A 72,089-nucleotide genomic window follows, 5' to 3' on the forward strand; every position below is an offset into this window, starting at 1 on the left:
TTTTGGATCCAGAAAAAATAGAAACATATATGCTGACATGTGGAAGATGGGAACTGGTACTCGAGTCTTACTTCAATAAATCTTCATGGCATTCAGTGCTAGAAACATACATTTTAAGAGAAAACACTTCTTCTTTCTCATGATTCACAAAAAGATATATAGAAAGAGGGAATGCTGTGTGTGCAGCGAGTGTCGAGCAGAGAACCAGCTGGAGAAGTCATTAATGTTTTAAAAATGTACTCTTTTGTGGTTTTGATGCTCACAACAGAAGCCTCGCCTTCGTACAAATGGTAAATATAATCCTTGCCTATTAGCACTTGCTTGGATGATGCACCCCCCCCCCCCCCCCCCCCCCCCTTACTGACTCAAAGCAGCGGATAATGCAGCCAGCCATTCCTTCATATGGTTTCTCTACTTCTTTAACTGGCTGAGTGCTCAGTGACATCCTTTGTTGATCGCGAGGCAAGCAAACACAGACAAAACTCTTAAGTTCATATTTATACCATTTCTGAGTTCACCTAATTAGAAAAGGAAGCCCTGGAGAGCTACAGCTAAACAGACAGTCTACACACGCACGCACACAATCTTCCCGTTGTTTGTGTTAGCAGCTGTTAATGTTCCTTACACCGACTTCCACCCCGCCTCCTTCCCATTGACCCCGCAGATTGCCCACTTTGTGTGGTTCTGATGGCGTGTCTGCCTGAGTGGCCATGACTGTCCCCGCGTAGACATTTGCGTATGTGTTTGTGTACGTGAGCGTTTACCCCAAAAGAATAAAGTTTACACACCGTGTGCACAACGCTTTGAGAGCTAACGTGGCGTGCCGGGTACATGTCCTCGACAGGAAGCCGCCAATTTTACGACCGCAAAAAAAAAACTCTCTCGCAGCGAGATCGGCGTCCCGCCGCTCCGAGCGTCACCTGTAGTTTCATCTTTCTTTTGAAAAGCTACGAAACGGGGGTCTTGTTTTGCCTGGGTGAACAAAGGGCCTCGTCGGCGATGTTTCCCTAATAAGTCCACACTTTCTCCCTCTCTTTCCCGCCTCTCTCTTCTTCTTTTCTCTTCTCCTCCCACCTCCACCCCTCTGCGGCCACACGTGCGTGACCCTTGTGTCGCCATCTGGTCCACATTGGGGACTGCCTGCCACTGTCATCTGCTGATAATTACTGTCACCTGCACGTTGCGCGGCGCGGTAAACACTTGGCGTTACCAGTGGCGAGCCGCAGCGCCGTGAAGCTTGTTTAGGCCACCTCGGAGCTGGTGGGAGTGAAAGAGAGGCAGCGGGGCTTTATGATGCGCCTTGCACAAATCTCCAACCGTATCTGACCAGATTTGCCATCAAAGCCATTTTTTTATTTTTTTTCTTCTCCCCCCCCCCCCCCTTATGTCGAGGGTTTCGCATGTTTACGCGGCTAAACCACTGACCTTTGCTTGCACAGGAAATCCATCTGTGCTGATATACAGTATCTCAATGATAAATACTTCCCTTCAAATATTTATAATAGGACCAGGAAGCCACGAGTGCATAATAGTTTAAATTAGCATCATCAAATGCGAGAGGCTTGTAAGGCCACGTCCAATTTTTGTATGCTGTGTGGGTTTTTAAAAAAAAAAAAAAAAAAAAAAACCCAAAAAAAACAAAAAACAAGGAGGGAAAAAAGAAAAAAGAAAGGAAGAAAAAAAAAAAAAAAAAAGCTGAGGAGTCAAGGGTTGCAATCATAATGATTTAATGACGGGCTTATCCTCGCTGCAGTACAGTGTAAATCCTCCCAGCCAGAGAATATAGCTTTGTCCCTTTTGGCGTTTTATCCTCCGGTGCTTCACTCACTAAATCTGCTGTTGACACTGACAATTATTTGAACCCTCGCGAGGAAGTTGAACACTCGACTGCTAAAAACACCCAAAGCTCGAGAAGTTTGGAAACAATGCAGTTCTGCGGTGGGAGTTGGGAAAGTCTCCAAAGAGAGCAGATATTCTGGTAAGCTTTGCTAATTGCTCTTATTTCGTCATTTTGCAAAGCAAAATTTGCAAATATGATGTATATATTTCAGGTCGATTTTCAAAAATTTGAACCCTCCTGCTCATTTTGTGTGTGTGTGTGTGTGTGTGTGTGTGTGTACCCCAAACTTCAAACTTTGAGTTTTTTTACAGTGGAGGACGGCACTGGAAATGTCCGTGGTCGGTATTTGAACACAGTCGAAGATCAGAGCCTCAGGCTGCAGGTTTCTCATGGCTGCACTTGATATGTGTTTGAGAGATAAAACCAGAAGATGTATTGTCAATTTCAGCAGGATGCCATGAAGTAATATCATATATAATAAGACAATACAACAAAAAAGCATCTTCGCTGTTTTCATACGACTTCCACTTGTTCAAACGCCATGGATGTGTATTTGTCTGACAGACACCCACTTGACTTCCAGTAATTGTTCATCAACTTCTTTAGAAAATATTCAATTCTTCTACCAAAATATACAAAATTTCTTCAATAAACGTGGAATCAAAATGATTTGTAAACACACTCGTGGAAAGGTTTTAAAGAAAATGTCTGTAGTTTTCTGATTTTTATCAACCAGAATTCGAATTTGTGTTCCTCCATTGTGAAAACAATCAAAACTTGCAGTGGGACGATGCACCAGAGAGCTTCTGGAGGAACACAGCAGCAGGGAAAACCCAGGGGCCATCTCCTGAAGCATTAATAAATGTGTAAACTTGAAATTATTTTAATTTAAAAGGCAAATATTTTGAAGTGAATCGAATGTGTGTGTGTAATGGGGATGAATTAATTTGATGGAATAAAGGAGAAGTGAAATGTTATCATGAAAGATTTAGCCGATCTAAATTGATCACCTGTTTACGCGATAACGTTTCACGTGAAAACAAATGTTTTTTTTCCTTCATTTCAGAAAGGTTTCGCCTTTACACGGCAATGTTTTGAAAATGGTGAAAAAGAGAACGATATGGTATAAACATCAAAAATGGAGAGTGCACAGACATTTGTATGGACATACGATTAAGTTGGTTTGCTATTACGGGTGAATCTCAAAACTACCAAGTCCAGAGAGTATATGGGCTGGTAGGCGGGGCGTTTTCGAAAAGTTCCATCTTGGAGTCATTTTCAAAAGGTTGCGTCATGTAAATGGACAACAAACCGTGTCTCCGAACGGTGCTCAGATTAACTGAAAGCACAACTTTCTGAAAATGCTCAGACTCAGTGTAAACAGGCGAAAGTGCAACTTTTTGAAAATGCTGACACTCGATCTTCTCCTAGGACTTGATAGTTTTATAGTGGAGCGTTACCCATAATAACAATCCAACTTCATCGTCTGCCAATGTTTACTCGTCATTGTTAATGTTTATTGCGTATTGTTCTCTGCGTGCACGTGTGTGGTTTCACACCAAAAACAACCAACAGCACCAACTCCTGGCCTGGAATGGTAACTGCATTGTTATCAGCGTTTCTGCCGTTTTCAATACGTTTCTGAAATGAAAACGCAAAAAAACCCAATGCATTTTCACTTAAAACGTTGTCGCGTTGGTGAAACCATTTGAATAAAGATGAGTAAAAACAAAAATGGACCAGTGAAAAAATGATTCACAAAAACATTCAGTAGAGACCGCGTTGGTAGTTTTACAATGTTTTCATACTTCGGTGAGTAGCCTCCTTTTCTTGGTGTCATTACAGTCACCATGCTGAGTGATCAGTGATCTCACGCACCCTGGGCGGTGTTTGCTTTGCGATATCAAACCAAAGGAGCCGTCAGCCATTAGCTGTCTTTATTTTATGGTTCCAGTTGTGGTAAATGGCAAAAGAAAAGGCAGAACTCTCACCCCAACAGGTAGTCCTGTAAGCTTAAGCTCTTTTGTGTTCAGAAACACAGGATTTCCCATCATACCTGCTGTTTTACACAATGTGCCAGCACGATGTGATGGCGTTATCATATTTCCCTTTGCTCTTGGATGTTGAGCCAGTAAGAGCGCCGGTCATAACTCAACCAGCACTCCGATGCCCCCGTCTTGGAAACTGAGTAGTTGGGAGAAAAAAAGTCCCTGATTGGAGTTCCTAAACTGTCCCCAGTGGCCTGAGAGCAGCTGATAATTGTGAGAGGGATAAATGTGTATATCAAATAGTTTACAAAATGAAGCCAGCTGTGTTTCCCCTGCATACTGTGGCTTCCTGACACGCACCATTAAACCTTATTAGCTACTTCCTTTAACCGAGATCCTCCTCACCCCATCTTCCACCCCTCATATTAACGTTTTTTTTTTTTTTTTTCCCCCCCGTTCCTCCAACTGGAAATTATTTGCTTTATTGTAGAGTGTCAACCTCGCGCTGTAGTTTTCTGACACGGCATAATTGGCACTTTGGAATATAATCACGGACGAGAGCTGTGTTGATTGTGGTCTTTTATGCGCAAATTTCAGCAGATTGTTGATCACTTTGTTCTGCCTTCGCCCCCTCGGTCTCGCCGCGTACACGACTCATCTCTGATCCCCTCTGTCAGTCTGCGTACCTTCTCCCAAAGGTCCCCTCTTCAGCGCCACGCTCACAAGCCATTAGCTTCGAAATGACTCATAAAGAATCAATTGAAAATGATCACAATAGGAAGCGTATATCAGGAGGGGACTCTGAACAGATGTCGGCATACGCGCCGCATGTCAGACACATTATTGCTTTATGCTGACATTACCAGCGCAGCCAAATGGGGGAGATAATTACACAAACGTTTAGATATGACAATAATTTCTCGGGATTCGATGGGGAAGGGAAGAAAAGAAGCCCAGAAAAAGCGGAGCTGAAAGGATCGCGTGGACAGGTCGGTGCTTGACGCAGTCCCCCAGTTGTAAATCAGGACACACAGAAGAGTGAATGACATAACATTTACTGAGGGTTACCATCCAAAACACAATGAAAATGATGCATTATGGAGGACCGAGAGTGTTGATGTAACCCCAAGTAGTTGAGGTCATTAATTTTTCTGTACCTGGGTGGTCCCAGTGAGGGTACACTGCATGATATGTGGATTAGTGGGTGTGGGGCTGGTGTCAAGATTTTTGTAATTGATAGTTTCCTACAATGGACAGATTTAGCAACAGTAGAGAGAAAAAAAAAAAAAAGAAGGTGCAGTTGTTTGATAATATAAAATTAGAGCCGTTAACCCCTGCAGCGCTGGGTGGATTGATGGAAGGCTCTTACAATGGGGCCCTTATGCAGGGCAGGAAGTTATCCTGGTAATTGTGGGAACCTGGGATGAAAAGTGACAGCACACCAAATGATTAGTTATTGGGCTATTAAAGGAGTAATTTTCTCATGAAAACTGGCTATAGCTTGATAAATGCATACCTTATGTGCACTTCAGAACAACAACTACCTCCATGTATTTTCATCCACCGCTTTGTGCAACTATTCATTTTTCTGATCCAACCTGGGATGTTTTCAAGCACACACTTAAAAAAACACTGACGGAGCAGGCTGGAAAGACACCGAAAAAGCAAGTCAAGTCAAGACCTTTATTTGTCACAATTGTAATTATACACGGTATATGAGACGAATTTGTGAATGCATCTCATAAATATTTCTCAGCTAATACGTACTTGTTGTTATCTCACAGATATAAGGCCCCATTTACCCAACAACGTTTTCAAATCAAAATGGAAAACGTTCCTTGCATTTCGAGGTCTGTTTACACAATAAAGGTGCTAAAAAGGGACAGCAACTTTTTGAAAATGTCTCCCAAGGTGCAAGTTTTTGAAAATGTTTTGACTGTGAATGGGGGCAAACGCAAATGTTCTGAAACACTGCTAACGCATGCATCCCACGGCCATAGTAAATACTTATTCTGCTGTAGATGGAAAATAACAACAATGGCAGCTTCCACAGTGTCATGACTCCCAGACCATACCAGTCCTGCCACTTGGTAGTTTTCTAGTTGAGAGTCACCCAGATTAGCGATCCAACGTGTGTGGTTACATTACAAAATCAAACAACAGAGCTAACCCCCTAAGTACATAGTTTTTAGTCTTTCTGTGTAAACGGACATCGTTTCCATGTAAATGTGAATCTTTTCAGATACAAAAACACAAAAATGATGCATTGTCACGAGACACATTGATGTGTAAAACGGGCCTGAGTTTGTAGTTGTGAATTTCCGTCTAACATCATAGTCTACATTTCTTTTGTACAAGTTCGCCACAATGTGCTCTTTGGAAAAAAACAACAACTTGTAATTATGACTTCCTAGATGTATTGGGATGTTTGGAAAATGGCTGTAGGGTCACTTGCAGTAGTTTGTTGTGCACAGTGCATATGACCGACTGACCAAACACTAACATGTTGACATTCAAAAAAGTGTTAAGTAGAAGGCTACGGGTACATTGTGCTGATTTTACAAATGGTAAAAAGTCGACATAGGAAAAACACCCATATTTAAGGCAACTATTGCTTCCTGTATGCTGTGATTGCCAATATCTAAATGGAGGCAGGACTTTTGGAAATGAGCCTGCTTTATTTTTGTCATCATGACAACAATTAGCACAATTGCCTGTAGGTGTGTGTAGAAATGGATGTCAAACCAGCTTTATTGGATTTTATCTCTTATGTGAATGTAATTTACAATCTTGCGTTATATTTCATGTAAGAGGACATGAGTTATGGTTTGGAATGTCAGGATATGTTGCAATGCTGTTGGCAGGGGTTATTTTTTGTGCTTTATACATGGATTTATTGTAATCTCATAGTAAAAAGAAAAAAACACCACATACTGCACATATTTCTATGCTTGATGCAAAATGCGCCCTTTTATACAACATCTAAGAAACATAAGAAATATCTAGCAGGTATTATGAAAAAGAAAACCACTGTTTCCCCTTCCTGGACACTAGGTGGCAGTGCTGTAGCCTATATTCAAGGGTGCATTAAGAAGTCAGTTAGGAAGTTAAGCCAATGTATTCTTATTACACAACATGCTGAAACGTATCGAATGGCTGAAATAACAAGCAATGCACTATGCAGATGAAGTTCCTTTCTCCCTACATTGCTTTGGCCACAACTACCTTGGCCACTTGAGGGCGCCATAACTCATATCTTCTGGCATTGCTCACTCGTTAAACCTTATGAGGTTATTAGTTCCAGTATGCTAATCTGAAATTTCAATTATTATTTTTGTAACCTAATAGTATTTGGCCTAAATACTCCATCATGCAGTTTTCTGCTAAATAAATTGCAGGAAGATTAATGTGACCCTATCTAAGGTTAGAAACAGATATTTCTTCCCTCTTTGTCTTAGAGGAGCCTGACATGTCCTTGAAGCCCGGCGAAGAGTGATTTGTAAATGAGATAGGCGAGTATTACAGACCCTTGGTATTTCTCTCGGTGCCCCGCGATCAATTAAAGCACGACAATAATAAATGTATACATTTAGAGGGATTTCGCCGTGGTGACAAATGATTTTACCCTTGAGCTATTGACATTGTCTGGGAATAAGCCGTCTCTGTCCCTGTTGTGTATTCTATCTGAGGGTCCCTTCCCTGCTTGGGGAGTCTGAGGACATGGCAGACACATATTCATCATTAACATGTGAGCCTGGACGAGTGCGCACGCACACACACACACACACACACACACACACACACACACACACACACACACACACACACACACACACACACACACACACACACACACACACACACACACACACACACACACACACACACTTTTCCCCATGCATGCACAAGCCCCCCCTGCTTAATGAGTGCACAGCATCAGCCTCATCGTACACCTCTTGGCTCGCAGGTCACAAGAAAAAGTTAGATTTAATCATTGTCCCAAGTTATAATGGGGTTGCGAGAGAAATATTTGCGCGGCTCTTCTTCTCACTGATACCATCTTCAGATGGAGGTAATTGGATCCCCTGTCGTAAAAAGAATGATGATTGTGGGCTCTCTTATTAAGTGGGACGAGAAAATTGAAGACCCAATGTGGTTACATGTTCTTTGTTGCGCGGGTGACATTTTCTTTGCTCATTAATTTTACAACTCTCTTCTCAAATGTTTGCTCTGTTTCTATTTTTTTTTATTCATTTTTTTCTCCACTGTGAGCAGATTAGCTCCCGAGCGCTCCCGTCTCGCTCGCGCTCCAGTCTCCACACTTCTTTCGTTTTCGCTCATATAAAAAAAAAAAAAGAAAAAAAAGAATTGGAAAATATATCTTTTAATCCCCCCTCTTTTGATTTTATTCATGGCTTTGATATGTTACCTAGTTCATATGATTGATTGGTTGAAGGGGCTTGATGGAATTGTAGTAATAGAAGTCATTAAGCTGGTGGGGATCTAATATTACCAATCTGCCGGCCCCTGAAAGATCCATCAATAGGTGAGATATTTTCTCTGGGAGAGGGGGGGGGTGACACATTTAACATATTTCAATAACGTAATTTTCATGTGGGGCAGGTCAGGCTGCGAGTACAAAGGGCAATAGTGTTGGAGTGTGCGAGTTGAATCGGGGCGTATGCTAAGCAAATCAATAAAACATTAAAGGCAGCATGCAGAGAGCAGCCCATTTGGTACCTGTCTGCCAAGGGCAATGGTCTAGCCACTCAGAAAAGAGAGAAGGATTGGAGTTGCTGGGCTTGAGGAATGCTCTGGCACTAACATAATTGGAAGGTAGTTGCCTTATGACTGCAAATTGGGGTTTTTTGCGCTTCATCAATAGGCATTTTGACAAGCAGCGTCCATCACCGCGCATCTCACTCTTGCCACGCCGAGCCGAGAACGAAGTATCTCAATAATTACATTAAATCTCTCCCTCTCGCCCACCCCCAGCAGCTCTCCTTATTGTTGAACAAGAAAAGCAATATGGTATAATTAGGTTTGATTGGGATGGTGCTGGTGGAAGAGGGAGGTGGTGGTGGTGGTGGTGGTGTCGGGTTAAATACGTTTCCGGTGAGATTTGCAGATGAATGAAGTTACCATAGCGACGTGCGCCCGTGTCCACTAGTGCGTGAAGCATCAGGCGAGGAGGCGCGTAGGGCAACACACAACATCTGTTAAGTGAGAGCATGCCAGGAGTATTGACACTGACCCGCTGTGACACATGAACTAATGCCGCCTAAATGCAGATGTGCTCCAGCTATAGATACAGGCCTGCTGGAGAGACGCTATACGGTCAATTTTAGACTGCACAGAGGTCTGCAGGTGTCGAGTTTAACCATCTCCGCAACCGATTGATCAGCGGGGCATGCTTTACCGCAACATTACCCGACCAGTGTTTTATTTCTAAATATTCAAAATATATTCTATCAATATTGAGTTTTTCAATATAGAGAAAAGCTAAAAAGAAAAAATACATACTGTTTGTGCATAAATTTAACATTTGAATGCACTTTGTATGCAATTTGTGAGAAATACTCGAATTAGGTCAGTCTCATCAAAAACATGATGGATCAAACATTTTCCAGTGATTGCTGCTTTGGTGCTCTTCTTCCTAAGTTGGACAACAGGAGATTTAAGGTGTAATTATACAATCAAACAGAGAGAAAAGAAGAGTTTTGCCTATTCCTGGAGGTGTTTCAATCATTTTCTGGACCGTCTGATAGACATCCTTGTACATTTATTGTATTTTGCCTGTCACTTTATGCAATTAAGTACGTTTGTCTTATGTGTTTGAACAGTCAATTACAAAAAAAAGAATAGGAACCTGTGTCTCAATGAGAATATTTACTGTATACTTAAATAACACATCTAAAGACTCATACACAATGATAAGCTACAGCGTGATGTGAGCTGATTCACTGAAAATCTCTCAAAAATGTACCGAGCAATCCTGAAAAACTTTAGATTTCATCAAAGATAATGGGTAAGTACATATTCCAGAATGAATCTGAAGATAATTGACTCTTCAAACTACCCATTGTGTATGTGTAGGACACACACAAAGAGCACCGTCAGGAAGATGATATAATAATGAATTAGGTGAAAGATGCGGACGTTTTTTTTGTCATCTACTTATATATTAATTATCACATGGCCATGTTGAATTACTTCGGTCAGAAACAAATGTTTCATTTAAATTCACCTTCGTCTCACATTTTGATCAGATTATATACGTTAGGGATTTATGATTGTCAAGTAGGTCGTGGAAATCTGGGGTCAGTTGTGTTAGTGTGTTTACAAGCCTTGATCATCTGGACATGATGAAGTATTTAGTAAATAATTGACAAACAGCTTGAGCACTACCTAAAAGTAATGACGCTTATAAAACTAATATTATCCATAAACTTCACTCTTGCACTGCCCGCAAACTAAATTCACCATGCAGGTCAAGTCCACCTGTTTTCACATGGTCTGTGCTTTATTAGGAGTTATTAATGAATCCAGTTTTTCAAAAAGAGGCACAGAGTTTTAATATGCAAGAATAATTTCATACCTTCTTTCTTTCAATTATCGTCGAAATATAATATGTAAGCAAATAATGTCCCGCGGCAGTGAAAACACAAAAGAGTCACCGCAAAAAGACAGATAAATATAAATGGGTTTTTTTTGTCTGTGGCTACTGGCTCACTCACTGAGTTACAGCAAAAATCTAATTCCATGAAATATGTCCTCCACCTCCAGCAGACCAGCGTGCGCACTCCGCTCAATCATGAACAAACCAAACCTGTTGCTCCTCTGTCATCATCATTACTGCTTCACGCACCCACATGCGAGACCTCACAGCTGAACCCGACACGTTAACACAGCAGGGTGAGGAAAAGTGGCTTCATCAGAGTAAATTATAACACGTGAACATGAAAGTTAACGGTGCGCAGATCATCGCGGAAAGAGGAGAAAAGATGGACGGCACTTTTCAGCCTGGGATGTGTCGACAACCTTCACGTAAGCACCTGAGAGCTGAGATGTGGATTTCTTTTATTCTGGTTTTTTCCATCTTTACAGGGATAGAAAATTGTACTTTTGATCCATTTTTTTTGTTGCATACTTGTTTTTTGCATTTTTGTTTTTCTTCTCCATTTTGCTGAATTGTGTCGTTCAGTTTTCAGTTTATTATCAAACTTAATCATCGATAACATGGGTAAAGTAAAGGGATTTTCACCAAACCAATGAGGAGCAATTTAAAGTAAAATGAACACAATCAGTGCAATAAACATAGCGCTTGAATTCCTACATTCTTTTCGATAAAGTGATATTATCAAAGTCAAATACTCTTTTTTTTTTTTTTTACCTGATAACTTGACAATGATACGTACAAGTTTCTCGAAATTTGTGGAAGAGTCAGGTTAGCCTAAGGAAACATTTGTGTTTAACCACCTGTAAGCGACAGTCACAAAGCTGGGACCATCAGTCATCAATGGAGCTCAGTCGTCGAAACTAAATATTCAAATACACAGTACGTTGTAATATTAAATGAGGAAAGTTTGTTTCCTGTATCTACATGAATAAGAATACATTCATTCAATAGACTGAACACATTTAAGACTTGTGAACCAGTTTTCAAACGTGAACAACCAAGAGGAGCTTAAACTGAAGACTAGAAGATTCCAGAGGAAATTTTGGGTGCCCGGATTTTTTTTTTTTCCACCGTTTTTTTGGGGGATTTATTTGGAAACGGTTCGCCGAATCATTAACAAAGGTGATAGCAAACATATCCCCGAAACGTTTCACATGTTTTGATGTACTTTTTGTGTCTGTGCTCCCAACGGTGCGGGACTCGTTACACGCCCCCCCCCCCATAAAAAAAAAACTGAGGAAAAAAAAAAATAAGAAAAATAAACCGCCGCCAAAGATAATAATCTTTTCTTTTCTTGCGGCTCGCCTTTTAAAGAGGCAGGCACTAGAATGATGCCGCTGCTTAGCAACGGTGGCTTGCCGGGGTGGCTCCGCCATGTCACAAAGCACTTTGGTAATGGCATCACAAGACCAGTAAAATAATAACACAGAGTGAACAGATAGGGTTTGACTTTGATAGGTGCAGTCTCAAAGGCTTGGGCAGAGGTGGATTCAGCTTCCGAAGAAACGAGCTGAGCAAAGAGCCCTGGCATCGTTCATGGACACCTTACGAAGCCGCCAAAGAGTGCTGCTAAGTGCTGCTGGTGTATTACCACTGATGAAGAAGACACTGTTAAACAGACCTGTGGCCTTTGGATTCACGTTTTCTCCCCGTGTGTGTGGGTTTCCCCCCCCACAGTCCCAACGCTGCCAGCACCTCCAGCAGCCTCGGTCTGCGCGTTCGGCGGCCGCGCAGAAACGCAACGGGAAGTACGCCGTCATGAGGCATTAGGAAACTCAACATGTGATCAAGACGACGGTGTGGCAAATGTGCACTTTCTTGGAGAAGCGCTGCTTTCAAGAGTGAACAAGACACACCGCCCAGGGGCAAAGCAAAAAATAAATAAATTCTGAATCTGGTTCCAGGGCCTTGAACCTGAAGCGCAATTTTGCAGTATCACTCCCAACGAGTTCCATGCGGTCCGATCCTTCTACGCCCCCGGCGTTATGGCGGTGAACTACTTTGCGGCACATACAACGTTGACGCAGAACTTCCAGGGGTGAAAGGACACCATCGACGCTACGCACAGCCCTATTGGTATTGTAGATGCAGTAGTATAGTGGAACCTTAAGGGTACTCCGGCTTACATCCACAATTTACATGTGTGTTTAGGGGGAGCCTTCATCATAGATTAGACATGAACTCTGTAGTACACTTTTCATTCCCGCTGTAAAGTGGAGACCATTAGTGAGCTGCATCAGCAAGTGGTATCGTCGTCCTAACTTTACTGGGTGGAGGTATAAGGTGCAAGACTAGAATGAGGATATATAGTGCCCTGAAAACTCTCGTTAATGGATTTGCCACTGAATGTTACACAATTAAAGGTGGGGGGGGGGGTAAAAAGGAGGGTCTGGTCAACAGACCCTCGGATGTATTCACATATTGTCCTGAGTGCTGGGAAACCTCCTCGTCTTTGTGTCTGCTTCTTGTAAACACGGAGGAGGACAAATAAAACAACAGGAAGTGTGTGACAGAACAACTCTGTTGGCTGTCCAGTTTGATGTGTCATCACAGTCAGTTTATGGATGCCTCTGTTTTTGTTTTGGAGTTGTGTAAACACTTTTAGTGGGAGATGTACACAGATAACTGAATGTTTGGATTGCTGCTTGTTTAGTCATCCCCGGCGTCTGTTATTGCAGTTATAATGACAACCAATAATTGCAGATATCATTTTCACGATGCGGCCGCACACACGACGTTGCCACCGGGTCATGTGGGGCAACAGCATGTACTTTTCTGTCCTCAAAGGCTCAGATCCCAGATTCCAAAAGGCCAATTATTGATAGAAACAACACAGAAACCGCTCAGGTTTCATAAAACCTACCCTGGTTGCCATGTTTGATTTTCCTGCAGAAAAGCCCAGCAAAAAGAAGTAAAAAAAAAAATAAAAAAAACAATTATCCTGCTATTTTGGAGGCATATTTCTTTAAAATTGGACAGTCTGGGGATCTGTAATAAACCTAAGTGCTGGAATGAAGAAAAAGCTCCTTTTAAAGGCGTCCACCTTGGGGAGCGTGCCACTGGAAATCCTTTGGCTCTTTTTAATACATCAAAGCAGCAAATTAATCCTGAATACAACACATGTACAGGCAGGTAAATGAAGACAAAGCCACAGCGGAGCCCGGCTACATGCCTCTTATTACAGACCCCTCTGATAAACTTCACCTCCAGCCTTACAAATGGCTTATTGGGGAAGCGTGGGATAAACTTCTTCTTAATAAGCCTGTCACTTTACAGGGGAGGTGTAAGCAAGAGAAAAATGGAGTTGGGGACACAAAGACAGAGTCGGTACATGCCGGTGGTAGGTTTTTTTTGTTTGTTTGTTCGTTTTTTTTTACTGTAACTTCCTTAATAAAAACCTATACGGGCGAACGGGTAATTTAAAAACTTTCTAATGTATCATTATAGTGCTAAACCACCACCACTACCCTACACTACAAACAGGAGTGGATGAAAGCATATTTGATCACTGAATTCTACCAAACTTTAATTTACACTAACAATAAATTCCAATTGTGCCTTTAACTGTGGCTTTTTCCATTTAAAAAATAAATAAATAAATTCAAATTCAGTCGTGACAATGAGAGGTGTGGAAGATTATAGTTTGAGGCCATGACTCAGGATGACGTGGAGGTTCCAAGACGTCAGAATTTGTCACTGAGCGCCTAATTGCTGTTATTATTCAGTTTTAATTGTTGCACGATGTGGATCGCTGGTTAGTTCTCTAATAAGGGATGAGCAACCCACATTTTAGGCCTCCACCAACAAAGGATTTGGGATTCATCATCTGCGTTGCATATCGGAGATGCAGTCATGAAGTGATTCTCATAGACGAGGAGGATCAGTCCTTCATGAGCAGCTTTTATGCAGCTGTATTATGATTGTTTCTTTTTTTTGTCGCTGGTATATTTTGCGTTACTTTACAATCAATCACTCATTCGTGGTTGAGTGACGGACTGCTTGATCAGAATTACACAATAAATAAGTAGTTTTTCTGGCCCTAATCCGTCCCATTCATATACAATTCAAATTTAAATTAATTTGATTGGATTTCTTTTTTTTTCAGCAGCAGTTTTGAAAATGAAACACCCAAAACAATCTTAAACTGAGTAGAGTTATACTCTGTTAACTTGCTCAGGGGTTTGGGTTTTCATCTACAGTACAAGAAATCACTAGGGAACATTTAAACCATTTATGCCTCATTTTCTTAGAATTATATTGAGGTTTTGTTTATGCTTAACTCCCCACTGACAAACTGTGGCCCTGTTTACTCAACGTTTCAAGTTTTTGCATTTTCGTTTTAGAAAGGTTTTGCGTTTAACCCAGCAATGGTTTGAAAATGACAGTGAAAACTTAGTAGCTTTCATGTTGGACCACTAGTGGGTGCTGTTGGTTGTTTTTGTAATGAAACCAAACACTATTTACTGTAGCTGGCATGTGCACTAGCAGATGTTTCAGAAAATGTGCGTTTTCCCCCATTTTCATAAAAGTCCACCCTGAAGGCAGTTTTGAAAAAGTTGTGTTTTCAGTGGCTCCGAGTACCGGACACCCAAAACTCTACGAAATTTTTCCATTTTCACTTGAAAACGATGCTGTCCAAACGGGGCCTAAATCTGCTTGATAAATTGGTTGCAAATAAACATAATGCAGCTTTTATGACTTTATTTTATCTTTCAATTATTGGTATTAAACTTGTTTGATGAGTATTATGCACCCGGTCAGTAGTTGAGGCAATCATTAGGGAACCACAATTTTCTAGTTCATTTTTGTATATATTTATTTATTTTTTATTTTTTTTTCCTTGGATTATAATAGACTGAAAGGTTAAGGAGTGTAATGTAACTACAGTCATATTTCGCTTCAGTAACTCAATTGTTGACTGATAAGCCCTTTTCTTTTCATCTATGTCTTACGAGATTATTAATATTTCTTCATAGGTTGTTTTATTGAGACCGAAAACCCCTCTGGGCAGCAGTAATAGCGTTTCATACAGTTTTTGTTTTATCTGATCCTATTTTATTCAGGGGTAAACACAGTATGTCATACTTGGGGTTCTTTAATGCAGTATTTTAGAGTTTATGAGCCTCTATTGATACAGCTTTACAACCAAGGTGACATATTTTATTCCCTGGAGGGCTAGAAGACAGTATAATCCCCCTGAGATGACTTCCTCGTGATAGCGCGCTCTGAAAGCTTCCTGTCACTTAGTGCGGTTTGACAGCATCATCGCAGTGACCATTGATCTGTTTGCTTGACTCTGCATTATTAAGATGACAATTGTGAGCGCGAGTGTGCCACTGCGTTTGTGTGTCCCAACTGTAATGCATGTCTCAGATCCATTATAACCCGATTAGACCCCCCCCCCCACCCCCCCTGCCTCTCCTCTCTCCTGGAAGCGCCGCTCTGTGACAGAGAGCATAATCTTTAATGGAATTTGTGTGAAATTAAATTATACGAGCATCGATAAACATAACATAATTCAGAAGAGTAAATGGGTTTAATTTATTGGATGGGCAGGCGTAATGGCACCGGTGTGTATAGAATGGAGATGTCAGGGAGACAGGTTTAAGGCAGTGGCGCAAAAAAAAAAAAAAAGAAAAAAAAGAAAGGAGGTTGACAAATGCATCATCAGATTGTGCGGTTGTACATTCGTGCGCGTGACACTTTAAGTGAGAAAGATAAATGTTCACGACGAGGCGCAGTAGGCACTGTTCTTACTGTTCTCTGTGCATTTCTGAGTGTGTGTGTGTGTGTGTGTGTGTGTGTGTGTGTGTGTGTGTGTGTGTGTGTGTGTGTGTGTGTGTGTGTGTGTGTGTGTGTGTGTGTGTGTGTGTGTGTGTGTGTGTGTGTGTGTGTGTGTGTGTGTGTGTGTGTGAGTGTGAGTGTGTGTGTGTGTGTGTGTGTGTGTGTGTTCAATATTCTCGAGGCAGGAATTTGGAACAGCAGGAAACTGGCAGATTCTTCATCCACATGAGTGGGTAAAGAAAGTTCAACCTTTTATTAGAGAGGACTGTAATTTAATGGGCAGGGTGCACACATGGACTGAGAGAGTCGAGCGAGAGATGAAGACAGAGGGTGGCGAGGAGGGGGAGGTGGAGCGGAGGGTGGGTGGGGGGGAGAGCGAGAGAGAAAGAGAGAGAGAGAGATTGAAAGACATGAAAAGATGGTAGGAAAGCAATGGAGATGGAGAGAGAGTCAAACGGGGAAAAAAAAAGGTGATGGACCTGGTGAAAACACATTAAGGGACGGGGGGAGAGAGAGGGGTACTTGCCATTGTGTGTGTGTGTGTGTGTGTGTGTGTGTGTGTGTGTGTGTGTGTGTGTGTGTGTGTGTGTGTGTGTGTGTGTGTGTGTGTTGTGTGTGTGTGTGGTGTGTGTTTGAGACTTGATAGAGTGGCTCTTGCAGCTGTAACAGTCAAGTGTTTGATTGCCCAGACGGGGATTGTGTGAGGTTGTCATTTTGCGTCTTAACCTTTTTTTTTTCTTTTTTTCTCCCTTCCATTTTTTGGGGAAGGGTGGGGGGGGGTGTGGGAGGTTAATAATCAAAAATGATCTGCTTCACTAGAGCAGATAAATAGTGTCAAACACAGCTGGGACAGAGAGGGGCTGACTGGCCACCACAGGGCTAAATTGATGGTTGTAGCTGCAGAGGAGACGTGGAAAAAGCCCCCTCGCTCCTACTGTATGACATGAATAGAGTTCTAGGTGTCGTCGGGGTTTCTTTTTTTTTTTTTTCCTTCTTTCTCTCTCTTCTTTTTTTTTTTTTTCTTTGCTTCTCTGCTCCGCCGTCTTCGTGATGAGCCAGAAGCTTGTGTAAAGTCCGCGACAGTACATCGGTGCCTATACGTCGGGGGGGGGGGGGGGGGGGCTTTTTCTTTTTGAGGTTGACATTTTTAATTCATTATTCCCCCGTCGCCTCCCTCCCTCTTCCAGTCAGCTTGTATTTAAGAATCCAGGGCCGCGGCGTTGACTCCGAGTGAGGGATTATGTCATAGTCAGACACACACTCACGCGCAATACGGCTCGGAAAGAGGCGCAAGCTGTGGAGGACATGTGTCATTGTCACATTTCTTTTTTTTTCTTCTCCTCCTCCCAGAAGACTGTTTTTGAAAGATATACTGTCCACAAAGGCCTCGTCTTCTTTATCCCATAAATCTGTTAGTGTGCTGGATAAAAGAAGATGGACCGGAGTGTGGAAGAAAAGCAACCCGGTTTACTTCATCATCTTTCACTCTCCCTCCAGCGCCACCTCCTCGCTGGCCCCCGCTGGAGCAGCAGATTTGTGGCCATAATCGAGGATAACTTACAGTATAATCTTGTTTGTTCCTTTCTTAAATGGAGCGATAACATCTCTCCGGATCACGAACGGAGGGAGTTGGGGGTGGGGGGTGGGGGTGGGGTTGGGAAAGGTCTCACAGTGGATGAAGAAGAGGGGCGGAGGAGGGGGGCATCAGGGGAGGTGGGGAAAAAAAAGGGTAGAAAGGCTGTTGCACTTCTTTTCTTTATGTGGAAATCCTATAGCGCTGGCGTTTATGACCAGCTGCCTGACTGCTTCCTCTCCAGAATTTACTACACACACACACACACACACACACACACACACACACACACACACGCACACACACGCACGCACGCGCGCCACACACACACACACACAGCGTTATCGGGAGGAAGGACAGTAATAAATATCAGCAATATAAGAGGTCAGCAAAGGTCGATCAGCGAGGAAGATCTCCTGTCATAATTTGTTTAAGGACCCTCACCCCGGTGCTGTTTGGAGGACTGTCGACGTTGCACCAGAGGGTGGGGTGTGGGAAGGGAGGTGGTGGTGGTGGTGGTGGTGGGGGGGCGCAAGTCGAATGCAAACAGTTCATTATTCAGCGAGGCGAAATGGGCTTTTGTTTAGATCAGTCACAGCCGTAAGAGCTTCCAGTGACACCGCCGTATAAACCGGGTTTAAAAATCCTTCCTGGGAGCACCGTGTTTGTGATGATTGGTGATGTTTATCTTATTAAATGCAACTGACAATCGATAGTGGAGCCCGTAAACTCGGTTTACTTCAACTTTTGACTTGTGCACTTTGGTGGAAAAAGCATTATCGGGTTTCTCAGGTCAGGGTTTATCCCCCGGGATGATTTAGAGTTTTGATTTTTGCCTTTGTTTTGCTTTTTCAGCTCAATGGGAAAAAGCACGTATTGACTGGAAAAGGTGTTAGCAAAGGCTATTTTTGTATTTTTAATTACTTTCTTACAAGACAAAGTTAACAAAACAAGCTGAAGTAATCCAGTACAACAGCCTGACCATGAATTCTACTTTACAGAGTTTGTAACTGTAACACAGCCTGCGTGTGTTTTTGACGGTGGTTGTGGATAACGGTGTTGGGATATAGGCCAGATCATGCCTCGGTCGCTTTATATACCATTTGAAGTACTTTTATTGGCGGTCATTCCACGCTTGCCTTCCCTTTCACAGCAGTTATTTATTGCTTGATTTATGAAATAGCTTTTTCATATTCAGCTACAGCATTGCTTCATTTGTAGATTGATTCTAATCAAAGGTCCTATAAATACTACATGCTCAAGCAAATAGATAGCACCTTTGTTTTGCAAGTGATCAACGAAGTAAAGCGCCATAAGTGACACCATGTGTAAACAGGAGTAATGAAATGATGGTTTTCCATCCAGTGTTGCTCGCATTCATCATGAGAGTGCTGAGCATCATCCATCCATCCGTGGTTAAGCATAAACACAACTTTATACTCTGTCAATAGTATCGTGTATACTACAGTACATCTTAGTATCTTGGCTGAGTGGCAGGAAATATGACACTTTGAAATTCAGTGGTTTTGAAATCGAGGCAATTCTAAAAACTCTCATTAACCGAAAAGTTGAACCGTAAACAGTGAAAACTTTGAATTGAGCCGAACTCAATGTTTTGTTTCGTGGACGTAAACTGTTATTTTCTCCAAAGAAGTACTGTAAAGACCTGACTGGATTCCGCACGCTTATTAAAGCCTGTTGTTTCAGCCCCTTTCCCTGAGAGACGAGGACAGCTCTGCCTGCGGATCCCTCATCAGGAGAGCTATAGAAATGTACTCCTTGTTAATTATTTAAAGGGCCGCGCAGCCTCAGACGCTTCCCCGATAAAGCCCATCGGAGATGAGGGGTTGTTTGCTCACTGTCGGGGGAATGAGACACGATAAAGAAGACCGTCTGCCAGCGCGAGGACCTTCCCAGCCACGAACCGCTCCCATTCTCGTGTTGTGTCTGATGGATGGTCCTGCATTTCCCAGGCTCGAACTCCTCCACCCCCCACCCACCTTCCTAAACACGCACCCATCCCCCAAACCTTACTGCTGCAACACCGCCGCAGCCTGGACAGGTGATACAAGTGTATATTTATTTATTTCCTTTAATACTCTTCTTTATCTTCTTCATTGTTACTCGGCCTGTGAGATTGATCAATATTTAATTTTCTGGGAGAAGGAGTGGGGAGGAATCGGGGCTGCAGTGACACTCAGGAAATCTCCGTCCACATATTGGCTTCGCTCGCTCTCATCCCCTCCCTTTTCTTCATCATGCCCTCAACTCCCATCTAGCCCCGTCCCTCTATCTCGCCGACATCTTCTCATTCAAACTTTCCTCCTGTAACTGTTCAATTTACTCCGCTGATGGAAAAAGAGAGGCAGAGGTTAACCTTTAATGTAATGAATGATCATAAAGGGACTTTCCGTGCTTGAACAGGGCCCTTTGGTGACCTTCGGCCCCTTATGATCATTGCCCAGTGCTTGGATATGCCCTTTAATGACTGAGCAGCCTAATCAATGGATCATTTTTCACTTTGGAGGCTGGGAGGTCTTCCTTTGTGCTCTGACAGGAAGGGAAAAGAGGCAAGAATAGACTAGATTTCTCCCGTTTGTCATTTTTCCATGTGTCCGCCTCTGCAGCAGAGGATGTCTGCACTTTAACGTCAGTGCCGGGTCTTAATGTGGAAATCGCATATGTCAAAATAAAGGATGAGCAGTGACAATGCAAAAAAAAAAAAAAAAAAAAACCTGCATTGCTGTGGTTCCGAAATGAGGAATCGGCAGTCTGGACCTGCCAATAAAGCCTTGAGACAACTGCTTAGTCAGGTTCAACTAATCATGTCTTTTGGTCAATGGATTTGAAACGAGCGAATTGTTGTCAATGACATAAGCCATTATTGTCTTGACCCTAAAGCCCTCTTTAATTAACCCATACATTTGATTTAATACAAACAAACTGACTCCCCCTTTTTTTTTTTTTTTTTTTAAACATACGCAAGTTACACGCTGAAAAGATTAGGAACTCAAATCTATGTTTTAAGTCAAATGTCCTCTCATGTTTTGATACTAATCACAGCTTAAGCTCACTTTAGGCATCAAAGGACCTCGTGTTGTGGAAAAGAAGATTTTTCTTTTTTTTTTCTTTCTCTCTTTCAGATGCCATTTCGCAGAGGAATGTTAAACTCCTCTTTGTCGGTGGACAAATTTGAAGCATCCCTGTTTTCGTCGCATGCATTATCGGTGCCGCTGTAGATGATCATGAAAGGGTACTGATAGTTTTGACTGCAGGCCATATGTCCCCTCCTTCTCCCTCATTGTAGATAGAGGGCACTGGTACTGTGGCACACATTATTATCCCCCCCCCCCCCCTCCCCCCTCACCTCCCCTCCTTTGCCCTGGCTTAGTAATCGCCACCAGAAGGGGGTAAGGAATTTCTCCGCACATGCTGGTGGTTTCTGGCTCGTTGCAACCTCTGCTTCCCATTGAGCGGAGAAGGAATTCAAACTTTTAGAAAAGGAGAGAAGAAATGACTCGATTCCTTCTCAGCGTGCCTCGCCGCCTTCCAAACACCCTCCCTTAAGACTTTTGAGAGCGAGTGATAAAGTGTTATCAGGAGGGAAAAGGAAAGGGGGAGGAAAAAAAAAAAAAAAAAAAAAAAAAATCAAAGTGCCATTCTTTTATAGCTCTCTCCCTCTCTGTGAAGTCGCACCGGCCAGTTTTAGTCCGTCTATCTGTGATCCACATAGCTGACTAATAGCGCCGTGCAGCGCGCCGTGTCCGGAGGGGATTCAGGCCAGGTGTTGGGAGCTCGCGCACCACCTGTCAGGGGCAGCTTCAGCATCCACACCGAGGTTTGATCCGGCTGCCCTGCTTAACCAAGCCGATGCACGATTCCCTCAGAAGGATCAAAACAGAAGCAAAAGCGAGGAAACGTGTATTTAGTAGATTATTTCTTTGTGGTAAGAATGCTTTTTGGCAATGAAGCTTGTTTTTTTGCAAATGCCAAAGAGCTTATCCAGCTGTGATGACTGGAGGATTTTAAGGAAGAAAAATCAATGTTTGCACCGGGGGCTTGAGGTGCGAAACTTCCGTTTCGTTTTGGGGTTTCGTTTACACGGCAACAGTGCCCGGAGCCTCAGAAAACACAGCCTTTTGAAAACGGCTTCCCAAGGTGGAACTTTTTGAAAATGCTCCGAGCAGTGTTGTGTAAACGGAATCCCAAAACGTGAGCAAAGTTTTGCGTTTTCACTTGAAAACGTGTAAACGGAGCGCTTAACACAGCAGCAGTGGGTTTTTTTTAATTAGTTTTTTTTTAATATATACAACCCATATTCTCAGCTCTGCTGCTCATTCAACGTGTATGTTCTTTACAATGTGGCCATCTAAAAAGGAAATAAACAGGGTTTTTTTTGTTGTTTTTAGTTTTTCTTTAACAGAACAAGATCTATTGCCAAGAAGCAATGTTCCCAAAACAAAAAAAATAAAAAAAATAAATAAAAGAAATATCTACCCATGTTACCCAGTTTCTGTGCTATGTTTGGAAATCATTCCACATTAAAACATATTCACACTTGTAACTTTTATTATCCCCCTGCGGGAAAATATGTTTTAGAAGCAACAGAGACTTGTAAGGGTTATGTTGCCTGATGAAATGTTTCCTGCTTGCCGCAGGGTCTTACATTTGCAAGATATTGTTATAGCTTTCCAAGGTGAGTCATATAGACGGTTCATTCACCTCAGAGCAAGTTCTCATTTAGCTTTGCCAAAACTATCCCCATGACAACTGAGCAATCCCCGCTGCTTAGGGGGCTGAGAGACGCAGTGTAAAGATCACACCCGTTCCGAAAAAAATAGTGAACAAAGTCGGGGGAAAAGATGATTGTCACGTTTGAGGAAACCAGCGTTTCCGGCAACCGGAGTCGAGATAAAAAAACAGTATGAAATTTAGACGCTACATACATACGACCCAGACTTCCCAAAAGTGTGTTCAGATGGTGTATGAGAGTAATTTAAGATGTGGCACGCTTATGGACAACTTTCAAGTAGGGATGTCAACGATATCATCACGCCACACGCAAACGATGTCCGATCTGCGTTGCAACGCTGTCCAGCAGCCTCACAGCCTGCATTACGCACAGGGCAGCGTATAGCGTATAGCGTCTATCTGCACGCTGTGGAACAAGCGGGCGAGTGAACAATCGTGTTTAGCATGTAGCATCACTAGTGTACTCTGTGCGGCATTAGACCCGATACCGGTATCGGTGTATCTCTAATATCAAGCCATGAACGTGAGTGATGGGGGATTTGGTTTCGATTCCGCCACAAAATCAGCTGAATATATATATTTTTTTTTAAGTGCTTTGTGCTGATTCCTACTCAAAAAAGAGGTTGAATGTTGCCTCTAGAGGTTTTTAAGTCATCAGGCTGACATGTTGTTGTCATTTCAACAGAGAACAGTGGCGGCGATACAATACTGTTCTCACTAGAAAACAGCAGCACTGGTTAATAATTCATAGCTTCATTATTTGCACAAGCACAGGAGGCAGGTTGTCTAGAAAATGACTTTATGCCATTTTAAATATTTAAATAAGGCAGCACGGATGCAATCTTACCTGAGTCCCCAAACCCCGCTTTGTGACATTAGCAAGCTGTCACTTGTCCGGTTGATAAGTTGCACCACGTCGTCTCGGCTGGCCTCCCCTGGTGTGAAACAGTAGCAAGGCAAATGTTTAGAGGGAGAGGAAATGTAGAGAATGAAAGTGAAAGGTTGGTAGGCATCACAAAAGAAGATTTATGGTTGTTTAGTTTCTATCGGGTTGTGGACAGGTGAGCTACAAGTCCTTCTAAAACTGCTGCGGTTGAGCTCATATAAGCTTTATTGAGGGTTAAAAAAACATGGTATTGGTACTTGTTGCCAACATGATGACCGGGTTTGGGCATTAAATCAATGCAGTAATGTCGTTTACTGTGATATTCAGTGACTCATTTAAATAACATTCAACAACTTTGATATTTAGAGGAGACATTTTCTATCTAAAAACATTTCCAGGGTCTTCTTTGTGTGAACTCTGTGTGCAGCAGGTAAGACAAGGGCATCTAAGGTCCCTTTCACACATTTTCAAATGAAAATGCTGAACTTTTCATTCACAGGACAACGGCACAAAAAAAACTACTTTTTGAAAAAGGCTTCCAAGGTGGACCTTTTCCAAAATGTTCTAACTCCGCCTCCACGTGGATGGCGGAAATGCTGCTATTACACAGGCGCACCACGATCGTAGTCAATAGTTCTTCTGCACATGCACGAATAGCAATGTTTGCCTCCAACGAACATCATTTTCAAAACAATGCCGCGTAAACACGAACTTTCTCTGAAGCAAAAACACAGAAATGATGTGTTTCCTTTGTGAAACTTTCCCACGAAACATGTGTGGCAAGTGCTGCCGTGAAACATGTCTTTTTTGGCGTCACGGTCTTCTTCCCAAACAGAATGGGACAAAGTGTGAACGTATGCAACACAACTCAATTCCACGGTGTTATATTCCATAGAACATAGACCACAGATTTTTGAAGCTGATCCAGGTGGATGAAGGATGAAGGCAGGGTGCACCTGAACAGACCACCGTCACCACAGACACATCAGTACATTACGGCCTACGCACAATAAAAAGTCACCAACATCAGCAGCAAAAGGCTGAAAGATTAGCTGAAAAAGATCAAACGCAGAAGAAACTTTTAAAAAGTTGAATAAAATAATTAGTTTGACAAAAAAAAAAAAAAAAAAAAAAAGGCCCATAGTGGAATTGTAAAAGGGTTTTAATAACGAGGTGATATAAAATCTAATGAGGTGGCATCGACTCTAAATGAAATATGTAATAAAGAATGTTGACAAAAATACACAAGAATATTACAAAATCATAAAGTACCACAGGAATTAGCTCCATAAAAAAAACAACTCTAACTAAAACAATCTTAGCTCAGCCAGGTTGAAAAAGACAGAAAGTCCATCCTTCACAGTCAAACGAGGGAAGCAGCTCCTGTTGGGTCGAGGACTTTCTCAGCTGGAAATGCTCCATTAGCTAATATCTGCCGGTTCTAGAACTCGCCCTCTGCATGTTCTCTGGGAGAGTCTCTGTGGCCGCCGCACGCCGTTTTACAAGACGTTATGACCTCTTAAACAGTGGCACTTTAAAGTATTCCTCTTCTGTTCAGTGGTCCACTGAGGCCAAGTTCTTGCCAGGGATTATCAAAGTTAACAGGATTTTAATGGGTCCGGAGAGACCGGTAAAGACCCTACCAGGGCCAGGTAGGGCCGCGCTCTCCCACTAGCCCCCCCCCCCCGACTCTCCCTAATGCAGTCAGGCTGCACATCCCGGCACCGGCTAAATAATAAACAGATGGCCAATACCAAATATAGCCGGGCCCGGTTCAAAGTACAAAGGGACCCCAAAATGAAATGAGAGGGTATTAAAGGGGAGATACAATTTGTAGGTCAAAATGTAATGGTAACCCCTCACTGTGCAAATTGGAATTTAACCCTTGGTTTGAGTGAAGCATTCGCAGCTTGATGCTGTTTGTGCGCAGGCAGCGGCTGGAAAAAGCTGCGAGGTGACGCTGGGCGGAGGTAGAGAAGAAGGTGAAGAAGTGAAATCGTATTTACAAGTTGTTGTTTTCTCTCTCATATTTACTAGTAATCAACGTGGAACCACAGACCGAGCCCACAATAGAATACAAGCAGCTTCAACAGATACAAGAACAACCGTGATCACGGCACAAATAGGAAAACTGTCAGTATTAGTAACAGTGAATAATAGTAATACAAAAATAAGGATTAAAAAAAAAAAACCCTCATGGTGAGAAGGTTTTTTTTCTGTTTGCGTGTGCTTCACATGTGTGAGGGGCGGGTTCTTTACCCTACCTTCGCCAATAGTCGGTCCAGAGACACAAAGGCACACAGAGCAGGTTAGAAATTGATTGAGGTCCAATTAAGCAGCAATCTGAAGCCATTTTATACCTGATCTGTCGTGGATGTTGCTTAAAAATGTGAAACCTTGTAGATAATAATGAAGTCCCGCCTGTGCAGACATACAGAACATAATGTAAGTAAGTGCTCGAAGAATAGTTCTGAAATGTAAGGCCTCATGGTAGACACAGTCCTAAGGACTACATCTACACATCTGAGGATGGAAAGCAAGTTGTTTCCTAGTCTCAAATGATAAATGGAGTTCACTTATATCCTGCTCCACAGTCGCCTCAATTCTGAAATTAAAAACCCAACTTCAGCATTTTTCTTTTTTTCAGAAGCTGTTGAATATGAGGGAAAACCTTGATTTTGAACTAAATTACAAGCAGCTTGAAGTTTTTGGAGGGCGCCCTGTACACTCTGAACAGTCCTGTAAATGACTGTGTCACCGTCATAAAGCGGATGAAAATGTGTCAAATTCCAAATAAACCTATTTGTCTCCCAAAAGAAAATCCTTCAGGAGACAGCACGTTTGACTTTATGTATTTATCAAACATATGTTTCCCTGTTTTAAAAGTCTTCCCTCACGTTTTATGCACCTTTATTGGGCAAGTTTTTAAATCATCAGTGCTGCACTTCCAGCTCCAGTTCAAGTCGGCGAAGAAAACAAAATGCCACTCATTTTTCATAGAATCATGAAATCCAACAACAAATGAGTCAATGTCCAGTATTTGTTTTTTTGTTGGTTTTTTTTTTTCCTCTCTCCTCCCAACACTGGATTAATGCATTTATACGAATAGGCTGGCCTCTTTTTCACTGTTCCTGGAGCAATAATCCATGCCCTAAACCCCCTCTGCAAGAAAAGGCTTATGATGCTAACCTTGTCATATTCAGCAGCTGTCAGCGAAACGACCACTGTACCGGGCCAAGCCGGTAAAGTGGCCTATTCATTATCCTAATCTCATTAGTTAAGATCTGTTAAGTAGAGACTGGTTTTAATGCATGCTTTTCCCTTTTAATTATTGACCATAAATACATTGGAGTGCATTAGGGTCCGAGGGCGAAGAGCAGAGCGGCTCCTAATAGATTAGGGGACAAGCACATTATCTAAATGTACATATCTAACTAATCATGCATCGGGCATGGCCACGTGAGCACTCCGACATCAATTGCAGTTTGACATTTGACCCCAGCGGTGGCCTCGCTGAGATCGGGCCTCGTTAAGGGGTCCTGACGCTGTCCGGCAAACAGCAGGGAGAGGAAGAAAAAAGAAATAAAAAATGACGTCATGATTGCAGCAGGGTCCAGAAACGCAACCCTCACCCTCCCTAACTCCACTTCCCATAAAGATTAAGACCTGGGTGTTATTTCTGAATGCTAACAGATTATTTCTAAATTGCTCCACGGTTAATCACGTCACAGATTAAATCATTGCCGGATCAGGTTTCAATACGTGAATAAGCGCTGTACTGTGCGAGCACGTCGGGCTGCATGCGGGTGATCTCATGTCGAGGAGGGGGAGGAGTGGGGGGGGGGCTGCCTCGGCTCACTTCACCCGTTCCTTTTCTCACTTTTTGCCGTCTGTCAGTCTTACATGGACCACGTTTCATTCTGTTACACACACACACACACACACACACACACACACACAAGTGCAGGCTCATTCTCTCGGTGACGAGGGTGAGGAGTGCGCCGTCCGCCACACAGAGGGGCTCTTGTACAGTTGTGAGAGGCTATTGTGTAAAACAAGAGCGAGGGCATGCTCCTTGTGCGTGTGTGTGTGTGTGTGTGTGTGTGTGTGTGTGTGTGTGTGTAAAATGTCCAATAACTGCATCACTTCTCTAATACACTATCACATCATCTAGTGAAGAAGATGACAAATCCTGGTTGGACTTTATTACCTGTGTTAGTCAGAATTGATCAACTTCACCTAATATTAATGTCATTGCAGTAATAGATTCCTATTGAAGACGTTGTTTTGTGTCTTTGCTGCTCGTATTTGATATATTGAGTCATTCAGGCATTTTAGTCATTTTCCAGGCATAAATATTTGGAATTGCTGACTCATTTAATCTGCGTTAAAGCACCAAGAAAATACAAAAAAGGAAATGTGAATTGATTGTTTACAATTTAGTTGATGCATCTATCATCCTTTACAAATTGTATTTACACACATACACACACAAGGGATATTAAAAAGGTAGGTGGTTCATACATGGTAATCATAAATTCTATTCTGTGTTCTTCTGAGGCGCCATTGTAGGACACAACCTGTTGATCTCTCACTATGGAAATACCTTTAAAAATATTGTAGTATTGTATGTATGTGTACGAGCATTTATATCCATATACGTATCTGCCTCACTGAAGTTACAGAGTGTGTACTTAAAGGAGTTGACTTTCACTACTTTTAAGAAAGTAAAGAGTTTTACCATGATATTCAGTCGCATTTGAATCCGTCTATGTGGTCTTATCTAGAGTAAATGCAAAAAATAAAAAATAAAAAAGTGATTATTTTTCTAGAATTGCATCTATCCAGTCCATCCTGGTATCTGTGACTGCGGCATGAAGCTGCAGAGCAGCTGTTCAACTCCAACGGCACAATCATCCCCTCAACTGCACGTCCAGCCAGACGCTGCTCAGAATAAGGACTATTGTCTTGTCTTGCAAAAGTGTGTGTGCATGTCTGTGTGTGTGTGTGTGTAGGAGAAATAAGAGCCTCAGTGTTGCTCTGCCTTAATGACCGGCCGCAGCACCGTCACCAGTCAGTAAAAGCACGCATGCACTGTAAAACGCCTCCCTGGCGTTCAGCTCAGGACGACCGTGTGCGTCGCTGCTGGAATGTTTAGATATAATGGATAATGGTGATCATCTTTTTTTTTTTACACTTTCAATTTTACCCTGCAGCTGCTGACACTGTGAGGCCTCTGCACTGTGAATTGAACAAGCTGCTACAGTTGGGAGTGTCAAACATCAGGCCCGTGGGCCAAAACCTGGCCGCAAGAGGCTCCGATCCGATCCGGTCCGCGAAAACATCCAAGCAAATTGTGAAAAAATGCAAAGAAAATGCAAATTTCTTAAGAGTAGCGGACTCAACACAACACTGAGATCGGTGGCGCTGCCATGAAAGCAAGCTCCGGTACCTTGTTGTTATCCAACTGGCCTCAAAGCCTGACAGCATGGCAGGGTGAGTTTGTAAAGTTCTTTTGGGGAAGGGACATTTCACTGTACTTGGCATCAGAAGGTTTCATCAAAAATGGCTTTATGTTGAGATTGGAGTCAAAATATTGTCATTTTCATCATGTACGTGTAACCCCCCAAAAAAACTCACCTCCATCTGAGCACTCGACGCCACAACAAAGGAAAACTCCAAAGTTTAAATTCAATTCAAGTCAACTAAAGTTGAGAAATAAAGTTGTTTTTTCTAGAGCAAATTCAAAACTGAATCGGAGTCCTGTACATAAATAGACGTAGATACTTTTAAAGCAAGAGGTAACGTCATAAAATACGATAAAATGGTAACAAATGAAACAGGAGCAGAGTCTCAAGCTGGCTTAAAAGCCAAGAAATAACTCCAGTTTTTAAAAAAAATGGCATTATTTTACACGGTGTAATCGTGCTGCATGTGAACTCCCCTGAACTAAAATGTGTTTCCCAGCATCCACGCCCTCTGAGATCTTTTGGATGGACTTGAAACGGCGAGCGTGCACAAGTGCACTAATCACTGTCTTGTTTTACAGGTGATGCATTTGTTGCCTCTGATCCATTTAATTACTGCGCATACACGACCACGTGCGCCAGCCTCGACCGGGGCCTCCATCATTACCGTGCGTCATACGGTCTAATTCAGCCGGGGCAATTATTGCCGGGCTAACACGTATGAATGGATGTCTGGGAGCAGCAGGTCATAACAGTCATATCGGCCATATTAGCGAGTCAATACGGGCTCGGGGGCCGGCTGATTTAATTACAGTATTAAACCTGGGGGCTGATTGGACTGCTTTTCCCCGGGAGTCATTACAGACTATATGTCATAATTATAACAATGGCGCAAATGATGAAGAGTTCCAAAGTTGCATCCGCTTGAGGTCCGTCGCCGTTAATCACGGTGGTAAATGACTGGGCCGTTCATTATTGAGTTTTCGCACAAAGATTGAAAGTGAATAAAAAAAAAAAAAAAAATGTAATATAAAAGAAGCGAAAGAGCACGCTGACATATTGTCTGAAAACAGAAAACACAGTTTTACTCTTAAATCTGCGTCGACGTGAGACTGTTTATACAAACATGGTTGAATGACACCCCGGAGCTCACATATTCATATCTCAGGAAACCACACTGAGTGGAAAAGTGGGGGGGTTTTAAAAAAAATTAAATGATTTGCTCTTTGTTATGTTGGGAGGCTTAATGAGCTCCTGCAATCAAAGCAAACTTGACATTTTACTCATTTTCTTAAAACAACAAATAAATAGATGATTAAGGTTCACGTTTGTGTTGGGCTTTATTTATTTCTCTATTTTTCTTTGCTTTTAAATAAAGGATTACACCACAGAATGACGCACCCGCCGCGTCGCCAAACAATTAATTTAGGAATTGTTATTTAGATGCAATTTACATATAAATGTGTTTTGTGCGCTAAAATGAAGAAAAATTACAAATACACAATAAGTGATAAGTTACACCCTCAAGACTGCAATTTACAATTAAAATGTTAAACATTCTGTTTTGATTCTGTTCTAAGAATAATTCCTTCTTGACCTTTCTTCACTCACACAGAGAAATTCACTTCATTTTAGCACCAATATTCTCACTTTTTCACCCCATTCAACTAAACATATTAGACCCTGGGCTGTTATTATCAATGTTATGCAAAGGACCTGATTGATTTCTATAGTAATCACAGGAGGAATGTAACTAAGAACAACCACACAAGTAGTTCTAACATACCAATTTTTCTCGGCTTTATTACATTTGCGCTGTTTTGTACTTTACTCTTGATACTTTTGAGGGGCAACTGATGCTTAATTTACACTTTGCAGTCCCATTTGATAGTCTTGCTGTTTAGATTTAGTTTTCATTCAAAAGTCTCTCAATATTTGCAAACTATTAACTCTTTTACTGAATTCTTCCTTCAATATTTTGTGTCGCTACGTTTCAATGGAAGGCCTCTCTCATCTGAGAAATCACCACTGAATGAAATAAATCAGACAAAGAGAGAAAACAAAAAATGTAAATGATCAAGAATCTTTAAGAAACCTGTTTGAATATGTTGTTTCTGGTGTGTACATGTCAGGATTGTACACACATAAGGTGAAACACTTGATATTCATCTTTACTGTGCATTTATATGCCTATTTAAAGAAACAAAAAATGTGAATTTCAAACTTTAAATTCGTCCCCCACATGGCATAATATGCAGCTTTGACTTGAATCCGACCAGAAAAACGATCTCTTCCTGTCTGTCTTATACAATTCTAAGCAGCTTTAGCAGCAATGTCAAAGGTTATTTTACTCAAATCTGAACCAGTTCTTTTGGAAGTGCATCTGTATTGATTGCATCAACTTTATTTACGTACGTTATTTTTTATTAAAAGAGTTGTGAAATGATCCCTTATCTTAGTGATAATAGTGTTTTGGTCCTAATTCAGTCGTCTGCTAGTGAAGTTGAAGATTTCTTTCGTGACATTCAAGAAGCTCCAAGGTGCTTCTAGGTGGACAATAAGTTGAATTATTGTCTATTTTCCGGAGTGATATTTGCTGTAGAAGTACCATTGCTGTGCTCCATTGTAATATATACGCTGCTTCGACAATCTACACAAGACAACTTACAAAGACAATCATTCGAAGAACTTTGGGATTATTAGTTTTTAAACTATTTACATTTGCTGTGAGTTTCTAACTTTGAATTGATAACGAAATCTGTGCAAGACGTTTCCATGGTAAACACATTTTCTGATCTAAATTAAGTTGAAACAATGGCTTTTTTGTCATTTGTCATTTCTACGCAAGGAAACTTCATCAACTTCTTTTCTACATAGGTTAAATCAAAAATGTTCCCAAATATTTTTCTTATCACATTATTGAATCATATTGTATTTGTTAAAAAAGATAATGAAGAAAAGTGATACCTAAGGAGTCATTTTACCGATTGATTAAAAGCATAATATCAAATAAATCTCTTCATGATAAAGAAAAATTTGAGATATATAGATTTTTTTTTTTTTTTATATTTTATTAGCATTTAAACTTCAAAATACAAACTTTTTTAACAGAGCATACTACAAAGTTACCTGGGACAAAAAACTGCTTTGTTTTTTAAGTATTTTCTGTTTTGTTAAAGGAACATTCTTTGATTATGGATTATTTATGCCACAAAACTGAATCCAATGCCTGCGAATACTTTTGAATAGAAACCAATGCTTTTGATTAATATTACAGTACTCTTACATGAGTATAAAAACCTACAACTTGCCAGCAGTGTAATCGAATTTTCAAGTCAGTATTGAAATAGCATTTTCACAATAATTTAATGAATGTTGCATGATTGAAGTAGCAATCATAAAAAAAAAAAAATGAATAAAAGCAATAATGTAATAATACATAAATAGATCCACTTTTCATATAAATAAAAAGCTTTTTGCGGGTTTTGTGCAACTTGCTTATCAGAAATAGGCATATTGGACGGGATAGTTCACCTATTCATTCATTGAGGATACAAACTATGCAGCACTTAATCATAGTTGTTAAAAAATATTTCACATTTTCATTACATTATTGGCGTTATTACATTCAGATTTACAAAAACTATTACATTAGTGGTTGTCACAGAGCGCCTGAACACAGTAGCCCCCTGATCCTTGTATGTGTATGAGTACAAGTACAACAAGTTAAATGCAGATAAGAGAATCACCTCATTTGTATTATGAAAATAACTTTAAAAAAAAAGATATAAGACAAGCGTGTTTATGTGTGGTTGGACGTGTGATCGCTGCCATCAACAGTCGTCAGATCATCCACATGATGGCAGCAAAGCTACACACATGTGGACTAGTGTATGTGTTCACATACATCCTGTGTGTGTGTGTGTGTGTGTGTGTGTGTGTGTGTGTGTGTGTGTGTGTGTGTGTACACTACCACACGTTTGACAGCGCTGATGTGACCCGAGCTAATGAACGCTGCCGACGTGTCTGACACGGCCTGACACGGGGGACAAGAAAAAGACCCTCTTCCAGCCGCCGCCTCCACTGGCAGGGCCCGTAAATAGCCCCGCGCGGCCCCCTGCATGTTTATTAGTTGTGTATGAGAGCGGCGGCTGATGGACGCGGATGCTCATTACCAGTTAGTGTTGCTTGAGGAGAGTGAGAGCGATCCGGCGCCCTGTGAGGGTCGTCACTCAGAGGCCAACGGGCCTGACAGGCGCCATGACGGCAGCTCCAACGCGACACGCTGCACATGATATTTAACGGAATGAAAAGAACTTCCAGTGGAAGAGATTCAATCAGAGTGGAGTCAGCGGACTGGAAAGCCATTCCTACTGTTAGATCACTTTGGTAACTTTATATAGATTAAAACTTTCTGTGATGAAAACAGAGCCCTGGATGTCACAATAAAGCGTTTAAAAAAAAAAAAAACATTCTTGTCAAATTGTTACAGGATTTTCTTATAGATCGTATTGATAGTGATTTGATCCAATAGAAGGAGAATTCAGAGAGAACATATTCTTACCTCTTGTTTACATTCAATAAACTGAAGAGATCTAGAGAAGAGAGGACGTAACACACCCGTATACATTACATTACCCGTTACATTCCTAAACTGGACTCGATTACAGGCACTGTTGTTAAAACATGTTCAAGTAATAGTCTAAAGTACCCTGCACTATTTAGAGTAGCCACTTCTGTGTATATATATATTTGTTATTTCTAACAAATGTATATATGAAGTAAGATAGTTTCAGAATGCAGATTAACAGATTTTTAATATTAATCTCAGTAGAGATTGATCGTATCAAAATCAAAGAAGTATTAATGAGGAAGAAAATGACATGCAGTATCCAAAAATCATGCTTAAATATCGTATGAGTGTTTGTGATTAATTACTTGTACTACAGCAGCCACACGTGTCTCTTCAGCCCCTCTGTAGCGGCTCCCTGAAGCTTTCACTAAACACCTAAATAAGCATTTGATCTTGTTTTTATTTTATTTCCGCAAGCAAAGTCATTTCAAAAGGGCTTTTAACTCCTGACTAAACAGATGTTTTTAAAGGAAGCACACTAAAATGACTAAAATAGGGGGAAACTGCTAAAGTAGCTTTAAAAAAAAAAAAAAAAAAACTCAAATGGCTCTTAAAGATGGGGACACACAAGCAAAACTATTTAATAAAGGAACCAAACTGTCTCAAAAATGCTGCAACAATAAGGTTGAAACCTCTATAATCAGGTCCAAAAACAGCTGAAAATGTAATGAAATATTTACCATTCGAAATTGTGATGGAAACGTCACGAATGGAACATAAAACATAGTTTATGTTCGTATATCAAAACTGTATATAAAACTTTATCCTGTGTTATTCTCATTTTAAAGGTTCGATGTGTTTTGCGGCTCCAGTTAAATCTAATTTCGTGGAAAAATCACAAAAATTGCTTTTTGGGTTACTAAAGTAACAAACAGTCTTTAAAGACACTTATAAAAGAGCAGGATCTTCAAAAATACTCTATAATTAGACCAATATGAGCAGTGGTGTTTCTATATGTAAATACTTGGTGGGGCAAGATTATATTTCAGGGCAAGTGACAGCACTGAATTCTAAAATAAAGCAGGGGCACAACCTATTAGACACGACATTATAACAACCATATAGGCGCTGATCCAGTAAAAATGTTGAGCCTTGAGAGGGTTAGGGTTAGCTGATCCCCCCCAAAAAAATTTTATAAAAAAAAAAAATAGGAATCAGACCAGGTCATGTAGTTTTAAAGACGAAAATTCCACCGCTCAACCGTTGGTAAAGTTGCAAATTGATGAGATTCTTAAAAAGTGTTGATCACTGCGTCTCAATAAATGTTGTTTATTATCATTGTAGTTTTTATTATTGTATTATAGTTACTGGATTCTTATGTTTAATTGATATTATTATTATAACCATTACTACGGCCAGTATAGTATATAGTATAGCCAGTAACCTATTTGCCCACGATAACAGTACTATCACAATAGAGCGATTCTGCTCGGTATATCGCTGGAACTTTGATCCACGATACATTACGATATCTGTCATTTCACATGAATGACAGCCAAGTAAAACAAAGTGTATACTGCACATAAACACACTAAACAAAGTGTATACTGCACATTAACACACACTAAACAAAGTGTATATTGCACATTAACACACTAAACAAAGTGTATACTGCACAGTAACACACTAAACAAAGTGTATACTGCACATTAACACACTAAACAAAGTAAGTGCTGTACATTACTTCACACTGACCACTACTAGTCACATTTCCTTGTGTTGTGTTTAAGTCTTTAAGGGAAAAAGACTGACACAAAATTCAACTTATAATTCTACTTAGAGATTGAGGACTACTTCTTTCCATCGTCGATGTTCATTCACCCCTGCCTCCACCACCACCGGTCCAAGATGGCGGCGCTGTTGACGTGTCCCTCCCCAGTAGATGAGGTGTCTACGTATATAATGTCTATGGTTACTGGGGCTTCTGGCTTCAAGCCCCACCAGGCATCAAAGTCACGTGAACTGATTGAACGGGGCCACAGCCTGAGCATGCGCACTTACACTTTACTGCGTGCAATACACACTGCATGGTGAGAGAGGGGCGAGCCACGCTCACGCACCATCAGTGTGGATCAGGAGAAAACACAACCTGAAGCAGCAAGAGTAATTATGTGCTATATAGGAGGAAGTTTTATTCGCAGACAAGAAAATATTGTGGATAATCTTAACGAAGTGTAAATTTGTCCGGCCACGCTCTGATTGGTCGACCGGGTCATTTCCAAAGAGCAGGAGATTTTGCAAAGATGGCATTTCACGTTGGAGATATTTTTTCTTTCTTTGCAGAATTAAACACTCTTTTATTTGATCTATAAATTATTCTAGATGTTCGTTGCTCCCTGATTTTTATCAGGTGCTTCAGCATCAAGGTCACAGGACAGATCCTGTCCATAATAACTGCTCCAAAGATGGTGAAAACTGTGTGCACAGTGCGTATTTTCATATTCTTTTAACAAATACACAGAATGATCATCGATACAGCCTAGTACTGTTTATCTCTGGGCAGATGAGGACATGACAAACAATTCTGTGGCGGGACTCTTGCGGCAGAACCGAAACCATCTCCAATTCTACTTTTTCTTTTTAATCCAGGACGCATTGGATGAATTTGGCGCCAGATGAAATGTTTTTTGGTCGAGCAATTTTAATTAAGAAAAACTTCCATGTGTGCTCTGTCAAATCTTATTGTTTTCATCCTTGTTTTTTTTCTACCTTTAAGTAACATTTAGTTTGATCACAACAATTTAACACATGGGGATGAGAAAACCAATATCATCACATTATTAAATTAAATGAGCTCAAAAATACTGGATGACCGTCTGTTTTTTTGTCGCTCACACGCCATATATACTGCCTTTCCACCAATATCTAAAATAATCCCCTTTGCATGTCCTCCTCTAGTGTCCCTGTTTAGTATTTGTTATTGATCAGAAGTTGTTTGATAAACAAGAAGCTGCCACATGGTGAACAAAGAGAAATATTATGAAGGTAAATGTGAGTTAAATCAAACTATTATGAAGTTAAATGCGAGTTAAATCAAACTACTTGAACACTGCTGCGTTCAGCTCGTCCAAAAACTGTAGAATTATTTTTCAAAATGCATTTTCTTATTTCCGATATTTTATAATTAGACTACAAACAGTAAATGCAGCTTGTTTGTTGTTTATTCTTGATTGAAACCTTTAAATAGACAAATAAATGAACAAACCTGTACTCTCTTCGACATCTGACAGCACTTAAGCACAAATTCTATCCATATTAAACCTAATAAAAATGTGCATTAGTTTATGAGAGCTAGTAAAACAATAGCTATTGTTGTTTCTTTTTATCACTTTTTAATTAAAAAAAATGTTTTCATTATTCCAATTTCTAAATAATTAGTATATTTGAAGTCTTAAAGGTAAAAAAAAAAAAAAAAAAAAAAAAGCAAACAAATATTACATTTCGAACATCATGTGAGGAGAGTGCGGCCCTCTTGTGACCCGCCTGCCGGGAGTTTAAGAGATTGAGACTCGAATCAGTGAATCATTCAAAAACTCTGAGTAAGTCAGGGAGAATAACCTCAGTTCACCGGTCATATGCAGTCCAATGTAAAATTGATGCATAAATAAATACTATTTGTAAGTTTTCTACGTTCACGTTGAATAAAATATCTTGTCACAGAACTAGAACAAGTTGAAATCGTTCCAGAGAACAAGTGTCATTTCTCAAATTATCCCATTTTGTGCCTGATTCTTAGGAAGATAATGTATGCTTTTATAACCCCCCCCCCACACACACACACACACTTCGAGGTTGAGACCACCTTCTTAGAAATTAAGATAGCAACGTCACTGGTCTCCGTTCAAACCGTGAAATCCCCACTTGATAAATCAGAGATAACAGAAATAAAAGATTAATTCAAGAGTGAAACTTCACCTGCTTCTTGAAATTGTTTCCCTCCTACTTCCTCATTTCTTCGTCATGTGACCAGAGGAACGGTCAAAGGGCAAAGGATCCTCCCTTACCTTTCATTTACATATTGACACGATGACATAAAAAAAACAAAAAACAAAAAACAAACTTGTTTTCAATTATTTTCATTGATTATTTTTCATCTTTTGAATCAGGTGCAATTTTGGGGAAACTAATACAAAAACATGAGCCTGTACAGAGAAGAGAAATGGGAACTACAGGCTACATTTGATATTTATTACTTATAATTTCATTTCAGTAAACACACACGACTCAAAATGATGAAAGATGTTTTTACTCATTTAATCTTGTGTACATATAGTTGTGTTTATTAGTCAGGAAATGATCATCAAAATGAGATATTTAAAAAAAGTACATATTGCCCCATATAAAACCAATAACTGCCAATAATGTAATAAATGTGGGCATTGTGACCACAATAAACCCATTAATGTACTAAAATAGTATACGATTTTTACAACCATGGTCGTTCTGGAGAGTTTGTGCCCTCAATGAATCTATATGACGACTATTTCACCCAATATATTTATCGTCAGCAATCTGCATAAAAACTGAAAAAAAAGGGTTTTGAATCCAAGAAATGCAGCTCTTTTTATGTATATTTACATTATTGAGTGCAGTTATTTCATTTTAGGATTGCTATTTCAATTATGTAAGAATTTAGATTATTGGCTGAATGTTAATATGATATTAGGTCAAATATGTTATAACACTAAATGGGCTTTATTATATTATTGGTTGGCACAGACCCACAAAGATGGGCCACCAGGACTCTGCTCACAAACATTTTCTGATACTGTTACACTATGTAATATAATAATATATAATATACTCAGTTACAAGTCAAAATACTCATGTAAGAGTGCTGTAAAACTAGTTACAATTTCAAAGTAAATGCAGGCCCTGGATTCAGTTTTGTGACGTGAATCATCTAGAATCCAAGCACATTTTTCTCATTTCTTTCTTTCTTTCGTTCCCTCTGTCTTTCTTTCCCTCCCTCCATGCATGACATCACCACGCCTGCTTTTAATTAAAGGACAGTGAAGGTGAAATATGAGCAAAATATTTGAATTTCAATCACTATCACGTTTCCCCCTCATTTCACAGGCGCTGCGCCTGAGGAATGTGCCACTCTGCAGGCTGGGCCGGCGATGGGATCAGTCACTGAGCATTAGGTCTGGGAGCAGAGGAGGTGAGGAGCTGAGGAGGTGAGGAGGTGAAGAGCTGAGGAGGTGAGGAGGTGAGGAAGTGAGGAGGTGAGGATGTGAGGAGGTAAGGAGGTGAGGAGCTGAGGAGCTGAGGATCTGAGGAGGTGAGGAGGTAAGGAGGTGAGGAGCTGAGGATCTGAGGATCTGAGGAGGTGAGGAGGTGAGGAACTGAGGAGGTGAAGAGCTGAGGAGGTGAGGAGCTGAGGAGCTGAGGAGGTGAGGAGCTGAGGATCTGAGGAGGTGAGGAGGTGAGGAGGTGAGGAGGTGAGGAGGTGAGGAGGTGAGGATCTGAGGAGGTGAGGATCTGAGGAGGTGAGGAGGTGAGGATCTGAGGAGGTGAGGAGCTGAGGAGCTGAGGAGGTGAGGAGGTGAGGAGGTGAGGATCTGAGGAGGTGAGGATCTGAGGAGCTGAGGAGGTGAGGAGGTGAGGATCTGAGGAGCTGAGGAGGTGAGGATCTGAGGAGGTGAGGATCTGAGGAGGTGAGGAGGTGAGGATCTGAGGAGGTGAGGAGCTGAGGAGGTGAGGAGGTGAGGAGGTGAGGAGGTGAGGAGCTGAGGCGTGGACTGAAGGAATCCAGTTCAGACTGTCTGAATGCAGCAGGTGCTTCTCAAGTGAGACCCGTTGTGGCCTGATAGTGACATTTTCAACCAAGATGACCGAGTTGAAACCCTGCATGTGGAGTTGAAAACAAAAAGGAGAAACGTTAAACCCTTGTTGAATTGAATGCAACAGGTTATGATGTTTTTTCTCCAGCAGATGGTGCAAGGCTACCACTGATTCAGTCATTTTGTCCTCTTAGGTTTTTTTATTTATTTATTATTAATTAGTTCCAGACATGTAGATACATAGGCAAAATACTGATACAAAAAGAAACAAGTGTTTACAGTAATATGAATTTATCACTATAGATACACACACACACACACACACACACACACACACACACACACACACACACACACACACACACACACACACACACATACTAGACATACAGTATACGCCTTGAAAATTACTGAGTGCACAATTGCAAACAAAACTTCAAACTAAAATAAAGTTCAATATTAAAGAACAATACAGAGAAGCAATCTGCTTTTGCTTTATTTGTATTTGGATGTTTGTCGGTATTTAAGCTTCAGTATTTATTTTTTTTGCACATTCAGAATCATAGAATTCATATAGTTTAGACACAAATGTCATTGAAGTACACCAACTGGAAAATCCATTCATTTCTCATGTATCCTGGTAAAGATAATGTGACCGCTGTCGCTCATTACTCAGACGTTTGCTGTGGCCGAGGACTATAGTTTTCCTCTTTATGTATGAATCAGAGGAGATTTTACCAGAACCTCTTTCCCCACTAACCGATTGTATCTCCTCCAGTATACTATACTTACACCGAAGAGTTTTCACATTGTGTTTTCGATCAGTGTGAGCACGGCTCTCAGTGTGTACAGTTAGTGGCGGCAGGTCAAAGGCCTCCTGCAGGCGACGGCAGTTTGCATCCATAAAGTTGCATTACCACCATCTGCTGGTTCCATCTAGTCCATACAAGTCCCCAAAGCTCCAAAGCAGGAAAGAAAGAAAGAAAATAAGACCGGTAGTGTTTGTCAATGCAACAAGCCCCACAGAGTGTCTGATCCAAGCAGGTAGGATGGTGCCAAGCAGACATTGCATATGTCCCAGTTCATCTCTGTCCTTTCACAGATTGACTCCAGGTTACTGTCGCCATTCAGACTCTCTGCAAAGCGACAAGAACACAGAAGTGAAGATGTTGCGGTGCTCTTCTCGGGGAAACAGAAGCCGTCCACCAAGAGAACGAGACCCCGAACGTCCGGCTGGAAGAGCTCTACGACGAGCTCGCCGACCGCCGAGACTTGCAGCACAAGTATAGAGAGCTGAAAGCCGAGAAAATGGCTGCAGACAACATGAGGAAACTGTCGAAGGGGAGAGTGCAGGACCTCAGCGATAAACTCCAAGCTGAAGTGGCCTTGAAGGAGAAAATCAGGGCTGCACAGGAAGACAAAGACAAAGTCATCCAGGACATCCTAACCCGTCAAAGACAAATCCAGGAGATGAGCAGCAGACTTAAAGCCTGCTCAGCCCTGGAGAAGGTCTACAATGAAACAAAGGCAGATAGCAGCAGAACCCTGAGGCAAGAAACCAAGGCCCTGCAGAGCAGGGCTCCAGTCCTCCGGCTGAAAGTCTCCACGCAAAATCACCTGGACGAAAAAGGCAAGCGTAGGCAGGAGGAAAACCGAGCGTTGAAGGGAATCGCCCTCAATCTCCAGCGAAAAGGTTCAAGAGTTTGGAAAACAAACTGAAAAATGAGGGAAAAATGCAAACTGAGTTTTCATTCCTGAAAGCCCAAGGCTGACCTTGAGCAAGAGCGGGAGCACTTTCTCCGCCACAAAATTAAAGAGCAAAGAGCTCCACAAATTTGAGAGTATGGAGTACAAACAGAGTTGTGGAGGCAGAGAAAGAAACAGAACGAAAGACAAACTCCGAAGACAACTACCAGACCTGACTCCCCAGCTCAGGAAGGAGGAAGTCGGAGCAGAGGACAGGACAGCACAGGGGGACAAAGACGGCGGTGTGACGTTCGACCTTTATCGAATGGAAGACAACGTGATGATCTTGGATCCCGAACCACAAGAGCCGGGGTCACAATCCAGGCGTATCAGGCGACGACTGCGGCGCAGAAAACCTCATAAAGTTGATGTCAGAGGACCAGATGGGAACCACCGCCACATTCAACGCTTCACTGAGCCTCTCTGTGTGATACAGTACCTGTTCTGTCTGTGCATGTGTGGGTTTTCTACCCCCCCCCCCCCCCCCCCCCCCCCCCCCCCCCCCCCAAAAAAACAAAAACATTGTTCAGTGTGTGTGACTGTGCGGGTGGTGATGTACTATACAATCATAACATGGAGAAAACACACCCATTTTTTTAATTAATAAGAATTTTTCAAATAATATATTATGGAAGAATGATACTTATTTAAAAGCACTTAACTGAACCAATATAAAAATGTATACAATATATGCACATATACAACGAAATATACAAAATAAATACGAAATTAAATTTGACTTCAGGAGCTAAATACAGTCCAGCTTCATCTTGAGAGGGCTGGACTGGTAAAATAATCCTATAATCCCCTTTAAATTTACACTTTAAAGTTTTGCTTTGTTGTGGCGCACAGTGCACGAGATGACATTTTCTATAGAATTTGCAAGATCACACAACTTACTAGTGGAAATGACTACACTCTCAACATACAGTTAATTTTAATAAAACAGAGCACATTATATGGCAAAAAAAATTTAATAAATCCAAGCTTTCATTTGCAGTAGTATGTAGTTTGTTTTGTAGTTGCTGATGATCAAACAGTACGGCTTCATTATAAAGAAGTTCTGTGGGTAGAAAATAGTGGTAGAAAATAGTTACAATATTTCGATGAAAAGCGTGGAAATAAACGAAGATAGAAAACGGTTTCTGAATTATACATCCGACGCAGCTGACTGTGTGACGGTACAGGAGCTCCAGCATCAGTGGTGAATACAGTTCATGCGTGTTTTGAAACTAGAAAAGTTGAGAGGAAATTTTCTACCTTATTCACAAACTACCACAGGAGAAATGCTCCTTCTGTTGTTCAGCAAAATGTAGCGTGTGTGGAGAAACCTTGATTTGAGTCACTCTTGCCTTCCTAACGTTTCCAACGAGTCTCTTCCCATTCTCCCCTCACCCTTATCCCAGAGAACATTCTCTCACTGTTTATGTTCTCTTTTTTTCCTCAACATTCTCCGTCAACACCGGAGGTGGGTGTGTGTGAGATTCATAGCAGATCAACAGCTTGTGAAATATTCGGTCATTTAAATAATCTGTCTTCATCATTGTCACGCTCATTTTGAACTTCAGCAACTTTGACTTTCATCCCCGTTTTTCTTCCACTTACAAAGGCAAAACATCATGCACCGATTATGGTGCAGTATTGCAGTGAGCCGGGAGATGGCAGCAGCAACTAACAAATCAGCATAAACAAGTGCAAAGCCAGAGAACGAATTCAATTGAGTTTAATTTGTACTGTACTGTTTAAATATCATAAGAAAATGCTGAACAAAAAAAATGACGGATTACTAATATAATGCATGAAATAATAAAAAATTAAGAAATAAAAAATCCTGAGTTGTCCAGCTACTCAGCTCCTTGATGACATTAAAGCCTTAGTATTTTAGACAAAACTTAAAATGGTCACATTTCTGCTCACTCATGTACACACCTAAAATAATCCGGGTTGTTCAAATGATAAATCTGATAGGTAACATAATCTTTTGTTCACCATGGAAGCTTTTAGCATTTCATCTGTGCTGCTATTTGTAAACTAATCATTGTATAATGTTCAGTACTGGTGATAGGACAGTGCTTATAATGTACATCCAACACACATCCAAGTCTAATTAGGGGCCTTTCCGTGTGAACTTTGTATGTTTTTTTTCTCTCTGTTCAAGTTTGTCTTTTCTTTGTAATTATCATTTCAATTCACAAACCAAAAACATGCTGTGGCAGTGATGCACGCTGCAGTAGAATGGAATTAGAAGTTCCAATCACCATTATTTTATTAAATAAATGAAAATGAACACAAAATTCACACACAAACAGAAGGTTGGCACCACTGTGGGTGTTTCCTCCCACCTGTCACCCTTATTTCCGGGCGGCTCCTCCTTTATACGCAGAAAGGTGATTAAGGCCCTGATGTGAATCAGGTATGCTGCCTCACCTCTCTGCCACATATCCCCCGGCCTAACCAACTCCCACCCCCCAGGGGGATGGGGGTGGGACATTGGGAGGCAGCACCATTCAGGAGGCCGGATACAGGGCCGCCACAGCTCCCCTGGGGGAGGGGATGGGGCAAGCTGTGGTCACCGGGCTTGCTCTCCTTCTCCACACCTCCACTGCTGCTGCTGCTGCTGCCTTCTCGATTGAGGCCCACTGGCTTGACCCCGCCCTTATGGACTCTGCCTTCATCTTCGCCCTCTGGCTTGTCTTCGCCCTCCTGGACTCGGCCATCGCCTCTGCCCTCTGGCACGACTCTACCTGGGACCTCATCGTCCCGGGGCTGGTCGCTGCAGGCCCCACCATCGCTGCTGCCAGGGTGTGCGGGGAGGACTGCTTCCGAACCGTCCCGTCGAGGCTCCGCCTTCCTCTGCAGAGCTGGGACTGGAGCCAGGACCAGAATGCCCCCCCCCATGGAGACGGTCTGCCAACACGCCACACCCGTCAGTCCTACCGTCGCTGACATGCAGCGCTCTGGGGCCCCGGAGCGCCATCGTCCTCTTCCAGGGAACGGGATGCTGCTGCCGGCTCCAACGGTCCTCCGGCGCACCCCACGCCCCCGGGACAGCAGCAACTCCAGGAGGCGTCCCTGCGTCTCCTTCTGCAGCAGCCTCTATCAGCTGCTGATCGCGAGCAGCCTGCTCCTGCAACGCCTCCTCTGAGCCTCTGCTCCTGGGGCGCTCCTCCACACTCTGTGGGCCTGAAGAGGAGCCAGTGTGGCAGTGATGCACGCCACCGTCGGGTTCTGCCACGGAGTCAGAGGTTCCAATCACCATTATCTTATTAAATAAATAAAAATGAACACAAAACTCTAACACACAGAAGGTCGCCACCACTGTGCGTGTTTCATCCCGCCTGTCACCTCTGTGTCTTTGAGCGGCTCCTCCTTTGTGGGCAGAGAGGTGATGAAGTGCCTGATGTGAATCAGGTGTGCCGCCTCCCCTCTCTGCCACACATGCATTTGGAATCACTTGTTGCTCCTAACTTGTCCAGTATGTATCCAACCTTTGCCCATCGTGAAGTCCCGCTCTGACGCCTATTGACCCTGAACTGGATCAAGCTGAGAAGACTGGATCAGCTGGAGGACCACTGGAGACCCCACAAGAGCTGCAGTGCAACATATCTGTACTCAATACAATTATGATTATGCCCCCCCCCTTAAATTCTCACACTTGTCCATAACATAAAAATACACTTTCTGCCTAAAACGTCCCGCCCACTCGCTATGTTACTATGATTATTCACTGCAGTCATCAGTGGACTTAATGTTATGGCTCATCGGCGCATTATCAAGAAAGCAGCTCATCGTCACATGTGTGCAACACTTTTAGATCAACTCAGTCAAAGAGAACTAATGGTGTACACTCACACAAGTGCAATTCCAGAAAAGTTGGAACAGCATGTACATATAAGGTAACTAGAAATCAAATGGAATGACATACGAGTCCTGATCTCAGTGGGAAAAACAACATAAGAAATGATAAAAGCGAATCTTTCCATTAAACTTGGGCCATGATTTCCACTAGTTTGCAGTAACTTGAGGGTTTGGGTTGTTAAAAGGTGAATTTTCCTCGAGCACCTGACTGAGTTAAATCAACCGTGACCACAGTCTGGGTGAGACCAGTTTTACAGCTGGTCAGGTTTCCCTACGGTGGTACTGAAAAGTTGGGACGTCCACGTGAATAAAACAATGTGGTTTGGGTTTGAGGACGATTTTTCCTCGCGTGGTGGAAATGTGAGAGACCCACAGATATTCCGAGTGAGAGCTTTGGAAGATATGAACATCGCAGTTAAATCAAACACATGTGTGAGCAAGTAAAAGTTTTGAATGTTCTTTTTGAAGGATTCACACTGGAATCTTTTAATATCTCTACGAGCGTGTCAGCAAGATCAATCCCATAATGCTTTGCACTGTGACGTGTCGTGTGCGCATGATCCCAAATCCAGCTTTACCTGGAAGTCCGCCATGATTCTAGATGGATTTGTTAGCTCAACTAATCAAACTTATCTAGTTTATTTTAAAACTGGAAAACACTGAAGTAACACTCACCGTACTCAGAGTCTGATCGGGGAAAGAGGATCATCTGTCGAGAGCAGCGCTGCCATCTTAATCCACAAGTCAGATTCTGTGGCCGACATTTATCATAACACAGTGTGTCACATGGTGAAGTTACATAACAGACATGCACAGTGAGGATAATTGAATTAGGGGACCAGTGTGTGTATTGATTCAGAATAAGGATTGAAACAAACTCCCCCCTTCCATTCAGAATAATTTTTTTTTGTTCTGAATGAAACCGAATCTGATTAGAAGCGTCCAAACCTTATGCTCACATGTAGCCTTTTCTTTCTGATTATTTCTGTCCTCGTAAACAAAGCAGCTGTCTCTCTGTCAGGGCACCTGTTAAGGGCCTGTCCTCAGATTTGACGTGAGCGATCAAATAAAACTAAGCGAGCAAAATCATTTAAGTGAGATTGAAAAGGACCAGATTGTGATGGCTGGATTACTGAGTTGGAGCATGTGAAAGACTGCAGCTCCTGTGTGTTTCTGGTCTAAACTTTACCCTCCCAAAATGAATCAAAAGCAGTGAACTAAGGCAATGGGCTAAGACTTAATGGCATATCAGCTCCACGTCATAGTTTTAAGGATCTGTTAACATCTTGGTGTCAGAAACCCCAGTCCAGGTGAGGCACGAGGTTACTGGGTACTGATTCCATCAGAATCTGGTATACAGGCCTCCAGCAGTGTAGATTAATCACCGTTTGATCGGCAGCAGTTAAAGGCTGGTACACACTACAGGACTTTTTTTTTAAAACGTTCACAGATTTAGAGCCACACATTTGATGATGACAAAAGACAGATCGCACAAGATCTCTTTCTTCTGATCTGATAGTGTGCGACGTGAACTCCGGAGCTCACCGCACACTAACCGATTCTTCAGTATCAGGCTCTTCACGCTCAATATTCCAAATCTTGCGTAGTCAAACATGACTTCAGTGTAAACCAACATGGCATGTATAGGTAAACGAACACGTTCCCACAGATCAACCTCGGGCCAATATACCGAGACGGGATTTCCTCTTGTCGAGGTAACTTCAGGAATAACCCTGGGATTTCAGTACCGGATGTAAAAGCATAAAAGCACTGTCTCCTGACCAATCAGAGCTCCTGGAAAATGACCTGTCTATGTTTAGAATATCCTGATTGGTGCACGGATTGTACCGCCCACTTGGGATACTCAGCGCTGAGTGCAGCGGAGTGGAGACGGAGTGTTTAGAGCAATCGTTTTGACAAAATAAAATAAATCCTCGTCACTGAGGCTTTGATGGATGTTTTTGTTCTTGATTTGTTCCCGTCTGTTTAGCTCCACAAGGGTTGATCTGTAATAATGAGGTTAATTATAATGGTCACGGCTGATATAACTGCTGAAACATGAATTTATGGAGCACAAAACACACTCACCTGGGGCGGGGGGAACAGCCTCAATACAACTGGATGGAAAAAATAAATTAAGAGAAGAAGCAGTGAGGAACAATAAAGTGAAACTGAGCGATCACAGTGCCGTCCTGTCCGTTTATAGTGTCCAATAAATTAATATGGTATAATCTCATGAAGTCACGCATTAACAAGTCAGGAACTTTCTGGCTTTGGCTGCAGCAACAGTATCAACTTTTAGCCTGCTTGGCTTTCGTACCGGTACTCATCACGTCACACCCCCTGCTGCTTGGCTCCTCTGGGGGTCACAGATATTGAACTTGTTCATTATCTACAATGTCTCTTTCCGAGCGGATCGGACCGGACAAAATCACTCTTAACACATCCCGCACCACAGGAAAATCAGACACAACTTTGTCTGGCAGGTTTAAGGGATTATGTTCCAAATCTCATGTCAGTACGTGGTGAGGGCACAATACACCCTGGACAGGTCACCAGTCCATCAAAGGACAAACAACCACACACACTCACATTCACACCTCGGGGCAATTGGGGTCACCAAAACACCTCACATGCATGGTTTTGGACTGTGGGACAAAACTGGTGTACCCAGAAGAAACCCACGCACACACAGAGAACATGCAAACTTTACACAGAAAGGACCTGGGCAGTGGTTGAACCCACAACCTTCTCGCTGTGAGATGAGAGAGCTAACCACTGCTCCACCATGCAGCCCTACTTTAGTAAGCCCACAAAGAACTTCTTTACAAATGCTCCACACAGAATAGAATGGGATATTGAATTAGTCAATATTAATATGCACAAGGGAATAAAGTATTCATACTTAGACCATGTGATGCACATTTCATTCAAAAACTGCTCTTACCTTTACTTATACCTGCAGATCCTTCCAGACGTAAATCCCTTTGATCATTACCTCCCGCTTCAAGTGAAAGTCCAGTTTAGAAAATAACTTGAACTTGTATATTATATATTTCTGGTGTAAAAACTGGATCAGCTCTTGACTGTAAACACGGGGTGCATCCGAATAGTCCCTCCTTTCTCCTTTCCTATCCACTTTTCCTTCACCTCCAGAAGTGGTGGTCATGATAGGGAACGTTCGAATTCTCTAGAAGCTAAGGAAAGGAGGCTCAATGCTTCCTTTATAACCTCCTTTCACCTAGGAAACACTGATGCATCCTTTACCAAAGGAGATGAGATCATGCTGCCCCACAATTCCTTGTGGCGACAACATTTAAAGGGACTTGCTCATCCGAGTGTTCAGGGAAACTCATGACGACTCAACGCAGATCATATTAAGTTACCAATGCAATAATATGCCTTGAACAACTTTAAATAATCTAAAACCATATCCCAACTAGGAATGTTGTGCGGATGTTGTAAAACGAACACAGTAAAGTAAACATTTTGTGCAGCCTATTCTCAGTTTGCATTGCTTATTTATTTACCTGGCAGCAGTTTCATTTCAGTTCTTCGCAGCCTGTTAGCTTCTTTTCCTTTCATTTCAATTCAAAACTTGTGATATTTGAGATTATATCAGTGGTTAGAGGCACAGGGCAAAGTGGTAGAAATGCGCTTTTTGTTGTCCATTTTCTTAATTTTTTATTTTTTTTCACCACGGCAGACGTCACTAACCTGCGCCGCCATCGAATTATTATTACATCAGCTAGTGGGAGTGAAGTCCGACTGTCACAACCCTAACTCCTTTCCTTAGCCCCGTGACGGCATCCACGGGGTTAATGTAAAATGGATAGGAATAGGAGAAAGGAGGGACTGCCGCAGCATATAGACGCTCTGAACTCACCATCGCCCCCTACCATGAGGTAGAAGATCTGCCTGGCTTGTCTCCTGTAAGATCGCTGAGCATTCAATTCAACACATTATACATGTCAGCTAAACTCTGTAAAGTCAGGGGGCATGGATTAACTTTCTTTCTTTTTTTTTTAAACATTTCATGGAAGACATATGGAGTTAGAAGCGTGCTATCACTGAGTGTTTATACTGGCAGGTTTGTGAAGGAGTGGGCAGCCGAGTCGGTGCACGCTACGGGTCTCTTCCCGGTAGTTGAACAAGAAATGTGAAAGTGTAGTGATTTATAAATAAAAATGATCAAAACTGTTTGTGTTAGATGGAAAAGGAATTTATGGTTCAAGCTACTGGATAATTATAACTATTTAATGTATTTGTTTGTATTTGTTTATCATATATTTTGTTCTTTCCTCTATGCCATGTGAGGCTCTGCCTCCAATGACCACACATCACTGCTTCAGAGGTCTGGTGGAGTCCATGGCTTGATGTGGCTGTTTTGCCAGGTAAAATTTGACCTATCCAGTAGACAGGTGGTTTCAATGTTATGGCTGATCAGTGTATCTGCGTCGGGATCCTCCTATTTGTTGCTTTTTCAGAGATAAGATGCTCACTGGAGGTCCAGGGAAGAGATACCTTGATCACTAAACCAGAACGACAGGTCTTAACCTCTGTTTTGTAGGTTTCATAACTGTCTGGATGCTTCTTTAAAAAAAAATTAAAAAGCCAGTCTGTGTCTGTTGTGAGGCCACAGAGGGACACAGATCAGCTCCATGTGATGATATGTTAATACTTTGAGGGTTATTTTCCACCTTGAGGATTTTGGAGCTCCGTAAAGCCCGCAAGCGAACGCTCAGACGCAGTGCTAATGTGTTCCGATGGGAGACCGATCCAGAACCCGAGCGCTTGAAAAAAAAAAAAGAAAGTAGGGAATTTGTCTGGAGGTCTCCTCTCTCGGGGCCTGGCAATGGCTTTCTGGGAAGTTCTGGAAGCCCAGGCACTGAGTCACCCTGGACGATGGGTCGGCGTGGTTGGAGGAGAATTATGTCAGAGGGGACCGGTGTGGAGTGTGTATTCTCAGCCGGGCTCGCTGGGATTCCCTCTGACAAGACCTTCACTTTATTTTCTTACCGAGCAAAAAGCCGGGGGCAGGTTGTGCTGAGGTGATGATGTGTTAAATTATATTGTCCAGATGTATTTACACATGCGGCCACAATTGCTCGAGAAGACAGAGCCATTATATTTGGCAACAAACCATTCTTGACATGTGTGCACAGGTGCGTGGCTTACATTGCTTACATAGATTCGCTTGTGCACGTGTGCGTTTCTCGGCATGCTCATCTATTTTTTTCTTTTTTTTCTTGGCAGCATGGCCCCTCGGATCTCTTTTTACTGGAGGATGATTATGGGTCCAGACGGTTTCCCAGAAGCCATGGCAGTGGACCGTACGTTGATGGCGGTGAGGCCGTGACACATGGGAGCCGCTGAGTAACACTGCCTCCTGCTGCCAGGACCGACAAACAAACGCACCACCGAGGCATGCGGGGTTTCACAATCTCATATCTACACTGGTGGGAATGCGTCACAATCCCGAAACCCTACAAGCATCTAAACAGTGAGGGTTTTTTTTGTTTTTTTTTCTTCACCATATGTTCCAGTAAATATGATTCCACATGCGAGGACAGCGAGTCCTCATAATCAGAACAGTCAGATACATCTATTCATCATCTGTACACAATTTATCTAAGTGTGGGTCATTATGGTTGGTGCAATCTCACCAATTAACCAAATAATCATGTGTTAGATTGTGGAGGAAGCCAAACGCCATGCATACCACCACTGGAGGAACATGCAAAACCACATAAAAACGGTCTGGCATTGAATCGAACCAGGGTTTTGTGTTTTTTTTTTGTTGTTTTTTTACTTTTGGTAAATAGATTTCACTTATACACCACTATTCCAAAATGGCTTTACAAGGTCAATCACACACTCACCAATGGTGATGGCTGCCATCAAAGGTGATCAATCCATCCATTTGGAATAGTTTAGGGTTCAGTGTCTTGCTCAAGGACGCTTTGATACATGGACAGAGAGAGATGGGGTTTCGAACCAGTAACTATGCGACTGAAAGATTTTATAGAGATCCACCAGCTGAACCACAGCTTTTTGAGGTGAAGAAGACTCCAATTACAACACACCATCGCGCCACCACACATTGTGTTTGTCAGGAAAAAGATCGGACTCTAAGCATCGGATACGATCTGTATACGAATCTCAATTAAACGATGCCATCTAATCAATCTAAGATTGTGGTTAAGCATCATAAAGACACTGACACACCTTAAAACATTGAACATGAAAAAAATTAAATGGAAGAGAACCCAGACATGCACAGGAAGAACATGCATAATGGGGATCTAATAGGTGTCCGAAACACATTACAGTCAAATACAGTGAACATTTTAGACTCAATCAGACTCATTTGTGTTTGTGCAGCGTTGGGGCTTTGCCCTGACCACTTGGACCTGGATTAAAAAAAAATAAAATTAATTTCAAATGACTTAGTTTTATTGGAATCCCTTGCTTGGCATCAACGCTTCTTCTAAAGGTCTTCTGACAGCTCACAGACTTCAAACCACAAAACAACACAGCATAAATGTCAGCGGTTTAAATGAGACAGCTGCTGCCTGTGATTCTCTAACCTGGCTTTAGTCATTTGCAACTGATCTGAACCCTTGGTGATTAACTAGATTCATTTGAATTGATAAGATCTTACACTGATGCTTTCTTTTATCCATTTGAGTTCATGTTTTAAAAAATTTCAATCAGAAAATTATTAATACACACAAAAAAAATGAATTTCTATCATTTCTTTGACTGTTATGTTAATTGCTTTAAACATTTGATTAACTGAAAAAAAAAAGTTTCCATAAAACGGTGACACTGTTGTATGATATGGAGAGAAAAAAAGAATAAAGCTTTTCAAGTGAGAATGGGACATTTTCACTGTATATTAATTTTTCATTATATTTCATTTGTATTTTATTTTATTTTATTTTATTTTATTTTTCATTTGTATTTTTTACCCATTACATGCCAACAGTGCTCGAAACCACTGAAAAAGCAACTTTTCGAAAATGCTCGGACTCCGCCTCCATGTCGACGGTGGAAATGTTGCTACTGCACATGTGCACCACGGCCGTAGTAAATAATATTCTGCATGTCGTAATTCAATAGACAAGAACAACAATGGCGGCCTTCTGAGTGTCATAACTCCCAGTCTGTATTCTCCTGGGACCTGGTAGCTTTAGAGTTGAGAGTCACTATAATTGCAATCCAATTTCATCATCTGTCTTTACATATGTTTGTCTACTATTGTTAATGTTTATAGGGTACTGTTTGCGCGCATGTGTATGATTTTATTACAAAAACAAACAGCACCAGTGGTGGCCCAACTTGAAAACTCATTTTCAAAACAATGCAGAGTAAACACAAAAGTTCTCTGAAACGAAAACGCGTTTTCACTTGAAACTTTATGTTTATGTAAGATTTGCAAATCATTGCCTACTGATTTTTTTTTTACAGATCATGAACGATAAAAACTGAAAAAGAAAAAACCGAATAACGAACCACATATAATAACAAAATCCTTGAGGTGTACCAACTTTTGTGAATGCCTGTGCTTCCTCTCACTAAATCTAATGTGTCAGATAAATTGGATAAACCAGGTCTGTATACCTGGTGATCTTTATGTACACATGTAGGTCTTCAGCTGCAGCCATGCCCAGTTCGAAAACACCACAGTATGCATAGTTACCTGTGTTAACCTCTGGGTGTCAATAAAAAAACGCCCACACCAGACAGGTGGGAACACAACCCTGATGTGTCAGTTCAGTTCAGATCAGTTCACGCACACTGGTGTGGCATTATGTTTGGAGCATCGAAAGCGTCAACTTCCTCACACGCGCAGCTTCCTCCCGCAATGTTTTATCAATTACACAACATCCGCACGGCCGCATCGGGCTCATCATCCTCAGACACTGGTCTACTTTAAAGGAGCTTGTGAATCATTACGTTTTGAGTCATCCTGCCAAAAGACAAAAAAGAAAAAGACAAAAAAAAAACATTATGACAATGTTTTAACTGAAAATGCTGATTTGTTCTGTGGTCAGCAAATATGACTGTGGCGTTGGCAGACGCAACCAAACGCCAATATGAATCCCAGATCTCCAACAGTCCCCAAATACATAATGGTGATTTATAAATCGAGACGATTACTTACTGAAATTGTGCTTTTATAATAAACCATGCGAGTTATCGGCAGGAACAGGAGCCAGTTTTCCGACTTGAGTATGTTTCCTGGAGAGGGATCCCTCATTACACAATTATGCTATTTGGTTTCGGCGCAGAGGGTCCAAACTGCAGCATCAGGGTATTCCTCCTGATTGTGGAAGACTGTCTGAGGTCGGGAACACCGCTGTAGGACTCCGGCGAAAAACATACCACCGGGTCGGGTTTCCAGAAAGGAGGGGAGCTGCGTGGTGGAAGGAGAAGGACTTCAAATGGATCCTTCAGCAGGGCGGCACGTTCCCTCCCCGAGGAACGGCACTTTATTTGGTCTGGTTTGATCCCAACAGTGTTTTAATGGTGTAAAACCGACTGAGTGGGAAGAAAAACAATTTCTCCTCTTGACTCGACATGTGTATGAATATGGCGCGTTTGTGGAATTCAGCCACCCGTGAGTCATTCTGACCTGATGAGTTTTTCATCCGGACACACATTCTAACTAGGCCTGTGTGTGTGTGTGTGTGTGTGTGGTAGCTGCTAAACCTTGTAAAGACCTTAAAAAGCAGAACACGGCCTAATGTAAACCTTGACCAGTGCGAACAGGTGAAGCACGTGGAGGTCAGACCTCAGACCCTCGGCCCTCGGCGCGGTCGTCCAGCTCTTGAACGCTCTGCGGCTTCGTTCCTCATGTGATGCATTCCCGGCCCAGTCGCACCACAGCCAGATGCGGCTGAATCAAAGGAGGTGGCTGACTAATAACACAGTGTGAATCACAACCGTTTTTAACAAGGGTCTTTGTGTTTTGCGCCGCTTGCTGCCACGGCAGGCACGTGTACATGAGTGGAACGACCCAGAGCCGTGTGCGCATAGTCACCAAAAAGACTCACTTCTAAATGCGATGGGCCCAGTAGCTGTTTGCATGGACACCAATAATCAGAATGACAATCTCCTTGTAAACATCGCATTCGTTCAGAAACTGATTTCATTTGGGAAAAATGGCGATGACAAAACAGGACCGGTGTATTCAGAAGACAGCGCGACTTACAAAAGAGCCAACTAATCAATCCCCCCAAAAATTGAAGAAACCTGTTAAAAAAAAACAACTGAATAAATAAATTCCTGTAGTTGTTTGACATTTTTGATGAATTGCATACAAATCTCATATTCTTTTGTAAAAAAAAAAAAAAACAAATCCAGCGATTTATCAAAACCACTGATGCGGTCACATGTTAAACTTGTTTCACTGGCAGAAAGCCAAAAAGAAGCCTTGAGCGGTCATGGTGATAAAGGGCTAAAAACAATAAAGAAAATCGCAACCGTGTGAAACATACAACCACAAGTGCAAAGCCAAGTAGGACGATGCTGGAAGTGTATAACTACCTTGTTTAACTCCATCTGAGGCAGAGGTCATGATACAACACCGACACCCAGAACTTGAACCGCAGACGGCAGCAATGATCACAGTGACGCAGTGAAGAGCAGCTGTCTTATCAGCAAAGTACCAGGAGCATCAAAGCCATACTGTGACAATTAGTTTGTGTAAAGTTCCTGTGTTTCTCAAAAGCTATTTATATTGCATTAAAAAAAATAAAAAAAAATAAAAATAAAAAAGTGCACAGAATTGAATTATTAGGATTTAATAATGTATTTATTGCTTCTCAGCTGAAGTAACTTTGACACCATGGTGGTCTTCTTCCAGAGTTTGGCTTTATCAACATGGCAAAGAGTCATTTGGCAAGAAACTGACCCAGATGTTGCCCTCAATGGTGTTAAAACATGGACGTCACCATTGGTGTGTGAATGAGCCAATGTGATTGATCAGGTAAGGTGTGGTCGCTCTATTGGTGCGGTAAAAATGCCATATTTAAGTAAAACCTATTACTCATTTAGTAGAATTTTAGTTGTAGTCATGTAACCCGAGACCAAGTCAAGACCAAGACCCGTGCATCACAAGACCGAGACTTCAGAGGGCAGAGACCAAGTCAAGAAGAAGACCCTACAAATGTGAAAACAATTCTAGGATGTTAACATAAAGTTGGTATGGGCTAATAAAAAGCATAAGACGGTGTTTTCTACAGTGTGTCCACCTTGAAAGCTGCGACCGCTCCAGCAGTGGCCTTCAAGTCGAATCTTCAAGCGTCTGCAGGTGTCTGATTACATTCTGCATGGCATCACTTCCACAAACTTCACCAAATATCAATCTTGCTTGACTCTGCACTTATAATTCATTATATAATTATCGTTGCCATGTCATTTCAGAGAACTTGTTGGCAGCACAAAATGCAATCACGTAACCATTTTAGTTACGGCTGACTTTCCGAAGGCCGGTTCCCTCTTGAATGTCCGATCCAAAAGGGCCTTCAGGCTTTAACCTTTCGTTATGATATGATATTACATAATTAATTCAGCTCAAATCCTGGCCTTTTTCAAACCGAAGCGGTTTTATTTTCCATGCTCAAGCCTAACGAATCTACCAATGAGTCACAGTCGTAACAAATATTGCCGCGCTAGCAATAAAGCCGATGAGAGCGGCATGCGGAAAACCACCGCTTTTTGTCTAAAACGTGGTCATTTTCCAAGTTTCAAGATATTTAGATTCATTGGCATCCCGCAGACTTCAAACGCATGCACTCATTGATTCAGGTGAAGATTTCTCAGATTCACCAAAGATGCTTAAATCACTTTGTGTGCCGTAATAGTTGTTGGCTGTCTGTTGGACACCATCCTGAGGTTAAAGAGGTAGATAAACCTGTTTAACAGAACAAAGCGTCACCTACTGCCAGCATTAAAACTGTAAAGCCTCCAAGCCATATGCTGACCCTGTAACCTCGTGACCCCTTGAGTCATGCCAGTAAAAAAAAAAAAAAAAAAAAAGAATCCCCCTCAGCTGGACAGCTGCCATGGTTTCTAAGCAACTCACATAAACAGCAGGAAACAGAAGAGGGGATCCCACCAGAGGGGAGATTTAAAAAAAAAAAAAAAAAAAGGAAAAGCAGTGACTCGAGACAGGAGCAGGAAAAAAAAAAAAAGAAGAGGACGTCTACATCGGTGTCGTGCAGCTCTACATGACCGTCCGGCTGGCCTCATTTTGCCGGACTCCTTCAGTCAGAGGGGTCGCAGCCCGATCTCCAAACAGAGTGTGACTGGCTGGACTGTAATCCAGGATCCAGCTATTTTTACTTGTTTTATGACATGTCAATACCAACACCAAGGTCAGGGTCACAGAGTCGCAGTAACAGCAGCGCGGGTGTTACGTCGAGCCTGAACAGCAACGAATAAAGGCCTTAACCCCCCCCCACCCGCTTACGTCAACGTTCAGGAATGCTGATTTGATTTGAGATTTTTCCTCTGTCAATCAGCTGCCACGCGCTGAGATTCTTAGAACGATACGCTTATAAAGTTGACTTAAAGCTTGAATTACAGCAGGGAAGAATGCATTACCACGAGCTAATGGATCAGGTCCTGTTTCAACGTGTCCCTACAAAGATCCATAGAGCAGGAGTGACCTACTTGTCGAAACTGAAGAGGCTATACCAGCACTTTTCCTCTCACAGAATATTGCATGCATCATGGAGTTACTGTAATGTTTACTATTGGCAGGAATCTTTTATGTATAGTAAATTGAACCATTTATAAAGTGTGTGTGTGAGTGATTAGCTTTCGCTTCCACCAAAATGTTTGTCATCACAGTTACTATTTCACCAAACTACTGTTTACTTGACAAAGACAGTTTTGCTAATCCTGATTTGAGGACCATCGACAACACCCTGCGTTTACAATGCCTGCAATGGAATGGCAGCTTCAAATGAATGTTTTATCTGATTATTATTCTCAGAACTTCAGAAGGTCATGGACAGAAACTCTTTCTGTGACGAACAGAAAATCAAAAACCAGGATAAATTACCCTGAAATATTTGTTCCAGAACGGGAATAATTCAATAAGCAGATGGGATAATGGCCCTAAAGTGCATATTAATAGGTGTAGAAAATTAACTGGGAAATCATGATGCTGTTATTACAGTTCATCTCAGCTGGGATGTTTTTTTTTTTTCCTTTTTCTTTTTATTATTATGCTGTAATTACTGTCAATTATTCTAAATATTTGTATGTCGACTGTTCATTGCACTATTTATGTTATTGTCTATGCTGCTGCACGAGCTCAGGGTCTATTGCACATTTACAATTTTTTTTTTAATTTCTATTTCAAAATCTTGCTGGCTTGTTTTCTGGTCTATATTTTCTGTTTTCCTATTTTTATTCAAATTTGGTTATATATTTTGCCTGTATACCCTTTTTTGGTTGTGGGTGAGAAATGTTTACACTGTAGGAGGGCGAGCGAGATCAAATTTCAATTCCACTGCGTGTTTTGTTGTTGCAGCAAAATTGACTTTGACTTTGATAATGTTTCTATCATTTCACCTGACTCAGGTCCTGCATACATGACGACATGTCAAGTTAAAATGCATCCTTCTGCGTTTTCATTTCCGAAAAGTTTTGCATTTATATGGCAACATTTTGAAAAATGATGTCCGTTGACATGCAAACGTTGCGTTTTCAGTAGCTACAAGCATTGTTGTCATCAAAACGCAAAAGTTTTCCGTTTTCACATGAAAACGGGCTTAAAGGATAAACACTGTATTATCATTTTACAAAAACTTTTCCCTTGAAAAAAAGTATCTCAATATGATTTTTATTACTTCCGAACTCAATTACAAAGGTGAATATTGAAAACCTTTAATGAATTTTCTCACACACTTTTGAGGTTTGCTCATGATTGCTCTTTTAGATCATCTTACCCTCCAGGTAACTGACGTATCTTCAGCTGAACGCGTGAACGAATGAAAATCCTTACACAGCGCTGACAGCTCTGCTAATGTGTCACAGCAACACGACAAAGTGAACGTGTGCTGGGAGAGAGAATTCAAAGTAACCCAGGAGTTATTCCCTTGTATTCAGTGATAAGTGAGTCAAAAAAAAAATCAACATATACAATCCAGGTTATTGGATTTTTGTGCAATTTCTTAAACATATGAGGAAGAGACATGCTGTTCAAGTTCCCTGAAAAAATTTAAGTTATCTCGAATTACATAAATGATTTAAAAGAGGCTTTGATTCATCGCAATGGACTAAAATATATATATTTACCCTACTTGTTTAATTTCCTATGAAATACTATACATACGATCCAAAAAGTTCCCGAGCTTGCATTGTTTGTATGTGTGTGTGTGTCGCAGCCACGACACAAGACAATAATGCTGAGTAGGGTCTCCATGGGGATCAGTAAATAAGCCGCTCTACTGTTACTCTGCAGCATAACCTGCAGTCGTCTCTCATTGCTTTTCTTCTACTTCAGCAGTGGCGGGTAAAAAAAAGGTCACCGAAATCAATAGGTCCCCCCCTGCTGGGACCAGGAAAACACACAGCAAATATTATGTCTCTTTCATTAGCAAAGGCTCAGGAGATGCGGAGTCATTTGGAAATTGAAAGGCTGAGTTGATACGGAGGCAGTAATATAAAGGTCACAGGGTCAACCGACATTTCACGACAATCACGGCATTATTGACAGTTTGGCAGGGTGCAGAGTATAAAGCGGGTAGAAGTGGAGGTGAAACAAGGCGGAGGTTGAGAGTTGAACCTCATCGAAACGCAGCTTTTTAAAGTTTCCACATGAATACAGTGGAAATTTGCACAACCAAATGCCAATCTGCCCATTAATGTTTGACGCGAAATTGCTTCAGAAAAGAAAATAACTGTTAAATAGAGGTAATCTGGAGAATTATTACCCAAGATTTATAAAGCTTGTAGCGTAATGAACATGTGACAGGTCCAAAAGTAAAACTAAAAATATGAAGAAGTCAGTGTGACCATGCGAACAACTACAAACTTCTCTATTCACTTTTCTCTGTTGCCTTTTTCAATTCCATACTTGTAAGGCTCTCTGGGGACTAAACGGAGTTACTGTTTATCACAGGCTTTTTGTATTGTTCTGTTAAAATTCAAAAGCGTTTTGCACATTTATTGTAAAGTCTGAAATGTATTTTATATATTTTTATGTGCAAATCTTTTGAATGCCTTTTATCTCTGTATTCGGATGTTATATGACTTTGCATTACACTTTAAGAAAGCCAAACACAGTCTAATATCTTTGTCTTCGTTGCTCTATAAATTGATCTTGAGCTTAAATATGCAAATATCGACAAATCTCGTGTGAACCCATGTTCAGGTCAGAAATGGGAGTGCTTTCTAACGTTAAAAGGTTTTCACACAAAGGTTCATCTCACTTTACTCCCCTCCACGATAAAACTGCAATTAAATAATATATAAAAACTTTTTTTTAAATCGTATCGCATTTAAAATGTCTCTGTCTCTTTCAGTCGCTGGAGATCTTTCTTTGTGAGCTGCTGTCATGAACTGCTCAAACAAGCTGCTGTAAAAAACCCTTATATAGCATATAATTTAGCCAGATACAGCATGCTACCCCCCCCCCCCCCCCCCCCCCCCCCCCCACAGTGTTGTACTTCCTGATAAATGAGTCTGTTATTCAAATTCAAATAAATAAATAAATACATACATAAAACATATTTATGCGCAGAATATGTCATTTTATAAAAGCCCCAGGAAGCTACTATAGATCTGCAGCAATCTGGGATCTATGCATTTTCTATTATGATTTCTCATTAAAACAAAATATACTACAAGAAAAAGGGCATGCTGGGAAAAGCCCAAATCTACTATGTCATCAGAAAAAAGAAAGAAAAAAAAAAGCCCCACAATGTTGACATGAAGGATTTACAGGCTATTAAGTAATGTAAGTAACGGCAGTGTGAGTCTAGGTGGGTGGCACAGGCCTCCATGTAACGCTATGCAAATATAGTTCTACAATTACACTTTTTGAAAAGTGACGCTTGTTTCTAGAACCTTTGTGGGATTAAATGTGCTGCGGAAATATCTTTTTTCAGTGTTACAGATAAAAGATACCACCTTATAATAACATCAACCTGCTTTTCAGTGCAATGCACATCGGTAAAAGAGCAATTCTCTGTTAATTCTAAATGTGTGTGTGTGTGTGTGTGTGTGTGTGTGTGTGTGTGTGTGTGTGTGTGTGTGTGTGTGTGTGTGTGTGTGTGTGTGTGTGTGTGTGTGTGTGTGTGTGCGTGTGTGTGTGTGTGTATATAGAGCGATCCGGAGTGTAAACCTGTCCTGTCAAGCAATGGAAACAATGTGTGACAAATCATCTGTGCGCGTTCAGCCGACAGGATGATTCAAGGCGGGCGGAGATTGAGCTCTGATTTGTGAGTGACCCTCTAGTATAACCAGGACTCTGGCTGCTCCGGACTATATAAATGTGTTTTAATGTAGAGCAGCCAAGCTTGAGAGCCCTGCAGTAAAAAAATGGCCCTGGCATATATGCTTGGGTTTAAATCACTGTAATGGACGTGGATGTGACAGTCATAGGCTAGAAAAATGAAACCATCCACCCTCATAATCCCATAACCATTACTGGGGTTTGCAAGCTGAACGAATACACGTTTGAGTTAGCGTTGGCAAAAAAAGAAGAAGAATAAAAACAGAGCTTACATCATTGTGTTTTGTTTAAAACTGGCAAAATGGTCCCCCTTAGACGTCTTTCCCTGAATAATTATCTGTGTTCGAACTGATGTAGGAAAAATTGTCTCATAGGTCGTGCGCCTTTGACCTATAGAAAGTGTTATTGGCCACAGGTTCTGAATTAGCTACACATGTGGGTAAGATACAGTGCCCATGGTGGAGCTCTTATCACAACTCACACTGTCAGCAGAAGCATTCGCAGAGAAAACAGCTCTGACGGAGCGCAGTAATAGATCATTAGTTAGAAAAACACCGTTCAGATGGCTCAACCCCGCGGAGCTGTATTCAATCCGCACCATAACATACAATGGAGAGCATTATCGTAGTTTTATGATTTACCTTTCCCTCAGAGTTCGTGTTGTCTTTCTGGGTGTGCCTTTGTGTATAGTATCTTTCCCCTGTTTCCCTCGTGAAAATAAACTCAGCACAAAAAGTAATGAATGTAACAAAGTAAATCTTATTTATACCAAGAAGCCTGTTTATTCCCCTTTTAAAATGGTGCCACATTTGAGAATCCCTCACCTTAAAGACAAGTCTGAAACTCAAAGCAGAGAGAAAAAATTACAAATTAGGGACAATTTGCTCTTGTGATCATGCTGGATTGGTACTTTTAAAGTATTGCATCAATATTGGAATAAAAATCCATAAAACCCGGATCAAAACACAGTTAAAAGTTTGCATGCATGTGGCAAGATATTTGCAGAATTTACCGTATTTTCTGGACTATAGGATGCAGTATAAGGCCTCGTTGACACGATGCATTTTGGGGGTCCATTTACACAACAACGGTGAAAACACACCTTTTTGAAAATGGCTCCCAGGCTGCAACTTTTCAAAGATGCTCCGTCTCCAACTTGCTACTGTGCATGCACACTATATCAGTAGTAAATAGTTCTTCTACACATCCGTGAGTAGAAAAACAATAACAATGGCGCCTCTAGAGACTCATGACTCTAGAAATCCTGTGCACATGTGATGGAGGAATGCACAGTGCATGTAAGGGGGGGGGGGGGGGGGTGTGGTCTCAACAGCCCTGCAGGAGGCAGCGTGCATGTGATTTAGGAATGGCATATATATTCAACGGTACTTGCATGAAATCAGGTTGTTTTAGTCAGGATTATGCGGGAAACATAAATAAACAAATAAATAGATAAATAAATAAATACAGTGAAACCTCTGATGTAGGGACGCCCTAAAATCCAAGGGCAAGTGTCCCCTGAAGACAGGTGTCCTCTCTTCGGAGGGACGGGTCACGAGGACAAATTGTAGGACCAGTTGATATTGAACGAACCAAACACCAAATATGTTATGGTTATTTGAAAAGCACATAACTGAACCAGTACAAAGATGTATACAATAAAAATACATATATACATTTGTATACAAGATGTATACAAGATAATTATTAAATAAGATTTAATTTACTTCAGGGACCACATACAGTCCAGTTTCCTCTTGAGTGGACCAGACTTTTAAAATATTGCTATGATAACCTTTAAATTTTCACTTGTGGTCAGAGCGTATGTAATGAAATTGTCTATATTTTTGCAGTTAGTACTGAAAATGACTACAATCTCAACATAAAGTCAATTTTAATGAAACATTGTGGTGCAAAATACAATGAAAAATAAAACTTGTATAAATCCTTAATAATCACCTTGCTTGTTGGGTTTGTGGGACCAGATTGGTTTCAAAAATGTTGCCGTTTAAATGTGAACATTTTCTGAAACAAAAAACTCCAAAATGCGTTTTCCTTGTCATGTTAACATGTCGCATCCGTGTTAAAAAATCCATCTCGAAGAGGGAAAAAACACATTTAAGTTGCATGGTTGTATTAGTCGTATTTTAATTTCCATGTTCTATAGCTATATACTAGTAATACAGTGACATCTAGTGGTGCCGATGGTAAGTACCAGTATATTTTGATATTCAACTGGCCTCTTTAATAGGATATGAATTGACCTATAGTCCAGAAAATACAAATTGTTTCCTCTTGATCAGATTAACAAAGTGTCTCTCCCCAGGCCAGAAACCATTCTCCAGCAGAAGCTGCTGGATGAAGACCCAACTGATAAACTGACAGCTCATTATTCACTTCTCTCACTTTCAAGGTTTTTGTTATACATTTGCGAGACTTTTTTTTGCAAAAATAAAAAAGTGCATTTTTGAACATCGGCTGCAGTTTCCTCGCTCGTGTCACCTTGCAAAAGCGTTCCCTCTGCCAGCGGTTTGACACATTTTGTCAACTTCTCCGCAAATTCCATTTCAAATTTGTCCGAGGCCGGTGAAATGGGTGTCTCGGAAACACGTGTAAGAAAAATCAGCTTTTCCTGCAATGTTTATACCGTTCATCGTTTCCTGGTTTGACTTGCAGGACAACGCGGCTGTAAGTGGGTAATAATACCTTTTAAGTGGTGCATTTATCTCACTTATATCAAAGGAAAGAGTGCTTCCAGAAAGATCTCAATAAAAAGAAAAAAAAAAAAGAGCAGCATGTAAACACTGACAAAGGCGGCTGCATGACACAGCTCCTTCCTGATTTTCTAAGGACACACTGAACTTAGTCAATGGCCGTGTGACAATGACGGCCGCTCACTTCTCCGGCGTACGAGCCAGACTCGTACGCGACTTCCCATTCAGAAGAGGAATCTCGGAGAAAAAAAGACCCAGTCGCTAAACATACAGCGGCGTCCAGACATGCCTAAGATAGCTCCGAGCAGTTCTCCATTGTGAGCACACAAGTATGCGCCTTCCTGTGCACTAACAGAAGGAAGAAAAAAGGGAAAAAAAAGAAAAAAAAAAAAAAAAAAGGAGAAGTGGGGAAGTGAGTGTGCGTGTGCCAGAGGATGCAGCCATTCACAACTTCGCCTTCATTAGCCGCAGACTTCTTCATTTGGCGGCACGGCCACTCTGGACAGTAAGAAAAGAAAGAAAGAAAAAATAAATAAACAAATCAAACGAGGTGACTAGTAAACCGGGTCTGTGGCTGCGGCGCTGCCACTTACGTTGCGCGGCAGTAAACTTGTATCGACACAAACGAGTGTTTCGCCGGCCCGATTTCAAGTTATGGCTCATCGAAAAACGTAGAAAATAGATAATAACAGTGTAGAGATCTGAAGATGCCAGCGTGCACATTTCCACCGGATATGTTAAACATGAATTATACGTTGTAAAAAAAGAAGAGCGGATTAAGTGTGCAGCTTTGAAGGGGGAGAGAACTCGCTTTTACAGCTTTTTTTTTTTTTTTTAAATGTTATGTTTTGCACAGATTCACCCCGCACTTCTTCTCTGGGCGTGCGCGTCCTGTTAGCGTTCGTGTCCACATTAATATCTGCCTCAAGCAGGAGCTTTTTTCTTTCTTTTCTCTCTCTCTCTCTCTCTTCTCCCCCTAATGGTAGCATTCCTGGTGTCTAGACAAACAAATATGACAGCGTTAAGCCCAGAGCTTGGAAAGCCAAAGATATGATTATTTATACCTGTCAAGATCGGGTCCATCTTTTACGTGTAAATCTTTTATGGTGCGTTCTAAGAAGTGTAGTCCGATCATGCCAAGCTGTAGCCTCCGCTGGGAGCCAAACCGCTGGTAGTAAATATTACAGGAGCTGGCAGTAAGCACAGCACTCATGCTACAAAAGCCACACTTGTCATTTATGATATCATCAACTGCTGCTGGCAAAGATTTCCACCTCTTTTTTTTTTTTTTTTTTTTTTTTATAGAGGTGATGCACCGCACCAAAACAACATACCAACGACATAAAGTAGTAGAAAACCCAAGGAAAACTGGAGCGAGGCTGATCTAGATCCTGGCATGTGGCGTTAGCGTGCATCCCAACTATCCACCCCCATCACGTCAGGGAGCGAGAAAATGAGCCGGGAATAAAATAAATAAATAAATCAAAAGTTTACAAAGGACAAAGCAGCAAACACAACAGGCGACGGCTCAATTTGTGCAAATGTAAAAGCAGCGTGTTTCTGTTTACAAGGACACGAGAAGTGATCTTGTTTTTTTTTTTCGAGCGCGGCGCTCGAGCCGCTCGTAAATCCATCCTCGCGGGGACGGAGCGGGTCTCTAATGCTCTCCGCAGACGTGCGGTGGCTGCTCGCTGCGTGCCGTGTCACGGGGTGCCAGATGTAGTAACGCTGTAAATTATAACCTAACATTTCCACAAGAAGATGTAGAAGCGAGAGACTAGAGAACAACCTGTTTCCAAACCCGACAGCTCCGGTCCTGCTCCAGATATTCAACACAGGAGAGAACCGACATTCCCACTTTTAAGACCACGAGTCCAACTGGGGGGAGGAAAAACATGTTGCGCTGTTGTATCAGACGCATTTATCTTTCCTCCACTTATTCCACAAAAATACATAAAAACTGTGTTTTTAATAGCCCGTCAAGACGAGTCGGTTGAACAATAGTTTGACAAACCATATTTTCCAGACTATTAGTTGCTAGTGAGCGTGTATAAAGGCCCTTTTTACTACACACACAAAAAATTATTTATTGAGCTAATGTCGTTGAATCTGGCCTGTTCAAATGAAGTAGACTGAGTCCCCTTTCAACCTGAAGAACAAGTATTAGAATGAACCATTTCACAAAGAGAAACTCAATATTCTCATGTTAATCAAAACACATGTCTGATTCATTATGCAAATTGTTTGATGTTTTTGGGAGTGGAGACGGTGTTTTCATTGTGAAAATGGAAAAATGTCATTGCGTTTTCGGTGTCAGTTTACACAATGATGGTGCACGGAGCCACTGAAAATGCAACCTTTTGAAAATGGCTCTCAAGGCGGGACTTTTTGAAAATGCTCCAACTCCATCTGTGTGGAAACAGAGGAAAAGACAACGTTTTGTAAAAACCGTGACTCCATGTAAGCGGAGAAAATGGAACTTTTTATAACGGCTCCAGCTCTGTAAAGGAATTGAATCTGGAGATTTTTAAATATATATTTTTTTAGGGTATTTACAACACTATAGCTCCTAATTGGCTCAATGGAATCTTCTGACTTCTCAGAGAAACTTTTAATCGATTGTTTAATTCGCACAAAATAAGAATATAATACAGAATTACAAGAAATAAAACCCGACTGTGCAGGAGAGGAAAGAAGCCCAAGGGGCTTATATATAATCTTCCCCATCAAAAAACACTACTATTATAAAAAAAAAAAAGAACAATGATTGGAGAAAACTAACCAAGGAGTTCAAAAAACAGTCACCTAACCACGCTACATACCTGATCTATAGCCTCGTTTCCACAGTGGCCCTTGGTGCCGGTGCCGGTCGGGTGGGGTCGGCTATCTGTAACCAGACCCATATCAGTGCCACGTTTCCATTACACAGGGTTCGGTTTGAAATGTAGGCGGGGTTATGAACGGTTGTGTAATCACGCAGGATGTGACGCCATAACGGGAGGACATTTTCAAAAAAGTGACCTGATTGCTGCAGAAGAACTGATTGGAAATGGCTGCTTGCTGGGAGAACAGCGGTTGTCACGGACCAATGAGCAGACGGCAGTGTTGAAGCTCCTCCCCCTCATATCCGGCACATTGTGCCTGGTACCCAAGTGGAGGGGTAGCGGGAAATGGTTACCAATGGTACCGGTTGGTAACGGTTCTGAGTCAGTGGAAACGCACAACAACCGGTTCCGACCTGACCCGTACCGGCACCAAGGGGCACTGTGGAAACGAGGCTTGTTATGAATCAAACACATACTTAACCCTCTCTTGTCTATGAAAGTTGAATTAGTTATGACTTTACTCGTTTGATTGTGTGTTTTATTATTAATATCAGTATTAGCTGCCATCATAAATGTTCACAATATCATCTAAACGCTAGTCTGTGATATTCCATCCACTAGTGCATCCCTGATCAAAACCACAGTTAAAATAATTCATCTTTTCAACTTTATTTAATTCATAATGACTCACAATCGTATGTAGATTGCCTATATGACACTATGCAATAAAATGAGTGTAAAATATGTTTTTGTTTTTATTAATGTGTTTTCAAACAATTAACGAAAGAAAGAAAATCAGTTGTATATGTACAGAAAACTAAGGATAGGAAGACGATGGAAAAAGAAAATAATCAAATTCTCGTGTGGGAAGGAGGAGGAAGACGTCTGCACGTGTTCATCCTACCGCCCTTTTTAGCGCCTGACTAACGTCATCCCACAACTACCATTAAATCTATGGATTAACTCTACGCCGTATAACTCTATACTAAACCACTATACGTGTTAATGTGTTGGAAAAAGTGATCATTTTATATCCCATGCTTTAAAAGCGGTGAAAACAGACCCGAGAGAACAATTCAAAGAGCGTAAAAACTGTTAAATAAAACACAACATAATGAACGTATTGAGGAAAATGTGAACACTATAAACTTTAACATAAGACTGTAAGTGTAGGTGTGATCATTTTAAGTGAAAAAAAAAACCACTTTCAAGGTAAACACTTGCTATGAAGACAAATTGTATTACTACAGAGAGATTATGAAGCTCAGTTTAACCCTACTGTATATATATATATACTGTATATATATATATACAGTTTGTTCATGTCATGTTTTTCTGTTTCTCACAAACTGAGCACTCCCTGGACGCGATTTTTTCTCTTGGCGGTTGACTTTCCCTCGCTCTGTTTATACGTCTTTAGTACCGAGTCGTCATCTGTAAAAGCTGAAAGAAGTAAGGAGTCAAATCTGAAAAATTTAAGGAGAAGAAAGTCCAGATATCGTCGAAGTCAGACAGCATTGGTTCTTAGTTACTTGTCGTCTCTGCATTAGAGTAAACATTAGCGTCAGTGCAGCTCAGATTAAAGCCATGCTTGACAAATTTGTTGGGCTGTGGCATGAAGAGGCAACGTTTCAAAACTTGGCGAGTCTTTTCACGTCTGGCCTCAAAGAAAAACTTGGATTTGAAGTTATTTCTCCTATAAAGAGCAGGACGTGGTGCTATAGGGTTTTCTTTGGCGTGCCTGGCTGGAGTCTCAGCGAGGATGTTTTTTTTTTTTTTTTTTTTTTTAACATGAGAATCTGGACTCGTGCAGTTAAAGTAGCCCGAATGCTAAGAAGAGTGAAAAAGCCTCTGAAACGATCCCGACATCGGAACCAGGTTGAGTTCAGAATCATTACACCATCGGGTTTTCAGATCAAGCATCTGCTTTGAAATGATTTATAGGCTGCTTAATGACCTGACGCTGTCGCTGCAGACGGTCCGAGGTTCCCTGACAACTGCTGACAGACTGTAGCTGAAGCTACTGCGCTCGGTATCACAGGATCCATCAAGATAAGCCGTCTGACTGCCACCGAGCCGCGTGCCCCACCGCAGGGTTTTTAAAGCCGCCCGGGCCCCGTCCCGCTCACAGTGCCAACCAGTTGTGTGCGGCTGCTTTTCTGTCTTTTTTTTTTTTCCCTACCACTGGTTTGTATCATAATTCATCTCCTAAAGTATGTGATTGTGCTTTTTCATCTTTGAGCTCGCACATGCACCCGGGCCAAGCCGCAGCTGACGCCAGAGAGCTACTGTAGGCAAAGAAAACACAGCGTACTATTACTTTCCCCCTGTGCAGTTGCGCTCACCCCCCCCACAAAAAAAGCCCGTCTGTTTCTGATTATGTACGATCATCCTCAAGCTTGCCAGCTACGTTTCAGACTCTCAGGAGACTCTATTTTTCTTCCAAACCTGGACTCCATTCAAAAGAAATTACAACGTAGCTTGTCTAAGCCGTTGTTAATTGCACTCATGTGAAGCTCGCAGCACTTCTGTTGTAAGGGGCTTCTTCTATTTGTCATCATTACTCCGACACTATTCGTAACCCACCGTTAATGGAGAGGCTATTTTTAAGTGCCCCTGCACGTGCCAAAAGATATGCACTCAACAGATTGACTCATTAGAGTCTCCCTCTGTCTGAAAAGCATTGTAAAAGCGCCTATCGTTACCATTCAGGCCTTCGTTCGTCAGTGTCGGCTTACGCCGTCCATTATATTGGTAACCGCTAAAGTGTTTCTAATAATCACTGACATTGGCACCGAAACGACGGGTGGGATTTAGATGCTCAACTGCGTTGGCAATGCGAAGTTGCTTTACGTGAGCGTGTCGCTCCTCAGTGCGTCCGGATAAGTCAATCACACAATATGTCATTTTTTATTTGGATGAATGGTAATTGGAGTGTAATCAAGGAATTGCGTTGTGAAGGTTTGAACTTTGACCCGGCCACAGATTCATCAGGGACCAACTCCAATGCGAAAGAGTGGAAAACAGACATGATGATCACTGAGTGTTTGTGTTGTCAGTGGTCGGGGACTGATGGTTATTTTGGGCGAAACTGCGAAGCCCTATTTCCCCTCCCAAAAAAACACAAGGAAAACCGATTCAGATCTGACATTTGATAGCTTTTGAGTTTTGATTTTAATCATGGGGATCGGGAGAATGTTGATGAGCATATAATGACACGACTGTCAACGTCATCAAGGAAAGTCATTATAGTCGTATCAGTAAAAGTACTGCAATGTGATGCTTTTGGAGTTCCTGGAGGACACCTCTCCAACCAAAGCCAACACTCATACCTTCTTCTCCAAGGGGAAATCAAGTCTTTTTTACCTCAGGAAATCTATAAAAAGGGCTTTGCTGACAGTCCAAAAAAGGAGAGATTAAAGTTGGGAATACTGTCTATATATCATTATTAGCGGTGCTGTGGATGGCACTCCAGACTGGATGAGGTCCTCCAGTTTGAGTCCAGGATGCTTCTCTGTGTGTTTGACTTTCCAAGGGGTCCAAAAATGGAATTTCATTCCGAGAGTGGCATTTCACTGGTATTATGTGCAATAGTTCCCTTTTCCTGTTAAGAAAGACAAGGTACTGGAGATATTTGACAATGGAGTAGTTGTGATCTTCATATTGGCTGCTTTAATATATATTTTTGCACATATTTTACTTACTTACACCTCTAGAGTCATACTGAGTCACTGCTGTACTCTGCATTATCAGTATAGTCTTTTTCTGGATGAGGTACATTGTATATTTTGCTTCTTGATTCTGTACAAGGCATGTTGTATATTTTTGCTTCCTTTCTGTATAGGCACATAGTTTGCTTATTTTATTTAATTTTTTGTAATTTCTGCTTCTGTAACTGATTAATTTCGCCGTTATGGAATGAATAAAGTACAATCTAATCAAATCAAATGTAAATGAATGAATAAAAAGAGTTGCCTTCGAGTTTTTTGTAATAGAATATATGAGAATTTAACAGTTTTTTGCATTGACTTCACTCTAAAATATGATTTGGTGTTCGTGATCTCTCTCTCTCTCTCTCTCTCTCTCTCTCTCTCTCTCTCTCTCTCTCTCTCTCTCTCTCTCTCTCTCTCTCTCTCTCTCTCTCTCTCTCTCTCTTACGCACACACACACTAACACGCGCACTGCTCCTCCGCTGGGATCCCAGGGTGAAAGACATCATCAGGCGGTCCAGGAGGTTTTGCAGGAGCCGCGTCATCCGCCTGGATGGGCGGCGCGCCGGCGGGAGGACAGGACGGAGGGTGTTTTCCAGGTTTAAAAGCGCCAGAGCCGGCCCCTCCGACAAAACCGCTCCGCGTCACCGACCTGGGGAGGCTCTTTAAAGAAAGAAAGAAAAAAAAAAAAAAACCCTCCTGGTTGGAAAACAGAGCCGAGCTCACCTCAGTCACGGTTCCCCCCCTCCTCCTCATCTTCCTCCACCTCCTCAGCAGCCGTATACCTGCGCCACTCTCCCGCACCGCTTCCTCCCGTTTCCACCGGTGCGCACGGGCCACCGCGCGCGATACGCTTCAAAATCCCGCTCCTCTCCAAAAGTGCTGGCGAATGATGCTTTTATTTAACGTTGCATGAAGTCAACCAGCTTTTTTTCTTCTTTTTCGGGGGGTGTGACACTTTAATCTGCGAGCCGGAGAAAGTTGCGCCTTCGCTTGTTGAATGCAGGATTTCTACAGCCGGTGCGCTCATTCCAAGTTCAGCTTTGGAGCTGCAGCCAAGGAGCGGACACTCCAGCTTCTCGACTCTCTCAACGCCGATATGAAGTCTGCAGAAGAAGGTAAACTACGCCAGTATTTGTTTCTGTTTTGTTTTTCTCAGCTGCTGCTGGTTTGAAACGAGCTGACGGCCGGTGGCACCGCCACTGCAAATTGATTGGGAGCTCGTGCACGAACTGTCAAAGTCAGGGCCAACTTGACGCGTGATGTTTTTTGGGGAAAAAAAAAGCGGCCAGGTTAAGTGCACAGCAATTTAACCTACAACCATTGTCTGGGATTAACATTTAAACATTTATTTAAAATCATAACATTTAAGGTTAGGTATTTTTATTTTATTTTTGGATTTTTATTTCTCGTATCCATGCGAGATTGTGGGAATTCCATGTTTATTAATAGTACATGAATAAACAACATGAGCAACTTTTTTCAATAGGTGCAATAAATGAATCCGCTAATACAGTGAAAATTGACTTTTTGGGACCCATTTGCATCTACACCATTAGGTGTCCCCAGATTTCTATGCAGGTGCTTCTCGTCATACAGTGATGAAAGCTGGTGAGGTTTCCCTGCTGCTGTTATCTGCTCACTATACCTGCTAATCGTTCATGTCACTTTAAACTCTTAAAATAAGAGTGTTTTGGCTCCCAGAGCAATGGAGGGGTCAGAGATTAACTGAGGAGCAGTGTTTTGAGAGAGGCACTGTGGTGAGATTGCAGTTTGCAGAGGAATGATCCACAAGAAAATCCGTCTTTCTCCAGTTATTCAGTGTTTATGTTAGAAAAATTTGATTTAGTTCCCCAGAAGTCAGTGTTTGTGCGTCTTGTCTCAACTCCCAGTGCTGATGTCACTTTCTTTTTCTTTTTTTTTGGGAGGGGGGGGTGAGAATTTAATTTTGTCTTTGAGGTTTGAGACGGACGAGTGCAGGCGGTGATATTATTCATTTCAGCCCGTCAGTACTAAGCCTTAAATTGGTAACAGACCGAGTGTGTGTGAATGTGTATGTGTATGTGTATGTGTGTGTGTGTGTGTTTGTGAGTGGGGGACACAGGGAGGGCTGTGATCTGTGCGTCCAGGGATGCTGGGTAGCATGCTTGACAAGGAGACGTGCTTAACCACACACAGATTCAGCAGCACGCCAAAAGCTGCATTTACTGACACACACACACACACACACACACACACACACACACACACACACACACACACACACACACACACACACACACACACACACACACACACACACACGCACACACACACACACACACACACACACACACACACAGACTTCTATTGGTGTTTTGCCATCG

At 41.7% G+C, this 72,089-nt stretch overlaps 1 protein-coding gene across 1 annotated transcript in view; it reads left to right on the forward strand.

The window, feature by feature from the left end:
* The first annotated feature begins 70,724 nt into the window (after nt 1-70,724).
* Nucleotides 70,725-72,089, forward strand: part of LOC308113998 (nuclear factor of activated T-cells, cytoplasmic 1-like) — a 72,996-nt gene continuing 71,631 nt past the window's right edge. The window contains exon 1 of the mRNA XM_080470611.1: nt 70,725-70,841. Coding sequence (XP_080326737.1) covers nt 70,823-70,841 — 19 coding nt within the window. The 5' untranslated portion in view covers nt 70,725-70,822. The remainder of the gene's footprint in view (nt 70,842-72,089) is intronic.

Source organism: Lipophrys pholis (assembly GCF_963383615.2).
Source record: "Lipophrys pholis genome assembly, chromosome: 9".
Lineage (NCBI taxonomy): Eukaryota > Metazoa > Chordata > Actinopteri > Blenniiformes > Blenniidae > Lipophrys > Lipophrys pholis.